This window comes from Triticum dicoccoides, chromosome 5B (genome assembly GCF_002162155.2).
Source record: "Triticum dicoccoides isolate Atlit2015 ecotype Zavitan chromosome 5B, WEW_v2.0, whole genome shotgun sequence".
In the NCBI taxonomy this organism is placed as follows: Eukaryota; Viridiplantae; Streptophyta; class Magnoliopsida; order Poales; family Poaceae; genus Triticum; species Triticum dicoccoides.
The window spans coordinates 661,805,099-661,877,187 of record NC_041389.1 but is presented as its reverse complement, the minus strand read 5'-3'; the positions used below and the strand labels follow the sequence as shown (position 1 = coordinate 661,877,187).

Here is a 72,089-nt window from a genome sequence, read left to right as displayed (position 1 = left end):
ATCTCGGTAGGACCGATTACGCAAACTCGGTGTGACCGATTTTGGTAATGGAGACATACAGAGAGATTACAATCCCATCTCGGTGAGACCGAGATCCCTATCGGTGTGACCGATTTTATTAGGGTTTGTGGCAGTGGCTATGACATCTGAACTCGGTGGCGCCGGATAGAAAGAATTGGTGGGGCCGAGTTGGACTTTTGGTTTAGGTCATATGTGGATGTGAGAAAGTAGTTGAGGGCTTTGGAGCATATCACTAAGCACTTGGAGCAAGCAAGCCATTAAGCAACACCTCATCCCCTCTTGATAGTATTAGCTTTTCCTATAGACTCAATATGATCTTGGATCACTAAAATAGAAAAAGTAGAGTCTTGAGCTTGGAGCTTGAGCCAATCCTTTTGTCCTTAGCATCTTGAAGGGGTTCCACATCCTCTAGTCCATGCCACTTCATTGTTGAACTTATCTGAAACATACTAGGTAAAAGTGTTAGTACAACAAGAGATATGTTGACATTAATTACCAAAATCACCCAGGGAGCACTTGTGCTTTCAATCTCCCCCTTTTTGGTAATTGATGACAACATACATCAAAGATTTAGATAAAGATTTAGAGAATAACAAATAAAGCTTTGGAAAGACATGTAACATGCATAGGCTCCCCCTACATGTATGCAATCATGTAAATATGGAATATAGGAGCATGTGAATGCATAAGCATGATAGAGTAAGCATGTGTTACATTTATCTTGGCTATATGCATCAGAGCAAAAGATGTGAATATGGGAAATGTACCTTCATGCTCATGAGTCCTTCTTGCAAACAATATGTACATTAGCAAGAATTCCTCAAACACATGACTGTGATGCATATACTTACCTTGTGGTCTTGAGTTGGCTTAGGATGGAATGAACCTGTGTAAACAAGGTTAGATAACACAGATGCACCTACTAGCTAGAGCAAACAAAAGAAACCACAAGAGAACCAAGACTGGGATGACATGTAGAGAGTGAGTACTGAGTACCACGTTGGATATAGAGATGTCCCCAAAGGTAAAGATGTGCAAAGAATTCAAGGATTTCCTTCCCTTAGATGTCTTGCTCCCCCTAAATCTAGCATGGGATGCTGGGAGAAGATAGGGAACAGAAAATCAGATCTCAAAGAAAATAAACAGAGTTAATGCAAACAAACAAACATGTCTTTCCCCTCTTGAAGACATGTGACTTCTCTCCTCTTGAACACCAAGCATCTGGGGTCCTTGATGATTACTCTCTCTCCCCCTTGAGTATTCTCTCCCCCTATAGATGTGATTAAGCTTTGATGTGATCTCTCTCTCCCCCTTTGACATCAATTTTCAAGAAGGTTTCTTCTGGATATTTTTTACAAATGGGTTTGGTCCTTGAGTCACAGAGCAAAATCAGCAAGTTAAATGTGATGCTGGTAGAGGAAAAAATTCACTGAGTGGAGCTGGTTCAAAAAGAATGCAGGAACAAGTGGCAAAAATGTCTTTCCTGCTATGAAATCAGTGACTCCGAGTTTTATGCTTCAGTTGGACCGAAGGCAATATACCGGTGTGACCGAGTTCATCATAGAGAAAACACTTGTCCCCTCAGCTCACTAGACAAGTAAGATCTCACAAGGATTTGCAAGGAATTAACTGAAAGATTTGCAATGAATTGGATGCAGGGAATGCAGAACAGAAAATAAAAGAAAAGAAATCTAGATGAAACAAATATGCATGAGACAAATGCAAGAGCACAGAAAAGAACACAAGAGAACTTCATCTAGAGATGGTCGGCGACAAAGTCACCTATGTCAGAGTATATTGACTTAGGAGTCAAGTGAGATCACTTGATCATGGGTCATACTCATCGTTTAAGCTCAAAATGGGGTTACCATTTTTCGTTTAAGCATCTTGATGTATTCACATCTTGTCGAGTTGCTTTGACTCATGACTTGGAGTAAAGCTTCTCTAAGATGGAATAACATACATTGGGTAGTGGTGTTGATCGTGATCATGTAGTTGAACTTATTGAAGGAAATATGCCCTAGAGGCAATAATAAAGTTATTATTTATTTCCTCACATCATGATAAATGTTTATTATTCATGCTAGAATTGTATTAACCGGAAACATGATACATGTGTGAATACATAGACAAACATATAGTCACTAGTATGCCTCTACTTGACTAGCTCATTAATCAAAGATGGTTATGTTTCCTAACCATAGACATGTGTTGTCATTTGATTAATGGGATCACATCATTAGGAGAATGATGTGATTGACATGACCCATTCCGTTAGCCTAGCACTTGATCGTTTAGTATATTGCTATTGCTTTCTTCATGACTTATACATGTTCCTGTAACTATGAGATTATGCAACTCCCGTTTACCGGAGGAACATTTTGGGTACTACCAAACATCACAATGTAACTGGGTGATTATAAAGGAGTACTACAGGTGTCTCCGAAGGTACATGTTGAGTTGGCGTATTTCGATATTAGGTTTTGTCACTCCGATTGTCGGAGAGGTATCTCTAGGCCCTCTCGGTAATGCACATCACTATAAGCCTTGCAAGCAATGTGACCAATGAGTTGGTTACGGAATGATGCATTACGTAACGAGTAAAGAGACTTGTCGGTAACGAGATTGAACTAGGTATTGGATACCGACGATCAAATCTCGGGCAAGTAACATACCGATGACAAAGGGAACAACGTACGGTTTGACCGATAAAGATCTTCGTAGAATATGTAGGAACCAATATGGGCATCCAGGTTCCGCTATTGGTTATTGACCGAGAATAGTTCTAGGTCATGTCTACATAGTTCTCGAACCCGTAGGGTCCGCACGCTTAACGTTACAATGACAGTTTTATTATGAGTTTATAAGTTTTGATGTACCGAAGTTTGTTCGGAGTCCCGGATGTGATCATGGACATGACGAGGAGTCTCGAAATGGTCGAGACATAAAGATTGATATATTGGACGACTATATTCGGACACCGGAAGTGTTCCGGACGTTTTCGGAGAAAACCGGAGTGCCGGAGGGTTACCGGAACCCCCCCGGGAGAGATAATGGGCCACATGGGCCTTGGTGGAAAGAGAGAGGGGCAGCCAGGGTGGGCCGCGCGCCCCCTCTCCCTCTGGTCCGAATTGGACTAGGAGGGGGGGCGGCGCCCCCCTCTTTCCTTCCCCCCTCTCCCCCTTCCTTCCCCCTCCTAGTAGGAGTAGGAAAGGGGGAGTCCTACTCCTACTAGGAGGAGGACTCCTCCTCCTTGGCGCGCCCACAAGGGCCGGCCTGCCTCCCCCCTCCCTCCTTTATATACGGGGGCAGGGGGCACCCCATGACACACAAGTTGATCTACGGATCGTTCCTTAGCCGTGTGCGGTGCACCCCTCCACCATATTCCACCTCGGTCATATCGTCGCAGGGTTTAGGCGAAGCCCTGCGCCGGTAGAGCATCATCAGCATCACCACGCCGTTGTGCTGACGGAACTCATCCCCGGAGCTTTGCTGGATCGGAGCCCGGGGATCGTCATCGAGCTGAACGTGTGCTGAACTCGGAGGTGCCGTACGTTCGGTACTTGGATCGGTCGGATCGTGAAGACGTACGACTACATAAACCGTGTTGTCATAACGCTTCCGCTTACGGTCTACGAGGGTACGTGGACAACACTCTCCCCTCTCGTTGCTATGCCATCACCATGATCTTGCGTGTACGTAGGAAATTTTTTGAAATTACTACGTTCCCCAGCAGTGGTATCAGAGCCTAGGTGTTATGTGTTGATGTTATATGCACGAGTAGAACACAAGTGAGTTGTGGCGATACAAGTCATACTGCTTACCAGCATGTCATACTTTGGTTCGGCGGTATTGTGAGATGAAGCGGCCCAGACCGACATTACGCGTACGCTTACGCGAGACTGGTTTCACCGTTACGAGCACTTGTGCTTAAAGGTGGCTGGCGGGTGTCTGTCTCTCTCACTTTAGCTGAATCGAGTGTGGCTACGCCCGGTCCTTGCGAAGGTTAAAACATCACTAACTTGACGAACTATCGTTGTGGTTTTGATGCGTAGGTAAGAACGGTCCTTGCTAAGCCCGTAGCAGCCACGTAAAATTTGCAACAACAAAGTAGAGGACGTCTAACTTGTTTTTGCAGGGCATGTTGTGATGTGATATGGTCAAGACGTGATGCTATATTTTATTATATGAGATGATCATGTTTTGTAACTGAAGTTATCGGCAACTGGCAGGAGCCATATGGTTGTCGCTTTATTGTATGAAATGCAAACACCCTGTAATTGCTTTACTTTATCACTAAGCGGTAGCGATAGTCGTAGAAGAAATAGATGGCGTAAACGACAATGATGCTATGATGGAGATCAAGGTGTCGCGCCAGTGACGATGGTGATCACGACGGTGCTTCAAAGATGGAGATCAAAAGCACAAGATGATGATGGCCATATCATATCACTTATATTGATTGCATGTGATGTTTATCCTTTATGCATCTTATCTTGCTTTGATTGACGGTAGCATTTTAAGATGATCTCTCACTAATTATCAAGAAGTGTTCTCCCTGAGTATGCACCGTTGCGAAAGTTCTTTGTGCTGAGACACCACGTGATGATCGGGTGTGATAGGCTCTACGTTCAAATACAACGGGTGCAAAACAGTTGCACACGCGGAATACTCGGGTTAAACTTGATGAGCCTAGCATATACAGATATGGCCTCGGAACACGGAGACCGAAAGGTCGAGCGTGAATCATATAGTAGATATGATCAACATAATGATGTTCACCATTGAAACTACTCCATCTCACGTGATGATCGGACATGGTTTAGTTGATTTGGATCACGTGATCACTTAGATGACTAGAGAGATGTCTGTCTAAGTGGGAGTTCTTAAGTAATATGATTAATTGAACTTAAATTTATCATGAACTTAGTACCTGATAGTATTTTGCTTGTCTATGTTTGTTGTAGATAGATGGCTTGTGCTGTTGTTTCGTTGAATTTTAATGTGTTCCTTGAGAAAGCAAAGTTGAAAGATGATGGTAGCAATTACACGGACTGGGTCCGTAACCTGAGGATTATCCTCATTGCTGCACAGAAGAATTATGTCCTGGAAGCACCGCTGGGTGCCAGGCCTGCTGCTGATGCAACTGACGACGTTAAGAACCTCTGGCAGAGCAAAGCTGATGACTACTCGATAGTTCAGTGTGCCATGCTTTACGGCTTAGAACCGGGTCTTCAACGACGTTTTGAACGTCATGGGGCATATGAGATGTTCCAGGAGTTGAAGTTAATATTTCAAGCAAATGCCCGGATTGAGAGATATGAAGTCTCCAATAAGTTCTATAGCTACAAGATGGAAGAGAATAGTTCTGTCAGTAAACACATACTCAAAATGTCTGGGTATAATAATCACTTGATTCAACTGGGAGTTAATCTTCCTGATGATAGTGTCATTGACAGAATTCTCCAATCACTGCCACCAAGCTACAAGAGCTTCGTGATGAACTATAATATGCAAGGGATGGACAAGACTATTCCCGAGCTCTTCGCAATGCTAAAAGCCGCGGAGGTAGAAATCAAGAAGGAGCATCAAGTGTTGATGGTTAACAAGACCACCAGTTTCAAGAAAAAGGGCAAAGGGAAGAAGAAGGGGAACTTCAAGAAGAACAGCAAACAAGTTGCTACTCAAGAGAAGAAACCCAAGTCTGGACCAAAGCCTGAAACTGAGTGCTTCTACTGCAAGCAGACTGGACACTGGAAGCGGAACTGCCCCAAGTATTTGGCGGATAAGAAGGATGGCAAAGTGAACAAAGGTATATGTGATATACATGTTATTCATGTGTACCTTACTAATGCTCGCAGTAGTACCTGGGTATTTGATACTGGTTCTGTTGCTAATATTTGCAACTCGAAACAGGAACTACGGATTAAGCGAAGATTGGCTAAGGACGAGGTGACGATGCGCGTGGGAAATGGTTCCAAAGTCGATGTGATCGCAGTCAGCACGCTACCTCTACATCTACCATCGGGATTAGTTTTAGACCTAAATAATTGTTATTTGGTGCCAGCATTAAGCATGAACATTATATCTGGATCTTGTTTGATGCGAGACGGTTATTCATTTAAATCAGAGAATAATGGTTGTTCTATTTATATGAGTAATATCTTTTATGGTCATGCACCCTTGAAGAGAGGTCTATTTTTATTGAATCTCGATAGTAGTGATACACATATTCATAGTGTTGAAACCAAAAGATGCAGAGTTGATAATGATAGTGCAACTTATTTATGGCACTGCTGTTTAGGTCATATCGGTGTAAAGCGCATGAAGAAACTCCATACTGATGGGCTTTTGGAATCACTTGATTATGAATCACTTGGTACTTGCGAACCATGCCTTATGGGCAAGGTGACTAAAATGCCGTTCTCCGGAACTATGGAGCGAGCAACTGATTTGTTGGAAATCATACATACTGATGTTTGTGGACCAATGAATGTTGAAGCTCGCGGCGGGTATCGTTATTTTCTCACCTTCACAAATGACTTGAGCAGATATGGGTATATCTACTTGATGAAACACAAGTCTGAAACATTTGAAAAGTTCAAAGAATTTCAGAGTGAAGTGGAAAATCACCGTAACAAGAAAATAAAGTTTCTACGATCTGATCGTGGAGGAGAATATTTGAGTTATGAGTTTGGTTTACATTTGAAACAATACGGAATAGTTTCGCAACTCACGCCACCCGGAACACCACAACGAAATGGTGTGTCCGAACGTCGTAATCGTACTTTACTAGATATGGTGCCATCTATGATGTCTCTTACTGATTTACCGCTATCGTTTTGGGATTATTCTTTAGAGACGGCCGCATTCACGTTAAATAGGGCACCATCTGTGGTTTGGAAAGAAACCAAAGTTGTCGTTTCTTAAAGTTTGGGGTTGCGATGCTTATGTGAAGAAACTTCAACCAGATAAGCTCGATCCTAAATCGGAGAAATGTGTCTTCATAGGATACCCTAAAGAGACCATTGAGTACACCTTCTATCACAGATCTGAGGGCAAGATTTTTGTTGCTAAAATCGGATCCTTTCTAGAGAAGGAGTTTCTCTCGAAAGAAGTGAGTGGGAGGAAAATAGAACTTGATGAGATAACTGTATCTACTCCCTTGTTGGAAAGTAGTTCATCACAAGAAACGGTTCCTGTGACAACTACACCAATTAGTGAGGAAGCTAATGATATTCATGAAACTTCAGATCAAGTTTCTACTGAACCTCGTAGGTCTACCAGAGTAAGATCCGCACCAGAGTGGTACGGTAATCCTATTCTGGAAGTCATGTTACTTGACCATGATGAACCTACGAACTATGAGGAAGCGATGATGAGCCCAGATTCCGCAAAATGGTTAGAGGCCATGAAATCTGAGATGGGATCCATGTATGAGAACAAAGTATGGACTTTGGTTGACTTGCCCGATGATCGGCAAGCCATTGAGAATAAATGGATCTTTAAGAAGAAGACTGACGCTGATGGTAATGTAACTGTCTATAAAGCTCGACTTGTTGCGAAAGGTTTTCGACAAGTTCAAGGGGTTGACTATGATGAGACTTTCTCACCCGTAGCGATACTTAAGTATGTCCGAATCATGTTAGCTATTGCTGCATTTCATGATTATGAAATCTGGCAAATGGATGTCAAAACTGCATTCTTGAATGGATTTCTGGAAGAAGAGTTGTATATGATGCAGCCAGAAGGTTTTGTTGATCCAAAAGGTGCTAACAAAGTGTGCAAGCTCCAGCGATCCATTTATGGACTGGTGCAAGCATCTCGGAGTTGGAATAAATGCTTTGATAGTGTGATCAAAGCATATGGTTTTATACAGACTTTTGGAGAAGCCTGTATTTACAAGAAAGTGAGTGGGAGCTCTGTAGCATTTCTGATATTATATGTAGATGACATATTATTAATTGGAAATGATATAGAATTTCTGGATAGCATAAAGGGATACTTGAATAAAAGTTTTTCAATGAAAGATCTAGGTGAAGCTGCTTACATATTGGGCATCAAGATCTATAGAGATAGATCAAGACGCTTAATAGGACTTTCACAAAGCACATACCTTGATAAAATTTTGAAAAAGTTCAAAATGGATCAGGCAAAGAATGGGTTCTTGCCCGTGCTTCAAGGTGTGAAGTTGAGTCAAACTCAACGCCCGACCACAGCAGAAGATAGAGAGAAAATGAAAGATATTCCCTATGCTTCAGCCATAGGCTCTATCATGTATGCAATGCTGTGTACCAGACCTGACGTATGCTTACAATAAGTTTGGCAGGGAGGTACCAAAGTAATCCAGGAGTGGATCACTGGACAGGGGTCAAGAACATCCTGAAATACCCGAAAAGGACTAAGGATATGTTTCTCGTATATGGAGGTGACAAAGAGCTAGTCGTAAATGGTTACGTCGATGCAAGCTTTGGCACTGATCCGGACGATTCTAAATCGCAAATCGGATACGTGTTTTTATTAAACGGTGGAGCTGTAAGTTGGTGCAGTTCTAAACAAAGCGTCGTGGCGGGATCTACATGTGAAGCTGAGTACATAGGCGCTTCGGAAGCAGCAAATGAAGGAGTCTGGATGAAGGAGTTCATTACCGATCTAGGTGTTATACCTAGTGCATCGGGACCAATGAAAATCTTCTGTGACAATACTGGTGCAATTGCTTTGGCAAAGGAATCCAGATTTCACAAGAGGACCAAGCACATCAAGAGACGCTTCAATTCCATCCGGGACCAAGTCCAAGTGGGAGACATAGAAATTTGCAAGATACATACGGATCTGAATGTTGCAGACCCATTGACTAAGCCTCTCTCATGAGCAAAACATGATCAGCACCAAGACTCCATGGGTGTTAGAATCGTTACTATGTAATCTAGATTATTGACTCTAGTGCAAGTGGGAGACTGAAGGAAATATGCCCTAGAGGCAATAATAAAGTTATTATTTATTTCCTCACATCATGATAAATGTTTATTATTCATGCTAGAATTGTATTAACCGGAAACATGATACATGTGTGAATACATAGACAAACATATAGTCACTAGTATGCCTCTACTTGACTAGCTCATTAATCAAAGATGGTTATGTTTCCTAACCATAGACATGTGTTGTCATTTAATTAATGGGATCACATCATTAGGAGAATGATGTTATTGACATGACCCATTCCGTTAGCCTAGCACTTGATCGTTTAGTATATTGCTATTGCTTTCTTCATGACTTATACATGTTCCTGTAACTATGAGATTATGCAACTCCCGTTTACCGGAGGAACACTTTGGGTACTACCAAACGTCACAACGTAACTGGGTGATTATAAAGGAGTACTACAGGTGTCTCCGAAGGTACATGTTGAGTTGGCGTATTTTGAGATTAGGTTTTGTCACTCCGATTGTCGGAGAGGTATCTCTGGGCCCTCTCGGTAATGCACATCACTATAAGCCTTGCAAGCAATGTGACCAATGAGTTGGTTACGGAATGATGCATTACGTAACGAGTAAAGAGACTTGTCGGTAACGAGATTGAACTAGGTATTGGATACCGATGATCAAATCTCGGGCAAGTAACATACCGATGACAAAGGGAACAACGTATGTTGTTATGCGGTTTAACTGATAAAGATCTTCGTAGAATATGTAGGAACCAATATGGGCATCCAGGTTCCGCTATTGGTTATTGACCGAGAATAGTTCTAGGTCATGTCTACATAGTTCTCGAACCCGTAGGGTCCGCACGCTTAACGTTATGATGACAGTTTTATTATGAGTTTATAAGTTTTGATGTATCGAAGTTTGTTCGGAGTCCCGGATGTGATCGCGGACATGACGAGGAGTCTCGAAATGGTCGAGACATAAAGATTGATATATTGGACGACTATATTCGGACACCGGAAGTGTTCTGGACATTTTCGGAGAAAACCGGAGTGCCGGAGGGTTACCGGAACCCCCCCGGGAGAGATAATGGGCCACATGGGCCTTGGTGGAAAGAGAGAGGGGCGGCCAGGGTGGGCCGCGCGCCCCCTCTCCCTCTGGTCCGAATTGGACTAGGACGGGGGGGCGCCCCCTCTTTCCTTCCCCCCTCTCCCCCTTCCTTCCCCCTCATAGTAGGAGTAGGAAAGGGGGAGTCCTACTCCTACTAGGAGGAGGACTCCTCCTCCTTGGCGCGCCCACAAGGGCCGGCCAGCCTCCCCCTCCCTCCTTTATATACGGGGGCAGGGGGCACCCCATGACACACAAGTTGATCTACGGATCGTTCCTTAGCCGTGTGCGGTGCCCCCTCCACCATATTCCACCTCGGTCATATCGTCGCGGAGTTTAGGCGAAGCCCTGCGCCGGTAGAGCATCATCATCGTCACCACGCCGTCGTGCTAACGGAACTCATCCCCGAAGCTTTGCTGGATCGGAGCCCGGGGATCGTCATCGAGCTGAACGTGTGCTGAACTCGGAGGTTGCGTATGTTCGGTACTTGGATCGGTCGGATCTGAAGACGTACGACTACATCAACCGCGTTGTCATAACGCTTCCGCTTACGGTCTACGAGGGTACGTGGACAACACTCTCCCCTCTCGTTGCTATGCCATCACCATGATCTTGCGTGTACGTAGGAATTTTTTTGAAATTACTACGTTCCCCAACACTTATGTGGGTTGCTCAAGGTTGATGTAGCTCATCAAGAGTTGGGAGCACCACTTGGAATTTGAGTTCATCTACCTACATGGGTTAGTTTTTGCAAGGAAGAGCACTTGTGTATCCAAAATGACAATCATGATAAACAATAACAAATTTGTCAAAGGATATGTTTGAATGGTTCTGTGCTTCCTTGTCTTCAACCACCATTGTGTAGAGACTTGGTGATGTAGAGATTGCTCAAGATGTGAGTGAGTTGCAATCTCATAGATTTAGATTCATCCAAGTACCTACAAGGGTTAGATAACATGCAAGGTGCAAATATATCCAAAACATAAGATTATCATCATAAGAGAAATATCAAGGATTAGTCATAGACTCATGTCTTGCATGTATCAAATGGAGTTCCTACTCCAAGTTTGAAGCATCAATGATGTTCAATTCAACTCTTAACCTGCAAAACACTTTATCATCAAGTGGTTTAGTGAAAATATCCGCTAATTGCTTATCGGTGCGAACATGTTTAAGATTAATGTCCCCTTTGGCAACATGATCTTGAATGAAATGATGACAAACTTTAATATGCTTAGTTCGAGAATGTTGCACGGGATTGTGAGCAATCTTGATAGCACTTTCATTGTCACAAAGCAATGGAACATGTTTCACATATATCCCATAATCTTTAAGAGTTTGGGTCATCCAAAGTAATTGAGCACAACATGAACCAGCGGCAATGTATTCCGCTTCGGCGGTGGATAAGGATACCGAGTTTTGTTTTTGGAAGACCAAGACACAAGAGATCTACCAAGAAATTGACAAGTACCCGAAGTGGACTTTCCATCAACCTTGTCACCGGCATAGTCCGAGTCGGAGTAGCCAACAAGATTAAAAGAGGCCCTCTTTGGATACCAAATGCCAAAATTTGGTGTGTGAATTAAGTATCTCACTATCCTTTTCACGGCCTTAAGATGACATTCTTTAGGAGCAGCTTGATATCGTGCACACATGCACACACTTAGCATAATATCGGGACGTGAAACACATAGATATAACAATGAACCAATCATAGAGCGATAAACCTTTTGATCAACCGGTTCACCATCTTTGGTCAAATCAAGATGTCCACTAGTAGGCATGGGTGTAGTCATACCTTTGCATTCTTGCATATTGAACTTCTTGAATAAGTCCTTGGTGTACTTTGTTTGAGAGACAAATGTACCTTCCTTAGTTTGCTTGATTTGCAAACCAAGAAAGAATTTGAGTTCACTCATCATTGACATCTCAAACTCCTCTGACATTAACTTTCCAAACTTCTCACTAAAGTGAGGGTTAGTTGAACCAAATATAATATCATCAACATAGATTTGGCACACAAATAGTTCTCCATTAACCCTTCTAGTAAAAAGAGTAGAATCAAATTTTCCAATTTCAAAGCCTTTTTCAATAAGGAACTTGGTCAAGCATTTATACCACGCTCTAGGAGCTTGTTTAAGACCATAAAGAGCTTTGTGAAGTTTATAAACATGATTAGGTTTCTTAGGATTGACAAAGCCGGGAGGTTGCTTAACATAAACTTCCTCCTCTATTTCACCATTTAGAAGCACTTTTAATGTCCACTTTGTACAAGGTGATATCATGGTGATTAGCATAGGCAAGTAAGATGCAAATGGACTCAAGTCTAGCAACGGGATCATAAGTCTCACCATAGTCCATACCTTCGACTTGAGTGTAGCCTTGGGCGACGAGACGTGCTTTGTTGCGAACTACTTGTCCATCTTCATCTTGCTTGTTGCCAAACACCCATTTGGTACCGATGATGTTGTGGTTGTTGTCGGGCTTCTCAACCAATGTCCAAACTTGATTTCTCTCGAAGTTGTGTAGCTCTTCATGCATGGCGTTTATCCAATCTGGATCTTCCAAAGCTTCTTCAACCTTCATAGGTTCAATGCTAGAGATGAATGAATAGTGTTCACAAAAGTTAGCTAAACGAGTTTTAGAGCGAGTGATTCTCCCGGTTTGGATGTCATTGTAGATTTGCTCGACGGGATGGTCTTTAATTAGCAACTCTTGCTCGAACTCGTGAAAGCTTTTGCTTGGATCTAGGTGGAACATCTTCCTCATCTTGTTCTTCTTCTTGGCCTTCTTCATTGTTGATGTTGTCGTTCTCTTGTCGTGGTGGAGAAGGAGGTTGTTGACGTTCATCTTGGTGTACTCCCTCGTTTTCTTCATCTTGGTGTGTCCCACTTGTGAATGCTTCCGTATCAACTATTGGTTCACCTTGTCGTGAGGTGGAAGCTTCCACTTGGATGGACGAGGTACTCTCCTTCACCTCCGTTGGACGAATCTTGCCAATAGACAAGTCTTGGATTGCTTCCGAAGGATCTTTGTCTCCTACATCAATTGGCAATTGCTCTACTTGCGAGCCGTTAGATTCATCAAACTTCACATCTACCGTTTCTTCAACCTTTCGAGTGAAATTTTTGTAGACACGGCAAGTGTGAGAGTTTGAGCCATAACCAAGTAGGAAACCTTCATGAGACTTAGGAGCAAAATTAGAACGACGATGCTTATCAAGAATGTAGCACTTTGAGCCGAATACTCGGAAGTATCCAACTTGGGGTTTGTTACCTGTGAGGAGCTCGTATGCCGTCTTGCTGAGTAGCTTGTGAAGATACAAGCGATTTGTTGCATGACAAGCTGTCTCAACCGCTTCCGCCAAAAAGTGCTTCGACGTCTTGTACTCAACAAGCATCGTTCTCGCCATTTCGATGAGCGTCCGGTTCTTCCTCTCAACAACTCCATTTTGTTGAGGTGTGTACGTAGCCGAGAACTCATGTGAAATCCCTTCTTCGTCAAGAAAGGTGTCCACATTTGCATTCTTGAACTCCGTTCCGTTGTCGCTGCCAACCTTCTTGATCTTCACTTAAAATTGATTTTGGGCCTTCCGAGCGAAGTTTTTGAAGATCTTTTGGACCTGTGATTTATCATCAAGAAAGAACACCCACGTAAATCTTGAAAAATCATCAACTATAACTAGACCAAAAGAATTTCCACCAAGACTTTTGTAGGCGTTGGGACCAAAAAGATCCATGTGAAGTAGCTCGAGTGGCCTCCTTGTGGTCATGATGTTCTTCACGGGATGCCTTCCTCCAATCTGTTTACCTGCTTGACAAGCGCTGCAAAGTCTATCCTTATCAAATATGACATCGTTAACACCAAGGATATGATTTCCTTTAATAAGCTTGCCAAGGTTTCACATGCCCACATGACCTAATCGTCTATGCCATAACCAACCTTTAGAGGATTTAGCAATAAAGCAAGTTCTAGGTTGAGCCTTTTTAGTGAAATCAACAATGTATAGATCACCTCTACATATACCGGTAAAGACCATTTTATGATTATCTCTACGAAACACTTAGCAATCTACTTCAATAAATAGGACATTGAAACCGAAATCAGCAAGTCTAGATACTCAAAGTAAATTGTAGCCAAGAGATTCAACGAGCATAACATTTTGAATGGAGCTATCATGTGAGATGGCCACCTTACCGAGGCCAACTACCTTACCCTTTGAGTTGTCACCGAAAGTGACATACTTTCGAGGGCCGTCATTTTCAGCAAGCTCACGAAACATATCTTTATCTCCGGTCATGTGATCGGTACATCCACTGCCAAGAACCCATTCCTTTCCTCCTGCCATATATCCCCGAAGATTTGCCATAATACCAAAGTGTCTCATTGCATCATCAAGATCAAAGTCACTATCATCATCCTCATCATAGTATCCATGTTCAACATCGCCATGTGGTGGATCAATCCCTAGAGAGGGTGATTCGTTAGAGTGAGTTTGACAATGATCTTCTTTATGAATTTTAATAGCTTCGGAAATAATATCGCTAATAATTCCAACATCTCCTTTGGCACGCATAAGGTTTGTAAGCTCAAATAGACAATCACCAAACATAGGATCATTGGAATTCATCTTACTCAAGGTAATAGACTTATGGAGAATTTCATCTAGATTTTTCAAGGAATAATTTGGAAAACGTTCCTCAAGAAATTTCCATATAGTGTAGGCACACTCAAAAGTAGGCAAGCATCCAATCAAGTTTCTAGGCAAGCCTCTAGTGATAAGATTAACAGTTCTAAGATTGTGAATCATGTCAATTGACTCATCAAGGGTAGGATGCATAGGATCAACATGAGGTGCACAAGGGCTAGCAATGTACTTGTTCAAATGATATTCATTGAAAATCACAAGCATCTCATTTTCCACTCATGAAAATACTCTCCATCAAGTATGGGCGCTCTATGTCTAAGACTCCCCAAAGTAGACTCATCCATCTTCCTCCAATGGTGTTTAAACCAAAGCAATGGAGACCAAAGCTCTGATACCAATTGAAAGGATCGATAAGAGGTGTCTAGAGGGGGGGTGATTAGACACTAAGTGAAAAAGTCGCAGTTTTTAATTTCTATAAGTTGAAGTGGAGTTTTAGCACAAGTTTAACAATCACAATACATAACAAGCAAGCATGCAAAGAGTATATGAGCAACGGAAAGTAAAGCATGCAACTTGCAAGAATGTAAAGGGATGGGATTGGAGTGTGCAAACGCAATTTGGAGACACGGAGATTTTTGAGACGTGGTTCCGATAGGTGGTGCTATCGTACATCCATGTTGATGGAGACTTCAACCCACGAAGGGTAACGGCTGCGCGAGTCCACGGAGGGCTCCACCCATGAAGGGTCCACGAAGAAGCAACCTTGTCTATCCCACCATGGTCGTCGCCCACGAAGGACTTGCCTCACTAGGGTAGATCTTCACGAAGTAGGCAATCTCCTTGCCCTTACAAACTCCTTGGTTCAACTCCACAATCTTGTCGGAGGCTCCCAAGTGACACCTAGCCAATCTAGGAGACACCACTCTCCAAGAAGTAACAAATGGTGTGTTGATGATGAACTCCTTGCTCTTGTGCTTCAAATGATAGTCTCCCCAACACTCAACTCTCTCTCACAGGATTTGGATTTGGTGGAAAGAAGATTTGAGTGGAAAGCAACTTGGGGAAGGCTAGAGATCAAGATTCATATGGTAGGAATGGAATTTCTTGGTCTCAACACATGAGTAGGTGGTTCTCTCTCAGAAAATGTAGGTTGGAAGTGTAGGCATGTTCTGATGGCTCTCTCCACGAATGAAGAGTGGGTGGAGGGGTATATATAGACTCCACAAAAAATCTAACCGTTACACACAACTTACCAATCTCGGTGGGACCGAATCGTCAAACTCGGTCGGACCGATTTAGCAAATAATGTGACCATTAGGATTTTCGGTGGGACCGACATGTCAACTCGGTAGGACCGATATGGTTAGGGTTAGGGCATAACGTAATCTCGGTGAGACCGATTACACAAATTCGGTGGGACTGATTTTGGTGATCAACTAACCAGAGAGTTGGCCAGGCAAACTCGGTGGGACCGATTCGCTCATCTTAGTTGGACCGACATGTTACGAAGAGGAACAGAGAGTTTGCATTGTAATCTCAGTAGAACCGATTACGCAAACTCGGTGTGACCGATTTTGGTAATGGAGACATACAGAGAGATTACAATCCCATCTCAGTGAGACTGAGATCCCTATCAGTGAGACCGATTTGATTAGGGTTTGTGGCAGTGGCTATGACATCTGAACTCGGTGGCGCCGGATAGAAATAATCGGTGGGGCCGAGTTGGACTTTTGGTTTAGGTCATATGTGGATGTGAGAAAGTAGTTGAGGGCTTTGGAGCATGTCACTAAGCACTTTGAGCAAGCAAGCCATTAAGCAACACCTCATCCCCTCTTGATAGTATTGGCTTTTCCTATAGACTCAATGTGATCTTGGATCACTAAAATAGAAAAAGTAGAGTCTTGATCTTGGAGCTTGAGCCAATCCTTTTGTCCTTAGCATCTTGAAGGGGTTCCACATCCTCTAGTCCATGCCACTTCATTGTTGAACTTATCTGAAACATACTAGGTAAAAGTATTAGTCCAACAAGAGATATGTTGACATTAATTAGCAAAATCACCCAGGGAGCACTTGTGCTTTTAATTATTATAATTATTATTTATTTATTATTATTTTACAAGAAAGGGGGGCTAGGGGCCCCATGAGCTATGACCCAGAGGGGGTTAGCGGGCGCGGCTAAATGGGCGCCGATGGGGCCCCAGGCGCGCGGTGCTGGTGCTGCCTGGGCGCCGGCTGAGCCCGACGCGGCAGGGTGCCGGCGGTCGGCGGTGGGGGCGAGGCAAACTGCAAGGGAGGGCGGCTCGGCCAGTCACGGGTTCGAGGCGCGGGCAACGATAGGTGCACACGGGCAGCCGCACGCGCAGCATGGGCGCTGGCATGAGCGAGCAGCGAATAGGGGCTTCGGTAGCAGTGGCAAGCCGCAGTGTAGTAGTGGGAGGAGATGAAGTAGCAAGCAATGGCAGCAGCAGGCTACATCACTAGCAGCGCAAGGAACCAGGGGTGGAGGCAGTGAGAGTGTGTGCGTGGGAGATGAGGGCCGGTCATGGCGGATGGAGAGGGTCGCGGTCGTCGCGCGGCTGGACGGTAGCGGAGTCGCAGTGGCCGGCCAGGGCGCGGAGGGATAACTGTAGTAGCGCGGGCCGGGCGCAATGATGCAACTCCGGGCAGGGGAAGCGAGACGCGGCCTATGGCGTCAAGGGAAAAGGAAAGCGGGGCGCGGGAGCTCACCGTGTGGGCGCACGAGGGCCCGGTGACGGATTAGTAGTAGCAGCGGTGCGACAACAATGATGGGATACGGCGGCGGCTCGAAGAAGAAGAGGGAGCAAGCGTCGTCTTGGAGGTCCTCGGTGCCGTCATGGTGGTGCAGACGGGGCCACGGAGTATGACGGTCCTTCTGGACACGCGAGCGGGGCTCGGGGTCGTCGAGGAGCACGCAGACGACAAATGCGACGGCGGCGGCAGCACATCGGGCGCAGCGGCTTCAGGCGCCCAAGGGCGGAGGCGAGTCCAAAGGGAGGAGGAAGTGGATCTGGAGAGGGCAGAGAGAGGGAAAATGGAGCAGGGAGGCGAGGGGACCGAGGGGAGGGCGACCTTATCCCCTCCCCGTCGGCGCCGATGAGACGGTCGGGGGCGACCCGTCCCTGTAGTGACTCGGTCGCACAAATAGGAGAGATTGGAGGGACCGAGGATGGTGGGCTGGCCTGGCGGTCCAGCTGGGCCGAGGCCCAGTGAGGAGGGAGGTGAGGGCTTTTCTTCTTCTATTTTTGTTTAAAAAAACTTGTTTCCATTTCCTTTCACCGTTTTGCATCTAGTTGGGATACCAAATGATTTTTGTTTTGAACAAAACTTGGCACATAATTTCAACACAATACCTTGAGATGGCACAAAAAGTTTGGGGGAAAAAGGAGTTGCCTGACCATTTTTAGAAATTGGAAAGGCCAATTTAATTGTTGCTGGACCACCAAATAAATTTCCAGGGGCACCTGGGAATCCAAAAGAGGTTGGTTCCAAGTTCCAACATGACAAATAACTAGAGATTATTTTCCACACTTTGAACATTTTAGTTTGCATGTTTGAGGAATTTGAATTTGAATTTGAATTATGATTTGGGTCAAGTGAGGATTAGCAACAGTAATGTGATGACATGGCACCATTAGCGGGGGATTATTGTAGCTTAATTATCCGGGTGTTACAAATCTCCTCCGCTACAAGAAATCTCGTCCCGAGATTTTAGGAGGTAGAAGGAAACAAAAGCGGGGTATCCATCACGAAGACGGTCCTCGCGTTCCCAAGTGGCTTCATCTTCAGAAGGATTTGACCACTGAACTTTAAGCAATTTGATAGCCCTCTGACGGTTGTGGCGTTCAACTTGATTGAGAACGCGGACCGAACAGATACTTCAGACTTCGATGTAGCATTTTCAATTCTCACAAAAGGAGAAGCATTTCACGCATTCAAGGAATAAATCCGTGCTTCGGCATTACAAACAAGATGAGCATGGTAACTTATTATCTCATTTAAAGGATGTAGTAGATGGACGGTTTTAGTGGCGCAAATGATAGAAGCGGTATGTGTTTTCAACCATTCTATTCCAGAATGAGGTTGATATTGGAAGACTTCAAAACAATGGGGAAAACATGAAATTCCAAACCTTCAAGTTCATCAGGGACGTTGTGACTAACCATGGTGGTTCGACATTGGCCCGTGGAATGCAGCTTGAAATTTCAGCCAAGCGGTGGCAGTTACAAAAGGTAAGGAACGCATGTGGCTGTCCCACCAGTGAGCATCGGGGCCCTTCAGGTAATAAGAAGCGAAGGTGACATAGTTGGCAGGGGCTACATCAGCTGACTCCAACTCGAAAGTGATGTTACAGAGCCAGTCATCAGCATCAAGGGGCTGAGTTGAGCTGCGGTAGATGACAGGGTTGAGACGCACAAAGTCTTGCAGTGTCACTGGAGTTGGTTGCTGATTCATATTGGGACACGGAAACTAAGCCACGACTCCTTCCATGAACTGGCAATTCAGCTCAACTGTTGTATCATTTCGACCATGTATTAGGAAGGTGGCGGATTGTTGCCACCACGGCCACGACCAGCAGATCTAACCATCCTGCTTAAATGCAACATGGGGGTAGTTTAGCCAGGGTGGAGCAAGTGTATGGAGTAATCCATGATGTAAGTTGAACAGTGAGCAAAGGGGCAGTATGTACAAAGCAGTAGTCATTAAAGACATACCGATACATATATAGAGCCAATTACATGTTGTTCATATAAGTTCAGACAAGAGAAACATCATAGACATACTTGGCGGCACACATGCACGCGATGGAGGGATACAACAATAGACATAGCAAAGGCTACATCAACATCAGAGAGAACCACTAGAGTGAGGAATTTGCAAGTGACGACACATGGTGCCCTCGATAAGAGGATCCCGCGGTCAGTGAACATTGGGAAGCAGATCTTGGCCCTCAATTCAACAAAGGCGTAATACAAATCTCCGGATGGATGTGATCACGAGATCCTAAGGTTTGAGTTAGCAAAATCATTTAACCCGAATAGAAGAGAGATCAGAGTCCCAGAGTACAGACGAGGAATGAAAGATCCTAATACCATCCAATGGCGACGTGGGCCTGTAAGCCACACAACCATGTTAGTAAAACAGTTTTTCAAAGACTAGACTCAACTTTGGCCAAGGAGTTGGAAAGGGGGTTCCTACAGGCAGTCGGCTCACCGTGTAAGCCACCAGAAGCTTGCAAGATTCCAAAGGGAGTTTCCTTACTTGGGAAACAAGGCATAGAAGTTGGACTCGGTCACGGGTTATACTACGACCCGGACACTATTGTAATACCAGGGCCTCCACCTTTATATAAAGGAGCCCCTGGGGCAGAAAAGATTAAGTTACAAGCTCTCGAGTACTAGGTTGGCCAAGTCGCACCCTAGTAATCGAGATCTCTAGCAATAATCATCAAGCATGAAGTAGGTTATTACCTCCACAGAGAGGGGCTGCACCTAGGTAAACCCTTGTCTCTCGATTCTGTTCAACCCTGTTCAAGCTACTACCTCGCGACGATGGCCTCACGACTAAGTCCTTTCACGAGGACATATGCCGTGACAAAACCACGACACTCCCGGTACAGAAAAAATCACCGTAAAATTCCATCGCGTCTGGACTTTGTTTGGTATGGTTTTTCTGCGAAACAAGGAAATGGACGGAAAAAAACAAAAACTGACACTAGGTACTAAGTTAATAGGTTAGTCCATAAAAACTATATAAAATGGCATATAAAGCATACAAGAATGATAACATAATAACATGAAACAATCAACAAATATAGACATGTTGGAGATGTATCAGTGATCTTCAATATACCATTGTGCACCAACGAACATGAGGACTTTTGGTCTTAGAATCTTGAAAAGGAGTGACACTTTACCTGTTCGCTCCCACTATCGCATGTTGGCGGTGGCGAAGAAGAAAAGGGAGGGGTGGCTCGATGAGCGCCTTGGCCATTCGAACGCAACGAATGAAGAGCTGGGGTGGTGCAGATTATGGAAAGTTGATGTCCCAACAAAGCTCCATATGTTCCTTTGGTGTTTGGCAAGGGTGTCCCATTTGAAGATGTTTGCAAGCACCGCAATATGTGCATCTCATCTATTTATTCTGCGCGACATTGAGGATCTGTGGAAACACTGTCTGATCGAGTGTTCTATGAGCTGATGCGTATGGCTGTTGGTAGATGGGGATATGCTTGAGCACATGATGGCCACGAATAAACCCAACCCCAAGTCATGGTTATTTTCCATGTTCAAGTCCATTACACACAAGCAGCTGCTTCATTTGGTGGTTACGTTGTGCTCGATCTGGACGACGAGGAGGAAGGTGATCCATGAGAATATTTTCCAGACTCCATTCGTGACACATGAATTTGTGAATCGGTACATCTCTAAGCTTGATGATCTGAAAAAATTAAAGCTGACAAAACCGTTAGTGCATGTAGCACCAGAGCATAATACCATGGTTTGAAATTTCCCCCGGTGGGGTCTGTTAAGATCAATGTGGATGGTGGAATCTCCAGGTCTGGGAATACTGGTGTGGTTGCCAGTTGCCATGGTATGCAAAGGTGAACAATGCCTTTGCTTGTCTGCTTCTGCTCTTGTCTTGCCAGGGGTCATTGATCCATCCACTCTGGAGGCAATGGGCCTTGCGTTGGCATTGGATCTTAACCTCCGGAGACTACACATTTGTTTCAAAGTGTGAGACAGCCATCAAGCAGGGGGAAACATGAAGTTGTGATAAGAGAAATTTTAGCATCCATATCCTTTTTCACTATCAATAATTTCATCCATAAAAAGGCTCAAATTACGAACCCGTTTGCATCTACTCTAGACCAGGGGAGAAACACATGGCTTGGCCTCCTCATGATACTCTTTGTATTCCGATGATTATTATTCAATAAAATCTAGTGGATTATGCTTAAAATACGACGATAGGCGGAACGAAGCGACGCAGAAAGAAATGACTCGCTACACATGAAAAATATGGACTAAGAATAAATGGATGAATAGTAGTACTATATATACATTTCTTGCAAAAAAAAAGAACGTTGTTAACACACGGTAGAATCTAGACAATTTGTGCACGAGACAACACATAAAGCCATCCATGCATAGAGGAAAACTGACTATAACTGTTCGATCCTCCATCGTCCACAGCTCGTCCAAACGAAGTCGTGGTTTCACAAGAAAAAAAGTAGTATTATACCATATGATTTTTTTTGCATGCTCACCTTTTTCCTGGGTGCATGGTGTAAGCCGTCTTCAGGTGTCACGGACCCCCTCATTGCGGAGGCTCTGGCACTTAAAGAAGGAGTGAGATTTGCAACACTACGAGGCTACACGCATGTGATCATGGAGACCGACTGTCTAGAGGCAGTTAACCTCTGGAACTCTCGCTACATCGACCGGTTGGTGATAGCACCTATTTTCTCTGAAATTGGAGAGCTAGCTCTTAGTTTTATTTCTTTCAATATTCAACATGTAATAAGATCAGCAAACAGTCCTGCACATTTGTGTGCTATGCGTGGTACTACGCTTAATGTGACTGAGAGCTGGTTAGATACTACCCCTAGCTTCCTGATTAGCAACCTTCTGGTTGACTGCTCAACGAATGCTTTTGTTGAATAAAGCTCTCTGAAGTTCCCCGAAAAAAGAAAGGCTCTTGTCTCTAAATTTTGGCCGTCGTGTGTATTCGTGCACCCACACGGGCGAGACATCGGGCCCGTGAGCGTGGTTTCCCTTTGAAAAACCTAGGGGAGGCTTCCTCGCAGGCTCGGAGCAGCGCAGCGAGGAAGGTCAGCCGTCGGATCAAGCTCGGGCAGTGACCCCCGTCCATTTGTATCTCTCGCCCCGAGGCCCCGAGCATTCCGCCTCCTGTCATCCACCACGCCCACCCGATTCCATCTCCCTCCTGTTTATTTCCCCTTCCCCTCTGGCCCTCTCCCCACCCCACCCCAATCCAAAACCAAAACCCTCGCAAAACCCACCCCTCCTCCTCCCCTCCGCCATTTCCACCCCCTTCCAATGCCGCGGCAGCAGTAGGCCCCGCCCCGCCGCCGCGCCCTCCCCCTCCTCCCGCGATGGCCCTCTCCCGCGCCGCGGCGCTCCGCCTCCCGCTCCCGCGCCTCCTCCGCGGGCCCTCCGCCTCCCTCATCGCCGCCGCCGGGGCCGCCTCCCGCCGCCGCGCCGCCGCGGGGCCCGCGCCCGCCCTCCGCTTCCTCTGCGCCGCCCCCTCCCCCTCCTCCTCGCGCTCCGGGAAGTCCGTCCCCCGCGCGCGCCGCCGCGACGGCGACAACGACGGGGATGGGGCCGCCGTGACCAAGGAGCGGATTGTGCAGGTGGAGCTCCACAAGGAGGCCACCGACGCGTACATGTCTTACGCCATGTCCGTGCTGCTCGGCCGCGCCCTCCCCGACGTCCGCGACGGGCTCAAGCCGGTGCACCGCCGGATACTGTGAGTCCTCCCCTCTCGTTTATTTACCCCAGCTTGCTCGGTGCGCGCTTTCGCTTGTCGGATTAGAGGCTTCGCTGGATTTACATGTTCACCACCAAGTAATTTCGGTCGATTGGGGCTTGGGTGTGCTTCAGCTTGTTTAGGAGCTAGGTTGAAGCTGGTTCGTTTGCAGCTCGGTCGTCTAACTCGTTCACAAGCGACACCTGATTGCCTTACCATCTCGTTAGTCCATACTACTTTGCAAACAATTGGTGTAAGTTTTTTGGAGAGGGTTTGGTTTTGCCACATGCTTGTAGACTGCAGGGTCTGGAAGTATGCAGGAACGACCTCTAGTGGTAAACCAATAATGGTTGAGCTCTCCAATGGGTTTGAAAAAGAAGTATGAATTGTGCATAGTTTGTGATCAGAGAGTACGTCACAATATATACTGTATTGTGAATGGTTCTGGGTTGTTTTTTCTTACTTTGTTCATGTGTCGGATCGCTGTGGGTGTGTTCATTGCTGAATGCAGTCAGATTAGGATTTTGTCCCCATCTCTTTGTAAGAGTAGCCTTGATGGCCGTTTTGGCAATACTAGCCTGTCTAATAAGTCATATCAGTTTGAAGAAAAACAAATTGATGTTTTCTTAATAAATGTTATTAATGTTCTGTTGCTCACCCTTAGATTGTTGTTGAGTTAAGCAATCAAGATGTTACCATTAGTTACCAGATAACTTTGTACGTTGTAGCTGCCTGGAGATGCTTATCTTTTGTCAAACTGCTCCCATTGCAGTGAATGTATAGTAAAACAGCTGTTGTGCCTGAATCTGTCTCTTGAGCTAATCTACATTCTGAAGTATCTTAGGTTTACATGGCATCTGAATTCTTACTCTGAAGCAGTACTGGACGATCATATGAGTATTCTTCCATTTCTGAAGTTATCTGTATGACTAGTGTTATGCTAGCACATTTTGCAGATTAGTTTCATTCTAGTATTGTTATTAACCTTGCTCCAACCCATCTGGGTGATATCCTCATTTTCTCTGCAGCTATGCAATGCATGAAATGGGCCTTGCATCTCGTAAGCCATACAGAAAATGTGCCAGAGTCGTTGGTGAGGTATGCATGAAGGAACTCTGGTGTCATTGGTGATTTGAAGCATATATTCCCCTCCTGCTGTACCATGCTGTTGGTTTGTTTTACTTTGCTGTTGCACATAAGACTTTGTATTGTGCAAATAATACGCTCACTCTTACAGCTCCTCTGAGGCCATTAGAGGTCAGCCCAAGCTGATATGACCAGGATCTAAAAAAAACTGAAAACTAAGTACCTTAGTTTCATTCATGAAAGAGAGTCAAATATCTTCCAATTTCAGAATAGATCTGTAGATCATTTTTTTTGCTTTGCTACTATTGTGGAGATGGCTTAAAAGGCTTTTGTTTCTTTGGTGTCTCGGTGTGATAGCACTTGGATAGGAGAAGTGTGCATTACCTGTGTAATCAAGCATTTTGTGTTGATAACAGTGTTGCAGTTGCACCACGTAATGGGGTCATGAATTAGTTGACTTAGTTATACTGCATGGAGTTCAAAAATGGAAATGGTGGCACTATATTGGGTTTACATGTTAATCCACCGTGATTTTATAGAATGTCTTAAGTGTGTCCACATGGATAAATGGCAACTGCACACCCCAAACCATGTTTTTCCCTCATAAGTAGAAACACTAACATGTACATTAGAACCATTGAATCATCAGGAATACAGTCCCCTCCCTCCCTAGTATGGCTTCCCTAGTATTTGGATGCGGTGGACACGCTATAATGGTGATTTTTCCCATTTAACATCAGTATCCAGCAAAGCACTTTCCAAATAATCGCTCTCTCAAATAGTAAATTCATTTTCATGCTGTGCGTGAAGTTTTCGAGACTCCGCTCTATCAAAGAAGCAATTTGTTGCAGTTATTGTGGTATGACTGTAAGCTAATAGGTGTTCTTTTCTTTGTTCAATTGCATCTTCATGGCGAACAAACTATTTGCTTCTGGGCTTCTAGGGTATCATATAACAGCAGCAATAACCATTAAACCAATACACTAAAAGTGTTTTGTTTTGGAGCAGGCACATTTTGTTATACCATTGTGATCATATTTTCAGTTTATTTTGCACCACTTATTTTGCTACAGAATTGGTGGTCTCAAAACTGCATATCATGTTTGTCTAGCCTGCCCATGGATTTGGAGTTATCTAGTTAACTTTGCATATATCGGCTCACCTATCTAGTTCCTTACCCTTAGAGGCAGGACCAAAAAATTTATAATCACCTAGGCTGAGTTGTGAATGAGTTGCTACTTGCCTCATTTGACATAGTTACAATGATAAATTGGAAAGTTTCAGGTTGTAAATAAATCAGCAAAAATGTTATATATGTTGATGGATAATGCCAGAGCAGCATTACCTCTTTTGATAACATTTTTTAACGATATTGTGCTTTTCGGGTAATGCCTTTCTGCCTATTAGGTGTACGGACGTGAACTTTTCATATTTCTTGCAGGTACTCGGTAAATTCCATCCTCATGGAGATTCAGCCGTCTATGAAACTTTAGTGCGAATGGCTCAGGTAACATTACTGTGTAGATGTTATTTTTAAGGCCAGGTGGTGTCATGACATTTGACAGGTCATCTGTTTAAGTTTGTTTATCTGTCTACGTATTCCATGAAAGAATGCCATACAATGTAAATTTGTGCACTTCACCAGACCTATTCCCCTTTTGGGTGGGTGACGATGAGCAGATGCTGATTGATCCTCATTTAAACTTGGGTACTTGCATTATATGTCAATTTAGATAGCCATGACCAGAAACAGAGTTTAGTGACTGGACAACCTCTGTAAACTATATTGCAGTAGTATTAATTAATTAATATGAAAATAGTACTGACAATTCAGTTCATGTTAGGCAGATACCTGAATATTTCAAATTGTACGTACTAATTTTTGCATGTAGAATTTCTATATCTATCACATCTCTCCAATTTAAAACCAAGCTACACTCGTGAAGCTGCATCACATATGTCAAATTTGCTTATTTCATTTTAGCTGAAGAGCCTTTTCTGTATGCAATCTTGCAGGACTTTTCAATGAGGTACCCACTTGTTCAAGGACATGGTAACTTTGGTTCAATAGATTCCGATCCTCCCGCTGCAATGCGATACACAGAGTGCCGCTTGGATGTAGGTTTTGGTTCACTTCAATTTTTTTAAGCGAGCTGACTTTTTCACCAACTGAAGTCTCACGGCCCCTCTTGTTATTTTGCAGCCATTAACAGAAGCCATGTTCCTGACTGATTTGGAGCTGAATACAGTAAATCTTTGCGCTTCAGTTCTTATGTATTTCTCTTTGTGTGTGCATGCACATGTTTATGTGGATGTTCCTTTTTCCTACCTATTTCATGCTACTTGTTTGCCATTGGACAGGTTGACTACATTCCGAACTTTGATAATTCACAGAAAGAACCATCTCTGTTGCCAGCTCGTGTTCCATCACTACTGTTGAATGGATCTTCTGGAATTGCAGTATGAGCTCTTTTATAAGCTTATTAAGAAGAGTTCAGCTCATTCTGGCACCTATTTATGCTAAAAAGAGATGTGATGTTCTGGATATGATTTTTTATGCGGTATTATCTCAGGTTGGAATGGCGACAAATATCCCTCCCCACAATCTGGGAGAACTTGTTGATGCGCTCTCTGCTATAATTCAAAACCCTGATGCTACGGTAAGTATTCTATCATTATCTCCTTTTCGATCAATCGATCTTTGTTTGTTAATTGCATCGTAACACATAGCATGATGAATCCATAAATAACCAGTTGTTGGTCGCTGGTGGCACATTTGGTTAAAGCACTCAGGTGATGCCTGGTAGGCCTTTAGTGATAGAATTTGTCAATGCATGTTCATATAAATCAAGGGAAAAGTGCATGCTGCCCTTTTCTGATATATGGTCAATTGGTCATGCACAGTTATATATGGTCATGCTGCACTTCTCTGATCATGACCAAAGCTTTGGAAGTACAATTGCAATGCTAGTTGCTTAGCCTTCATTCTTTTGTGCTAAAACTACGTGGAAGACACTAGGGCCAGGATACTAGTACTCCCTCCGTCCCATAATATAAGATCATTTTTCAAGCTATGTTGTGGGACGGAGGGAGTATAAGGCAATTGCCCAGCCGAAACTTGCTGATGTAGCATGTCAGGTCTGTTGGCCAATTATAAGTGCTGCCATGCTGGTCTTGGATTGTGTCTGGGAAGCCTTCCGAATGATTGCCCTTAGTAGCAGAATGTTGAAATAGCTTCTTTGGCCGAACTGAAATGTATAATTTACGCATTCACACATCTGAGCTGTAGAAGCAACGCCACTAAATTGTTACGTACTCCCTCCGTTCCATATTAGTTGTTGCTCAAACGGATGTATCACTGTTTCGGTGACAACTAATATGGAACGGAGGGAGTATTTGTTAAGTAGCTGCTACTCTTTCTCTTAAGCAGAACAAGTGGACAACAATCTCTGCGGGCAAACTCTTGTAGTTGTTTGTTTTACTTAAGGCATAGTGAATCAATCTAATTGTCTAAAAGAAAAGGGCAGCATGCAAGTGTACTGTGCTCAATAATTGTCTGATTTTCTCTTAATAAAAAGTACATGTGCATCATTTGCATGTTCTCTAAAGAAAATATTCTCAAAACATTGGCATTGGTGTAGTCATACTAGGATAAATTCTTAGGTTCACAGCAGTTGACTGTTGCTCTTAAATGGATTTCTCTAGTTCTGTTCACTTCCAAGTCTTCTACTCCTTCTGCTTCTACATTTTATTGATTCTCATTATCTTGATTGTGATTCTCTGTTGTATGCAAGCTCCAAGAACTACTGGAATACATGCCTGGTCCTGACTTTCCTACAGGAGGGATACTCATGGGAAATGATGGGTACTGGATTCATATTTCATTGCTCTTGTTTCCCTTTACCATACACTAAGGTGTTATATTCTGCATTTCTTTTTCTGCTTGCATAGTATTTTGGAGGCCTATAGAACTGGGCGTGGTCGAATTGTGATGAGAGGCAAAACCGTCATGGAAACAATTGATGAGAAAACCAAGCGCACGGCTATCATAATTAATGAGGTTTGATTCCTGTTAGTATTTTCAGAGCAATGCCTTTTTGGCAGTCCATATTACCTTGTAATCAAGTTACCTTGTAACCAAGTGAACATATTTTACAATTTGTAATTCTTTATCCTTATGTGCAGGTTCCGTACCAGACAAATAAATCTACTCTAGTCCAAAGGATAGCTGAGCTTGTTGAAGACAAGGTAACTTCATTTGGGACATAATTAGTTGCATTTCTCCTGTATCAGGAATACTATTTTTTATTATTTGTGTAGCCTTTTGGTATTTGGGTTTATCCATAAAAAAACAGGACGTAAGTTAGCTGGTTGGCTGTAACATAAGCTTAATTTGAATTCTGTCATTGATACCACCACTGTGAACCACCAACCCATTTTCGTTACTAAGTGCAGGTGTTAGAAGGCATCAGTGATATTCGGGATGAAAGCGACCGTGCTGGAATGCGTGTAGTTATCGAGGTTTGTACTATCATCTTTGACTTTATGTGCTGAGCTTATCTTTATCATTTAAGACTGAAATTACGGGTCCAAGGATATTAGTTGTCTTGTTGCTTATGTGGAATCCATTACCTTCTCTTTCATACCGTTCCAGGTGAAAAGAGGTGCAAATCCTGCCATTGTCCTGAACAACCTGTATCGTCATACAGCATTGCAGTCTAGTTTTAGCTGCAACATGGTAGCGTAAGTAATCATTTATATAGTTGTATGATTTTCTTTTGTTTGGTCATGTGTTCTAGGGTAAAAGCAAAACTGTAAATTGTTCACATGGTGCATAGTATTTGCTCTTCATTTTCTTTTCTGATGTTGTTCCTTTGCCAAATTATCTTAGATGCGAGTTCACATTAATAGGAATATGAATTGTTTTACCTCGGTTCGACTTCCCCAGTATTGTTTACTTCATTAAATATTCTTAAATGTTCGGACTATTTTAAGGCACTTCCTCAATATTTATGTCAACCAGCTGCATTATGCACTGTTATAAGAAAATATATGGTACATATGCTTGACTGTTAAATTTGATAGCAAATATTTATCTTTGCATCATAATACCAGTCCATTCTAGGATAACAAGTATACATGAAGCTAGAAAAATATTGAAATGCCATAGTTAAGTGTATCTGCTGCAAATATCAAAAATAGAATTGACAGGGAGACTATCAATCATGTTTCACCCTTAGCCACTAGAAGCATCCATTGACCCATACCATGCAGTAACTTATTTGCAAAAAATACAATCTCATATGGAGAACTGGATGCCATGTTTGATGCAATACACATGTCAAACGTGATACTTACCAGCACGACTAAAATAATTGGCAGAATTGTTTATTTGATGTAACAACAGCTATTTAAGGCCTTATGTGAAGCTCCTGCGAAGAAGATTACCTTACATCAAGCTATGCATGCGTCCCTGTATGCAGGCAATCTGATGAGCCAGATAAATATTTAAGATCTCGGTTGACGTGTTTGAGCTCTTTATTTTAAAGAAATACTATTATGGTTATCTGTACCATATAAATCACATTTTAGGTTCGGATGCTCCCATTCAAAACCTTTAATCCAATTTATTAAATATACATCCAGTGGTTGTGGACTAATGTACCCTACCCTAATCTCTCCTGTACTTTTAAGTTCTTTATTGTCGTTATTGCCTCCTAATTACACTCTAAATAAAAAATGTTGCTATTTGTTTAATAAAAAATGTCCATTTCTGACTCTCAAGACGTGCATGTTATCTATACTGGCCTTTCTTAAAAGTGTGCACAAACATGTTTTGATAATTCTTTTCCACACCAAAGTTTCAAGATAAGAACATGTAAAAATTGGTAAGTATACATGTAAATTATAAGAGGTTTTTTTTTCATGCTTTGATTATGTTAATCAAACGTGCATTGTCCGTGCATGGTTGCCATACTATCTACAATTTGTATCTATGTCATTGCATTTTTAAACAGTAACTAACTTGACCTGTCTTCAGTTCTTACATCTGTTTTTTTCCTTGACTTGTTCAGTATTCTTGATGGGCATCCAAAACTGATGGGACTGAAGGAAATTCTTCAGGTGCTGTGATGTTCACCCTATCCTGTCCATTCCCATTCCATGTCATGTTCAATGAAGTTAATGTTTCTGTATGTCATGTCCACTAGAAAATATGTGTTGATTCTATCTGAAGTTGCAAATGCTAGTATGCTATACTGTATACCATGACATTAAGTAACTAACTGTTGGACAATAATTAACCTTCAGTAGTTTATCTTTGAGGAAAAGCTTTCAGGAGATACATTCAGCAATTGTAGTTACTGCGCATGCACACTCCAAGATTATGATTGATTACTAGGATACATGATCTAGCAGTTTATGTCCTTTTGAACTTCAGGCCTAACTTCCCATTGAAATCCTGATTGTGCTCTAGGCGTTCCTTGACTTCAGATGCTCTGTTATTGAAAGGCGTGCAAAGTTTAAGCTTTCACAAGCTCTAGAAAGAAAGCATATTGTGGAGGTAACTCATTTGGATATTCTGCCTTGTTTGGACAACAAAAGGTCGATGGTTAATTTGCTTAGTCCTGCAGGGCATTGTCATTGGTCTTGACAATTTAGATGCTGTAATTCAAGTGATAAGAGAAACATCAAATCACACCGTGGCAAAGGAAGCTTTAGCAAAAGGTAACGTTTTCTAGTTCAATTTTATCGGTTTTATTTCATTTAGTCATAATGTTGATCTTTCCATGAGGTAAAATCTAGAAATTGTTCAATGCTGTGACTCACACTAGCTCCTATTTTCTGTTCTTCTCACCTTAGCTCTACAGTTCTACAACAGTTCCATTAAAAATACCTGGTTGAGTGCTTTTTAGTTGTTATCTTTAACTCACAGGATTCACAGCTATAATGTGGCCAAGCTTAAGCAAACATAGTTGCATGTTGCATTTGTTATCCAACTTCTCCTAGAGATTCCATTGCAGAAACTGGTGTTCAGGCTATAACTGGCTGTGGCAAATTATAATGCAGCCGAATGCTGTACAGTTATTCCTGCATCATGCAAATTTGCAGTACAAGGGCACTAGTATGGACATGTTTTTGTTCAATATTTTCCTTGATTAATTTTGTTACTGGAACTCAAGAATGAAGATTTGATTTTGAGTTCTGCACATAACTAACACTAGCTCCACTGTATTCTTATCCTTCCAATTTTTCCATGCTGGTTAATGTTGAAGTGTATATGTGGATTGCCTAGCCCTTTCCATCAGTTCGGACTTTTGGTTGCATTGGCTAGTGCATGATGCTTAACAGTTAACACTGGTTTTGTTTTCAAAGTACCATGAGCGATTATATTAAGAAGAGCAATCAACTATGTGAATGGTTTCTTCATGTATTGACCACATTAACATCCATTATTACAAAGTAGTGACGTCAAATAACGTGCTGATTGATTGACTATATATGCTTTTGGCAGATCTGTATGTTTTACCCTGAATTACATTTGCAGAATATGGTCTATCTGAGAAGCAAGCAGAAGCACTTTTGGACATTACACTTAGGAAACTTACTTCCCTTGAGGTTGCCATTTATAGATTCCATTTGTCTCACAATTAAATCAAAATTATTTACCTATTTGGAGAAATCTGAATGGACCTCTGTTTGTTGCAGCGGAAGAAGTTTATTGATGAAGCTAATTCATTGTCGGAGAGCATTTCAAAGTTAAATGAGCTCCTGTCAAGCAAGAAACTTATGTTTCAGGTTCGTCATTTTAAGCTCTTCATCTATTCTGCTTGTTCTATATTTATCTGGCATTATATCCTGTTATCTTCTGAGCTCTATGAACTATTTTCTTGATATAGGAAAAGTATTAACAATATACCTAAAAATCTAATTCTCTTCAGTTTTGTTGGTAAAGAATATCAATGCTAAGTGTTAACATGTGAGAACATGAAAACCTGGTGATAAAACTGGTCATTTTCCTGTCATTTCGCTTGACTTTCTGTGTCCCTTGCTTTCTCATCTCCTATGTCTCTAACTTCTGATTCCTAGATATATCCAAAGGTACTTTTTCAAGGGGTACCCATGTTAGTTTCATCAAATAAATAGCATGACAGGCCAAATATCACCTTGCTTTGTCAGGAGTCACTGATGTATGTACTCCCTCCGTTCTGATTTACTCAGTCGTGGTTTTAGTTCAAATTTGAACTAAAACCACGACTGAGTAAATCAGAACGGAGGGAGTATGATCCATGTGATGGTGCCTTCCTGCCATGCTATTACCTCAGTTGCTAAGAATACAGTATAATTGTGATATCTAGGATGTCTGGTTTACTTTTGACCGGTTGAGCATTTTGTTTCCGTTTGCGGAGAATGAGAGAGTTTATTGATCAAACCAACATAAGAGTTATCACAATCAGAACCGATGCCCTCTGACATGCAGGAAGGAGCAGCATGAGTAAACAAATTAATAGTACCAACTCCAGATGCCAATCTAGCTATATCATGAACAACCTATTACACTCTCTCGAAACCTTGGACACACGAGCACCTGGCAGAAGAAGTAAAACAACCGTGGCCTCATTGCTTACCTGATGAATAACCAATCGATCATCCTTTGAGAAATTAGGGCTTGTATGACCGCCACACTGGACTCTGGCAATCGGCTAATGGCATAGATGCATAGTCGAAGGCCCTCCAGGCATGTGAGGACGTCCCCTAACTCTGCACTAGAACATGCTGGCAGAACATGCTATGCCGTTAAAACAACTTAAGCTCGTGAGTCCCAAATTACCATACCTGCACTCGAAGCACCATCAGTTTGGTTAAACAAGGTATCCACATTTCATTTTCACCCTCCCCTCTGGTGGGGATTTCCACTTAGGCTTGTCCAGGGAGTTCTGGCATGTGATACATTGTCCCAATTATTCTCCTGCCAGACCCTTCCCCTTTCATTGTTAAAACTTGATTTGTCCTGTTCTCAGTAACTTGTAGCTTATGAGAAGCGAAACTTTAGCCGTTACTGTATCTTGGCCATCTCCAGAGATTGAATTGTTCCGCAAATGCTGTGCTTACCAAAAGATGGAACTGTTCTGCAAATGCTATGCTCACCAAAACAGTATCAGAATTTCTGCCTTGTCGACTCACCGGCGCTAGCAAGCATGTTTAGCAGCCACTCCTTCTGTGTGCAAAACATCTTTCAGCAGAGAGACTCCAGGCCAAACTCATCTCAGCCCACAATGCTCTAGCCTCTTTGTAGCGGAGGAATATGTTCCTAACCTCCATGTGAACACCTTTACTTTCTGTGGCACTTTACAAGTCCAAACTGTTCCTAGCCTGTACTTTGCTCGAACCAGTTAAGAGCTTCTTTAATGACCTGAGCCTGGTGCATTGCCCCTCATAAACATCATACTATCATCTGCAAAAGGCAAATGAGAATTCCCTGTAGCTCTCCCAACAGTTTTTTAGCTACCAACCTCATCATGAATAGTATGAGAGAGTTCTAGCAACAAATAAGAACATGTATGGTGAAAGAGGGCCACCTTGTCGAGCATAGTTTGTGCAGATTCGAGCCACTGTACATTCAATACAACTGGTAGAAAATGCTTTCTAGGCTCTGTAGTTTCTTAACTGTTAATTAACTAGTGTCTGCACTGTTTTTTCCGCTGGGATAAATATCTTCTGATTGCACTCCCAGTTATTAACGCTTTTTTCTGATGGGTGTGTTAGCTTATCGAACAAGAAGCAGCTGATTTAAAGAGCAAATTTGCTACCCCACGACGTTCTTTCCTAGAAGATTCAGCAAACGGTGAAGTTGATGATATGGATGTTATTCCTAACGAAGAAATGCTTTTGGTAAGAAACACAAATATGTATTAATGTACCCTTATGGTCCTAGGTAGATTTTTGCTGAATCCATTTTCCTTTTCTTACTTGTGTTTGCACCTCTCTTAACCTGACAACATTTGGCACCTGAAGATTCTTAGCGAGAAAGGCTATCTTAAGCGGATGAATCCTAACACCTTCAATTTACAAAACCGGGGGACAATTGGAAAATCTGTTGGAAAGATGCGAACGAATGACAATATGTCGGATTTCATTGTCTGCCAAACACATGACCATGTTCTTTATTTCAGGTATGTGAACCCTTATTGGGAAAATTCCTCTTCTATTGGAATTGAACTGTTTCAGACAGGGCCTTCCTGTGTATGTGGGAAAGTGATTCATAACTTTTATATAGTGTTTTCAGTCAACTAGAATGTTCAACTGAGTCCCTTCAAGTTCATTCCATTACTATTGTTTACAGCTTGTCTGGAATAGTGACATTTGAATTGCCCTTCATAAGCTATGGCACTCTACCAATTAAATAATATCTTGAAAACCAAAATATACTCTTGAAATATGTTTTCACATTTGAAGCAGTTCACATGGCTTGCCTGAATTTAAAATTTAAGTTATGTTTCATTGTTTTGTTCTCTCATGTAACTGGATTATTGAACGATGTTTGATTCAGTGACAAGGGGATAGTATACTCTGAACGTGCTTATAAGATACCTGAATGCACAAGAGTTGCTGCTGGGACTCCATTAGTACAGGTACAGGGCTTGATAATATGCCATGCTAATGCAATCTAGTAGATGACAAACTGACCGACCATTACTTTGATTGTTCGTCTTCAGCTGCTCAATTTGTCTGATGGGGAGAGAATAACCTCCATTGTTCCTGTGAATAAATTTGTTGAAGACCAATATTTAGTGATGCTGACTGTTAACGGCTATATCAAGAAAGTTCCTCTTAATGCCTTCGCATCAATCAGGTCAACAGGAATCATTTCAATGCGCCTGGTATACTATCTCATGTGTCCGTGTTTCTTCTGAATAACGTACTTCTGGGTTATCTTGAATTTGTGATGTATCATTTATCATTTTAACATGTTAGGTTCCCGGCGACGAGCTCAAGTGGGTCCGTCTCTGTAGGGATGACGACCTTGTTGCTTTGGCTTCACAAAGCGGGATGGTTATAGTCAACACATGCAACAGGGTAGGTTGCAAAAATGCATCTCTGTGTATTGTATTTTTTGTGATTAACTGATGCTTGCGAAGTCGAATGCCCAATGGTGCAAGTGGAGAAAATGTTGACTGAACTGGTTTTCCATGTGATAGAAAGTTATATACTCCAAAATATAAGGTGTATCGATTTTCATGCAAGTCAAACTTGTGTATGTTTGACTGAGATTATAGAATAAAATATGAACGTCTACAATACAAAATAAATAAAATTATGAAAAATACTTTTCATGATGACAAATTTGGTACTCTAGATATCGATATTTTTATCTAAAAACTTGGTCAAACATGCACAGGTTTGACTTTTGAAAAACCTAATACACCTTATATTTTGGAACGGAGGGGGTATGACGAAAGAAATATTGGGGCTTATTTTGATTTCTCAAATCACATGTTCGCAGATATCTGATAAATGATTGAGCTGAGCATGCCATTGTTCAGAAATATCAGTTCAAATAATTTTATCTAAAGCCTATCACTAATTTCAGCAAGTATTATCTTTCTTGTGTTATGCTAGTGACTTTAAATGTTTCAGAAGTGACAAGCAATGATACTTGATTTAAGTTCGCTAGGAACTATGGATCAGATATTTCTTCTGTTCTTTTATTGTCTGTTTCTTGTTAGAAATGATATTTTGTCTCCTTCGGATTTGTTTGCCTGCTGCTTCATGTGTACCATTTTTTCTTTGCCAATTTACTGACATCTATTCTTTATATTTAATTATATTTGCTCTACATCCCAGCTTCGTCCGCATGGAAGAACTACAAGAGGTATGGGTGCAATGAGGCTAAAGGAAGATGACAAGATGGCAGCCATGGATATAATTCCATCCACAACCCATACAATGCCTGGAAAAACTGTCAGCAGGTAGTTTGGCACCAATTTTTTTGAATTTTTAAAATCAGCTCGTAATTAGCAAGACCAGATGGATGAAGTTCATCAAAATTTAACAGTTCAGTAAAATACGAAGGAAGAAAATTTGTTCTTTTGAGAAATCCAATGCATTGATGATAGGTGAATTGTATTCAGTTTAGTTTCAATGCATTTAAAAAGTATCCTCTTTGACAAATGCTTTTTGATGCCAGTGGTTTGTGCAACATTGCAGTCTGAACTGCCCTTCGGCTACTGCCCAATCACTGACCAAATTATCTTTGAACTATTTATGCATTCCAGGGTCAGAGACTTGAGTCCTCCATGGCTGCTCTTCATAGCTGAAAATGGTTATGGGAAGCGTGTGCCCCTAAATGCTTTCCGTCAATCAAGCTTCAATAGAGTAGGCTTGCGAGGCTACAAGGTATAGTAAAGTTTCTGATTTACCGTGTTCAGCGAATCGTTTTGTCTAGAGTACCTCATATTGAATAAAACGTGAAGTACACCTTGGAACTTGTAGCTTCTGTTGTCACTGAAATTTGTCACGCATAAAAGATTCAAGTACATTTAACCTGAAAATAACCTTCAGATGGTTACATCATTCATCTGAGCTTCATGGAGTTGTTGATAGTATATGCTATTTTGGCTTGCAGCTTCCAGAAGATTGCCGCTTAGCTGCTGTGTTTGTCGTTGGGGAACCGACTGGTAACTTCTGCTGCAGTCCTTTTTTGTTTCCTAACGACAGATAAGCTTTGTTTTAACATGTTGATTTTTTGTGTGTACAAATCAAATGACAGATGACGATGCAAGTGAGGAGCAGGTTGTTTTAGTTAGCCATGGTGGCACTGTAAACAGAATCAAGGTCAAAGATATATCCATCCAGGGTCGTGCGGCAAAGTAATATTCTCTCTGTAGTATTCAAGTTCTTCTCGCATTCCCTTAAAGGTCTATTGTCAAATGCCACATCTAGTTGTGTTTACCTCATGCACGTTTTAGATCACTAAATCACAGACCTCTAGTTGTGTTTACCTCATGCTTGTACACTCGACACTAATTGCTCTGCTTGGTGTGCCACAGGGGAGTAATTCTGATGAGGCTGGAGCATGCTGGGAAGATCCAGTCAGCTTCACTGATATCAGCCACAGCCACGGAAGAGATCTTGGAAGATTGATTCAGCTTACGTTACAAGAAGGAAGAAGTAGATTCTGCTGGTTGGTGTTGCATTCCAAGCTGGGGAGAGCTGCAAATTTTGTTATGTTGGGTGGCTCATGCTGTTCTCCAGTAGAAGCTAGGAATGACGCTGGTTTGACGCTGATTCGGCGGGGTAGAAGAGTAGAGCTCTGGTTGCCATTAACGTGTGTCTAGAAACTGATGTACTCATCATGCCATTAGCAGTCGATGTAAATCTTGCACGCTGGGTTGCAAAATTTGCTTCTCTGGTCAGAGACTTCTCTGGTCAGAGAGACCCCTTCTGTTATCAGTGCTCTAATCCCACTTGGCCAGTGATGCCTTTTTTTTGGAGGTGGAACACCTAGCATTCCATTAAGTGGTGGTATCGTCGGCCGCAGCATAGTTTGACATGAGGAGATAGGTTGGAAGTCACGCAGAAATGGCCTTCCACCACAGCCCTAGCACCTTGACTAGCCAGCAAATGTTAGATCCAAATCTTGTTTCAGAGCAGACAGTCCGTGGCTAAGAAGACTACCCATTCCAAAATCTTTGACAGGTGTGTGGGGTAACTTTCCCGCTGCTGCAAAAAGGCAGACCCCTGAGCAATGCGGCCCAGGCCCCATCACCTCTAGTTTGGGATAAAGTGGCGTCGACATTCAGCATCACCTCCCCGCAAAAAAAAAATAAAAATAAAAAAAGACATTCAACATCACCTATGGTCGTGGCTTCCCTTGGGCGGTGAGGCAGCTTTGTTTGGCTTATGTGATGAGTATAATTCCGACCATTCCCCGACAAGCGCCGAGAGCTGGAAGGTGAACTCGTTGGCATTCAGGCGCCTGTTCCCCGTGTGGCTTGTTCCGCTCAGTCCACCAGCTCCATTAACAGGCAGATGGTGCGCATCCTCGTTTGCTCCAGCAAGTTATTCAGGTGGAGATCGGGCACTATTATTCCTCAAGGCCGCACGCGAGCGCATCTATTATCAAAGTTCCACACCGCCAGCTAGCGATATTCCTACGCGAAGGATGATGTTTCGCCACATCCAATGATGTGCTATCCCTCCCTGGGCAGTTCTGTTTCCAGATCGAGCTCCTAACTTTCTCCTTCCAATCCGCACCTGATTATAACTTTGTATGCCGACTTAAGGAACCTTCTCGTCTTTGCCATGTGGGTGTGCCTTTTGAGCAGTTCCATGCTTATCCTCATCAAAGTAATGTGAAAAGCATATCGTACTCTTATCTTCTTCCCCAAGTGCTACCAACAAATGCGCAAATAAAAGTTGAGCAGTGCTGAATATATACAGGCATAGATAGACAGACAGATGCTTGGAACACTTATTACGAAATTGAACAGGACTCTCTTTAGCTGTTTACTTCAGAAGAAACATCTTAGGGCTCAAAATACAATAAAACAATAGTATGACAGTGAAACCACAGCCGGAGCTGGCTCAGTAGCTGTTGATCTCAGGAAAATACACAGTACATACGGGAATAGCATAGCACCATCCCATCCCAACACAATCCCTAGGTACCCGGTGATTCAATCGTCCATCCAAAGCGCTCCTAGCTCCTTCAAAATCTTGACGAAAATTTAGGACTGCAAGCACACGTTCAAATGGATGCCATTAATCAACCGACAAACAAGTCGTTGTAAACAAACTTCGCAGATGGAGACTGCATTCCTCTTCTAGAGAAGCAAGTTTTCAAGACAACCGACAAGGAAGTCTATGCATACCTTGTTGGCAATGTTGCTGGACAGCCAGTCCAGGCCTTCATACAGTCCCTCCCCTGTTGTAGCACAAGTGCTCTGGATGTACCTGCAACAACAACAACAATTTATTAAGTTGTCTGCTGAATTACCTAAACAATATGCATTACCAAGCCAAAGGGCAGCAGATCAATTTCGTTTTCTTCACACAAATACTGTAAAATTATATGTGTTGGTTGGGGGGAATGAGCCAGTTATAATGACAAGGATGACCATCATATACATCTTAAAATACAGAAAAGACAAGCAAGGGAAGTCTGCGCATGGCTACCAGTGTCGCTGGCGAAGGGAGTGCAGGCCAAGCTTATCAGTGATCTCAGCAGCATTCATGGCATTTGGAAGATCTTGCTTGTTAGCAAACACAAGCAGCACAGCATCACGTAACTCATCCTGCAACCAGTGAACATGTGAACTGTCAGCACTCGAAATCGCTGGGATAAAGTCCAACAAGTAATGCAGATGGGACCCTTTGAGTAGTGTAAGAATCTACCTCATTCAGCATCCTGTGGAGCTCATCCCTTGCTTCAACAACACGGTCCCTATCGTTGCTGTCCACAACAAAGATGAGACCCTGTGTGTTCTGGAAGTAATGCCTCCACAGTGGCCTGATCTGTTTTTACAAACATGGTAAACATTAGAATCCATTTTAACAAAAGATGCGTGACAAATCCAGAGAAGGGAGATACGAGCTCTATATTGTTCCATAGTGTATTAGAAATTAGGTGTGAGATACTAGTACATCATTACATTGCAGGTACTATAAAAACAATTCCTATATTGTTCCATGGTGTATTAGAAATTAGGTGTGAGATACTAGTACATCATATATTGCAGGTACTACAAAAACAATTCCTATATTGTTCCATGGTGTATTAGAAATTAGGTGTGAGATACTAGTACATCATTAGTTCATTACATTGCAGGTACTATAAAAACAATTCTTATATTGTTCCATAGTGTATTAGAAATTAGGTGTGAGATACTAGTACATCATACATTGCAGGTACTATAAAAACAATTCAGTTTCAAGGCGCAGAGTATGTTATTTATGTACCTTGTCCTGACCCCCGACATCCCAGACAGTGAAGCTGATGTTCTTGTACTCCACAGTTTCAACATTGAACCCTGTATTCGGAGGAAAGACAATTTTGAGAAAAAACGGAGAAAACATGTGTTGCAGATTAACAAATGTCCAAATCTGACCTCTAGTATAATATAATTTGCATGAAAGAACATGATGGTCTTGCCTTTTAGCACAATCCATAAAATGCACACGAGGATATTATACTGGCAAATTATATCATCCAATGACATTCAAAGCAAGCAGTCAATTTACAAAAGGCAATATTAAGTCAACTTCAGTGTACTTTGAGATAGGGTGGCTAGCTGGTTGTAGTGGCTTTTAATTACTCACTGGATGCTCCAAAACTGCATGAGCGTTACTATCAATGACTTCCTGTTGGCATATAGGGATTTGTTTGTTACTATCAATGACTTGCTGTTGGCATGTAGGCATTTGTTTAAAGGGAAACTTGACCATACCAAAGTAACTGGAACTTTGCCGAAGGACATCTAGCCCAGGATCGATTTTCTTATGTCTATATGTTTTTTTTGCGGGGTCTTATGTTTATATGGTTATAAGAAAGAAATGCAACAACTGATAAATCTCAGACTTGTCTGTCGTTTTGTCCATATATATATCTATGAACATAAGTGCACTACCCGTAACCTGCACAGAGATCCTGATGAACAAAACTACCTAACCATTTTTTAGATCATCCAACTACATACCCATTGATATCGTCATATTGGATATTCTAGCAGTTATTTAGGCAAACTTGCGTTTCAAAAATAGCACCGGCTGGGATCACATTGCCAAGCATTTGCATGTTCCGCTACAGATTCCCAATCTAAGCAATAACTTGGTATGAATAAATAGGCACGCATCACGCGATGCGCGCGGGACCGGTGCTCACCGATGGTGGGGATGGTGGTGACGATCTCGCCGAGCTTGAGCTTGTAGAGGATGGTGGTCTTTCCCGCGGCGTCGAGACCCACCATCAGGATCCGCATCTCCTTCTTCGCGAACAGGCGGCTGAACAGCTTGGTGAACGTGAGCCCCATCTCCTCTCCTCCCGCGTAGGTGCTCTTCCTCCCGGCTGGCCTCTCCTGCAACACAGAATCACGATCCCCACGCGTCAGACGGAATCCCATTTCGCTAGATCTACACGCGGCGCGCCAGATCCGGCCCCCAACGGAACGGCCACGGGATCACCGATCGCCATGCGCCTGGCCCCGCGATCTACGCGCCGGGCCCGGGATCCGCGGGCGGATCCAGCGCGCGGCGAGGAGACCGCGGTGCCGGAATGGCCATGGATCCCTACGAGATCTACCGAACCGGCGACCCGCTCGGCGTGATCCACCGATGGAACGGACGGATCTCGCGAATGGAGGGGCGCGCCCGCAAAGGGGAGGGAGGGAGGGGGAGAGGGTGGATCCAGGGAGGCGGGTCGGTCACCTGATCGGAGGAATCGCTCGATCCGCGGTGGGTTCGCCGGCGCCGGAGCCGGAGAAGGTGGGCGGAAACAGGAGGTCACGAGAGAGAAGGGGGAGAGAGTGGCCTGGCGTTGGGGCCTGCGGCGTTGTATTTAAGCGACGCGAGGGTGGAGAGCCAGCGCTTGTGTTGTACGGGTCGCGTCGGTTGAACGCGTCTCGCTCTATCGACACCTTTTCCATTGCCCGCAACAATAATCTCCTCACCAGTTCAAATAAAAAAACAATAATTTCCTCGCTCACCTTTTCTTTTCCTACAATATTATTAGTTAGAATGACAAAAAAAAGACAATACTGGCCCTTTTGCCAAATTAAGATTAAGAAACACCATGTGACATATTTTTTTTTTTTTCAGAAAGACACAGAATACCGTATACGATATAGGAGTATCTCATAAAACTCTAAGCCCACAGGAAATGTTGATTCCTGGGCCATCGCGACTGGGAACAATGCTTGAGCCCGGTGTCTACCTGTTAGGCGAGCCTGTATTAGTCGCTTTGGTTTGGATGTCCCTTTCATAGTCGCCACTCCCAACATGTTCGTTCCCTTTGCTCTTGCCTTGGTCTCCTTTCTATCGGACACGGGAGACATGGAGAGAAAGGTGGTGATCTAGGCTTGCCATGGACAGGGTCTCCTTCCACAAGCGTCATTGGTGAGCACCACCTCCACCAACTCAACCCTCTTGTGCAAATGCCATAGGAGTTGCCAGAGAGAGTTGTGGTTGGCTCAATTTCATTAAAGTGTGTTTTTTGGGATCAAATTCATCAGCTCCCGCGTCACCATTTTGAACAAAGCGAAAAAAAACACTCCAACACTGGCCACTCTCATGCCCCGGTTTTGCGCTCTTCCCGATCTGGAACCCGGACTCCCCTGCCTTCTGCGTGTGGATGCAACTGCGTCCAGGAATCATCATCCACGTCAGTCAACAACTACAGATTAGTCTCATCTCCCACCTTGATTGAGACTATGGGATACGTGGCAGGCTTCTTGCATGGAGGAGCTCGTGGCAAAGCAGGCATCCCACGTGGAGGAGTGATACATGTTGGAAATATTAGCACTTTCTCGATTAATCTAATTCACGAGTGTACAATAAGCATGGCATAAATGGTATGCATCTCATAGCAATACCTAAGCATACTGGCACATACAGAACAAAGAAGCGGACCATCTATGAGCAGCACATATACGGCTAGTACAAGTACGAGTAAATGAGGGATAAACAGATCATACCCTCCGGTTGGCCAGGCCAACACGGCGGCGGCAGCAGCAGCCTCGACGTCGTCCGTAGTGGATGCAGGGGAAGTAGTGGAAGCAAAGGCCGACGGAGTTGGGGACGGATCGGGAGCAGTCGCGTCGAGACGCTCCCCAAAAACCTTATTGCCGATCTCCTGGGCAGGATCTCGAACGGCAGGGTTCCGGAGGCACCTGCTCTCCCGACCAACTGTGCACGCGATCGTCGAGATGGGATCGCCGGAGGCAGCACAGAGCAAGGAACAGTAGATGACGGCTAGGTTACGCGAGAGGGAGTGAGTGAACCGAACTAGGTCACTCCACTGGGCAAAGCCTTCTTCTATAGGCCGTCGGGTAGGAAGTTGTGGGCCTGGGCGGAGGCCAACGACCAAGTGAATGCACTACCGGCAAGGGAGTCGACGAATCCCAGCAACGCAAGAGAAGGGTCGCACTCCCGGTAAGGGAGTCGACAAATCCCGACAACGCAAGTCAGCCCACAGTCCAACGTCTCGGACAGTGGCCCACTTATTAGCGACTTGTTAATTAATCCATGATTAATTAATCCGTTCCTGAGTGGCAAAAGTAAGCTTCGGCTCAACTCATTCCTGCAGCCCGCGGCGCGCGTCGTGAGGAGGCGGGCGGTAGAGGAGGGGGAGCGCGCGTGAACCATTCCGCTTCCCAATCTCCCAATGGCAAGTGGTAGAGCAACCCTTATAAAGGGGTCTCAACTCTCCTCAACTAGCAAGATGAGACTAAACTTCCCACCACCTGCCATCTCATACACGGGCCTCAAGATTAACCAGGGATTAGTGTCTTATATGGGCCTAAGCCCATCCATAATCCATCAATACATCCATTTTGCATCATGTTTTCCTACTGTTATTTATAATGTTTTTTATGCATAATAATGCTTTATGGAATAATTCTAATGCCCCTTTTCTCATAAAATGCAAGGTTTACACAAAGAGGGAGAATGCCGGCAGCTGGAATTCTGGACCTGAAAAAGCTACGTCAGAGCTACCTATTCTGCACAACTCCAAATGAGCTGAAAATTTATGAAGAATTATTTTGGAATATATAAAAATACTGGAGCAAATAACTACTAGAGGAGGGCCACCTGGTGACCACAAGACACCAGTGCACGCCCTGGTGGGTTGTGGCCAGCCCGGCCCACCTCCGGTGCCCATCTTCTGGTATATAAGTCATTTTGACCTAAAAAAAGGGGGAGGACTTATGAGACGGGAACTTGGGCAGGAGCACTTTTGCCCTCCGATGGAGCGATTCTGCCGGGGACCCCCCCCCCCTCCCGAAGGGGGAAATAGAAGCCATTGTCATCACCAACAACCCTCTCATCTTTGGGAGGCCAATCTCCATCAACATCTTCAACAACACAATCTCCTCTCAAACCCTAGTTCATCTCTTGTGTTCAATCTTTGTACCAGAACCTCAGATTGGTACATGTGGGTGACTAGTAGTGTTGATTACATCTTGTAGTTGATTACTATATGGTTTATTTGGTGGAAGATTATATGTTCAGATCCATTATGCTATTTAATACCCCTCTAATCATGAGCATGAATATCATTTGTGAGTAGTTACTTTTGTTCTTGAGGTCACGAGAGAAGTCATGTTGCAAGTAATCATGTGAACTTGATATGTGTTTGATATTTCGATGATATGTATGTTGTGATTCCCTTAGTGGTGTCATGTGAACATCGACTACATGGCACTTCACCATCTTTGGGCCTAAGGGAATGCATTGTGGAGTAGTTATTAGATGATGGGTTGCTAGCAACGGAAGCTTAAACCCTAGTTTATGCGCTACTTCGTAAGGGACCGATTTGGATCCAAATGTTTAATGCTATGGTTAGATTTTATCTTAATACTTTTCTCGTAGTTGCGGATGCTTACGAGGCGGTTAATCATAAGTGCGAGGCTTGTTCAAGTAAGAACAACACCCAAGCATCGGTCCACCCACATATCAAATTATCAAAGTAGCGAACGTGAATGAAACCAACATGATGAAAGTGACTAGATGAAATTCCCGTGTGCCCTCAAGAATGCTTTGCTTATTATAAGAGACTATTTTGGCTTGTCCTTTGCCACAAAAGGATTGGGATACCTTGCTGCACTTTATTTACCGTTACCGTTACTTGTCCGTTATAAATTATTTTGCTATTAAACTACCTGTTACCGACTATTCCAGTGTTTGCAAAAATACCTTGCTGAAAACCACTTGTCATTTCCTTCTACTCCTCGTTGGGTTTGATACTCTTACTTATTGAAAGGACTACGACTGATCCCCTATACTTGTGGGTCATCAAGACTCCTTTCTGGCACTGTTGCCGGGGAGTGAAGCGCTCTTGGTAAATGGAAATTGGTAAGAAAAAATTATTACTACGTGCTGAAATTTATTGTCACTTGTCACTATGCAAAACCATCCTTTCAGGTTTGTTCGGGGTATCTTCACCTCGACTGGAAGCACAATTAGTTGACCCTGAACCTACTACACCTACTAAAAATATTGGTTGTGAAATTCCTTCGGGTATGATAGAACAACTGCTAGCTAATCCTTATGCAGGAGACAGAACAGAACATCCTGATATGCACTTGATATATGTGGATGAAATTTGTGGATTATTTAAGCTTGCAGGTTTACCCGGAGATGAAGCTAAGAAGAAGGTTTTCCCTTTATCTTTGAAGGTAAAAGCATTGACATGGTATAGGCTATGCAATGATATTGGATCTTGGAACTGGAATTGATTGAAATTGGCGTGCAGAAGTTTCGCCTATTGTCAGCTGATACGTGGCTGCCGAAGGCTAAACCCGACTGAAAGTGCAATCATGCCCTTAATCATATTTTGTTGTTGATGACAACACATATGCTAGGGACTAATCATGTTTATCAAGTATATCTCAGGATTATGTCTCAAAGACCGTGTGTATGGATCATGACTAGGGACAAAAAGCATATAACTCAAGAATGGAGATACAAGACATTGACTTCGTTTATGGTTTGTTCTTGAGTATAGGTATCCCGCACTATTAAGAGGGGATCGTTGGATCTAGTGAAAAACTTTCTCAAAATCCACAACTCCTATTCTTTGTCTCCGGACGTCCGGTGCTCTACGGACGTCCGGTCCCTCTCAGCTGTCCGGACGTCCGGCTCCCTCCGGTCATCCGGTGTTCCTTTACAGAATGATATTTGCGGATTTCCGGAACTCTCCAGACGTCCGACCTCCGGTCGTCCGATAGGTCTCGGACGTCCGGTACTTTTACAACAGAACCATATTTACGGATTTTCAGACTCTCCGGTCATCCGGGCTCCAGATGTCCGGCCCGTCTCGGACGTCCGTGTCCTGTGTACTGGTTTGTGGCTCACATATTCACAGTGGCCGGTCGTCCGATGACTGTCGGACGTCCAGACTTATTTGTGCCACCGGACGTCCGATGTTGTCCGGACGTCCGACCTATCCTGTGCACTTATGTGTCCTAAACGGTCACCTTCACACACCCACTATATATATACCTTTCTCTTCCACGGGATAAGGTTGACCATTCACTTTGAGCTTGCCAAGAACACTCCTCACTCTCTCTCTCAATCACCTACACCAAATCCTAGATTCCCAAGTGTTCTAGGAGCATTTGAGAGAAGTTCTCCAATCAAGTGATAGATCCACTCCTTCCCCTTCTTTGCACCAAAGAAATTTGTGATTTGAGCAAGTCTTGAGCTTTTCCCAACGTTCTTATTACTCTTGGAGGTTGGAGACTCCTAGGCGGTAGGAGTCTTTCATAGAGGAATCAACCTTTGTGATTACCCCCGGAAAGTTTGTAAGGGTTTGGAGATCACCCCAAGGTCTACCACTAGTGGTTGAGAAACGCCTCCGTGGTGTTGTCTCAAAGGGAGAATAGGGTGAGCCTTCATGGCGTTGGTGTGCCTTCGTGGTAACATCCACCTCTCTAACGGTGACTAGCTTCCCTCCAAGGAAGTGAACATCGGCATACATCCTCGTCTATCGGAGTTGCGGTTATTCCTAACCCTAACTCTCTACTTGTGGTTACTTGTCTCTTTGCACTTACTTACATCATATTGTGCTAGCTTACTTATGTGCTTGGTTTACTTGCTTAGTATTTAGTACTCACTTGCAATTGTTAGGCTCACCTTCATATTCCGCACTATTGCCTAAAATTGCTAAGTAATAATTAAAATTTATAGTTGTACCTATTCACCCCCCTCTAGGTCCATCTCGATCCTTTCAATTGGTATCAGAGCCTCGTGCTCTATTCTTGTGGCTTAACCACCCTAGAGTGAGATGAAGCCGGATGGGACTCCCCTGGTTATAGATCCGAAGGATAAAGGTGAGGCTTCCTCTGAAGTCAAGTCCTTTACGTCTGAGGATCTAGAACGGGCCCTTGCTAAGCAAAAAGAGGAGCATGATGCTTCCCTTGAGGCCTTGGTCCAAATGAGATTAGCCATGTTGTCCACGGTGCTTGCACCACACTCAGGTGGTGCGGCTTTGAGGCCAACTGTGCCTACTCCGTCACTTGGTCAACAACCTCCTAGCAATGAACACGCCAGTGTTCCTTGGCTTTATGCAAGACCTCAGGTTGAAAAACCAAGATATAATCCTCAAGGCAAACCTCCTTTACTTAGTGCCACTTCCGATTTTGTTTTGCGGAGAGTTGCTATGCAGGATCATCTTCGACATGGAAACGATGAGATGCTGGAGATCATAGAGTATGGCTATCATGTGGTTGATCCAAAGAACCCCACACCAAGAGAAATATATGGCAAGAACCTCAATGACACTGCAATCATGTGTATAAGGAGAGATATGGATGAAAAGCAAAGGAGACCGTTCATACACATCACAAGTGCCAATGAACTATGGGAAAATATTATAAGATCCAAGACTGGCACCTCTACCCTCCGGAGTGCTCCATATGAAATTGCCAAGGGGCAATTGCAAAACTTTTGTATGGAGAAAGGTGAAACCCCCAATCAACTCCATGAGCGTCTCATGACTCTCACTGTCGATATTGAGTCATGTGAGTGTGACAAGACACAAGATGGATTCAACATGACTAAGAGATTCCTTGTGGATAAATTGCTTCATGCTCTTGCCCCATATCACCATCAAATGGTGTGGGACATAAGACAACACCATACCTTCAAGGAAATGACTACAGATGACATCATATCCACCTTCCAACTATTTGAAGAGTCAAAGGCTAATGCCACAAAACATCTTGCCATGCATGGTTCCCCATCATCAAAGGTCAATCTTGCATTGAAGGCCAAGCATGTATGTGAAGATGAGCAAAGTGAAGAAGAAGAAGAAGAGGATGATGATGAAGATGGTGATGAGATTGAATCCGATGAGGGCCCTTCATATGAAGACATGGCTCTTTTTGTCAAGAAGTTTAGCGCGGGAAAATTCAAGGGAAGATTTCAAAAGAAGAAAGTAAGAAAATGCTACAACTGTGAAGAAACCAACCACTTCTCCAACGAGTGCCCTTATGAGAAGAGAGAAGATAAACCAAGGTTTCCCAAGACCTTTCCCAAGAAGAAGTCGCCAAATCCTTTGAACTCCAAGCTCAAGAAGAGAGATGGAAAAGCAATGGTTGCTCAAGAAGAATCCGATCCGGATGATGTTAGTGGTGTTGCCGGAGTTGCTCAAGACTCTCAAAACACCTTGAGGTTAGTAAACAAGAGTGGTGACGTGGTCACCTACAACTACATGAAAGATTACAAGGGCAGCGCTCACAAGTGCCTAATGGCAAAGGCCATGGTTGAAGATGGAGAGGACCAAAGCTCTTCTGACAAGGTCAAGGTAACTCCACGATCAAATCCTCCTCTCTTCACTCCTTCTACTCCTAGTGATGAGTATCTTGATGCGGAGGTTAGTTATGAGGATGATGATCTAGATGATCCTATGATTGCTAAACTTAATAAGTTCATGTGCTCCCTCAAAGGAAAGAAGCTCACTATGTTTCGTATGCTTATGGAGATGGTGAGTAAGCACACCATCACCATTAAGGAACTCGAAACCCTCGTCATCGAGGAAAAGGAAAAATCTGAAATCCTTGAGCAGAAAGTCCAATATGAGGAAGCACGAAATGATGAACTATGCTTAAAAATTGGTGCGAATATTGATGTTCACACTAATGATCTTGCCTCCTTGAAAAAGGCTATTGACTCTTACGAAGAGTTAATGAATGATAAAAGTAAGCTTGTGAAGTCTCATGCTTCTCTATCTAAGGACTATGAGCTTCTATCCGTGTCTCTCAAGACTAAGGAAGGAGAGCTCACCGTTCTTACAAAAAGAGTTTTGAGATGCTCAAACTTACTTATCTTGAAACTCTAGCCAAGGCTTACTCTTCTCCTATTATCAATGTTGATTCTTGTACTACTAATACTAGTAGTGATCTAGCATCTATTCTTGAGGAAAATCATTTTCTCAAGGCTCAAATCGAGAAAGATCTCATGACATGTGCTCAAGGGCAAAAGAATCTTGATGAGATATTGAGCCAACACAATGAGGTGTTTGCCAAAGAGGGACTTGGGTTTAACCCAAGCACAAGCAAGAAGAAGACGTCCTCTCAAAAGTGCACAACTCCTCTAAAAGAAACATTTGTAAGAGAAGGGCACAAGGCGAAAGGTAAGGTTGTGAGTGGGAAGGCCACAAGGGGCACGCCCACTCTCAACAAGCCTAAATAGTTCATGCCTCCATCCTATGTACTTCGTAAGACTAAGGATGGAGAAGTTTTTGCAAAATTTGTTGGTCCTCAAAATGCATTCCGGTTCTATGCTATTTGGGTCCCTAAGACCCTTATGACTAACTTGAGAGGTCCCATTGCAAAATGGGTGCCTCTAACCAAGTCTTAATTGTGGTGTAGGTTGACTTCTCAGGTGGAGTGAAATGGGTGATTGACAGTGGATGTACAAATCATATGACCGGAGATAGAAAATTGCTCTACGATTTCATGGAAGCTATTCAACCATTCATGGGCATTATGTTTGGTGGAGGTTCAAAAGGACAAGTACTCAGGTTGGGTAAGGTGGCTATCACAAATGACATGTCTCTTGCAAATGTCATGCTTGTCCAATCCCTTAAATACCATTTGCCTTCTGTTCGCCAATTGGCTTCTGTTGGTTATGATACACTCTTTGGACTAATGGATGTGAAAGTCTTTAAGAGAGATACTCTTGAAGTGGCCTTTGTTGGAGAGTTGGATGGCAACCTTTACACGGTTGATTTCTCGAAAGAGAGCACATTCCATGCAACTTGTCTAATGTCCAAGGCCGACAAGGGGTGGCTATGGCATCGCCGGCTAGCCCATGTCGGCATGAGAAACCTTCAAGATCTCTTAAAAGGGGATCACATCCTTGGATTAACCAATGTCTCTTTTGAGAAAGATCGTGTGTGTAGTGCATGCATAGCCGGGAAGCAACATCAATCAAAGCACCCACCCAAGAACATTGTGTCTACTTCAAGGCCCCTGGAGCTCCTTCATGTGGATCTTTTTGGGCCTCCTTCATGGGATAGTCTTGGTGGGAAAAAGTATGGTCTTGTCATTGTTGATGATTACTCAAGATACACATGGGTGTTTTTCCTCAAGTCCAAGGATGAGACTAAGATCACCTTCATTGATTTTGCCAAACAAGCACAACGCAAGTTTGACAAAGAGATCTTGGCAATAAGAAGTGATAATGGCTCTGAGTTCAAGAACTATACCTTGGAAGAATTCCTTAGTGATGAAGGGATTGAGCATCAATATTCAGCTCCATACACTCCTCAGCAGAATGGTGTTGCCGAAAGGAAGAATCGTACACTTGTAGAGATGGCAAGGTCCATGTTGGATGAATACAAGTCACCACATAGTTTTTGGGTTGAAGCTGTCAACACTGCATGCCATGCATCAAACCGGCTCTTCCTCCGCACTATATTGGAAAAGACTCCATATGAACTCCTAACTGGGAACAAGCCAAATGTCAAGTACTTTCGTGTATTTGGGTGCAAATGTTTCATCCTCAACAAAAGAGAACGGTTAGGAAAATTCAATCCAAAACAATTGAGGGCATATTTGTTGGCTATGGATCAAACTCTCACGCCTATAGAGTCTACAACAAGTCCAATGGATGTGTTGTAGAAACTTGCGACGTGGTGTTTGATGAATTTAATGGCTCCCATGGGGAGCAAGATGATCTAAGTGATGCAGGTGAAGAAGATTCTTCTCAAGACATTTTTACCATGGGTGTTGGTGCACTTCTTCCTATGGAACAAGAACCTCATGATGATGAAGAAGAAGATAGAAGCTTGACACATCATCAAACTACTTCAACACCCATACCGTCACAAGCTCCTATTGCTCAACCGATGCCCTTAGTCCAAGTAGAAGAAGATGATCAAGTTCCTCTTCATGATAATCTTCAAGAACAAGATCATCACCAAGGGCAAGAACAAGAAAGTACAATCATTGATGATGAACCTCAACACATGCAATATGAACAAGAAGATCTTCCTCCACACATTAATGATCCATATGTTGAGGATGTGGATGATGGACATGAAGTTGAACCGCGAGAAACCCTAACCTCCATCATGCCTCGAGTGGTCGGTCGTGTTGATGTTGACAAAATTCTCACCGGCATATCGGAAGGTAGAGTCACTCGTAAACATTTGACAAACTTTTGTGCTCACTTCTCGTTTGTGTCTAGTATTGAGCCCCTCAAGGTACAAGATGCATTGATGGACAACGATTGGCTAGTTTCATGCAAGAAGAGTTGAACAGTTTTGAACGCAACCAAGTGTGGTCATTAGTCAAGAGGCCATCTACCAAGCACAACGTCATTGGAACAAAATGGATTTTCAAGAACAAGCAAGATGAAAATGGTGTAATCATCCGCAACAAGGCAAGGTTAGTGGCACAAGGGTACTCACAAGTTGAAGGTTTGGACTTTGGTGAGACCTTTGCCCCTGTTGCACGTCTTGAATCCATTCGCATATTACTTGCTTATGCCGCTTTCAATGGTTTTACATTACATCAAATGGATGTGAAGAGTGTTTTCCTTAACGGTCCTCTACAAGAAGAAGTATATGTGTCACAACCACCCGGGTTCGTTAATCCCTTTCACAAAGACTATGTGTATAAACTTCATAAGGCTTTGTATGGCCTCAAACAAGCACCTCGTGCTTGGTATGATCATTTGAAGAAGTTTTTACTCGATGATGGTTTTGTGAGAGGGGTGATCGATCCTACTCCTTTTACTAAGAGGGACAAGGGTTATTTGATCCTATGCCAAATCTATGTAGATGACATCATTTTTGGTTCTCCTAACATTCATTTGTGCAAGAAGTTTGCGGCTTCAATGACCAAGAATTTTGAAATGTCACTCAATGCGGATTTGAAGTTCTTTCTCGGATTTCAAATTCAACAATTTCAAGGAGTTTTCTTATCTCAAGCAAAGTACCTCAAGGATATCCTAGAGAAGTTTGGCATGTCTGATGCTAGTCCATGCAAGACACCCATGCCAACCAAAATTGCTCTCACTAAATACACAAATGGTACTCCTTTTGACCCATCTACTTACCGCTCTATGATTGGTTCATTGCTTTATCTTTGTGCATCTAGACCAGACATCATGTTCAGTGTATGCATGTGTGCTAGATTTCAAGCTTTCCCTATGGAAAGTCATCATAAGGCGGTTAAGCATATTCTTAGATACCTTGTTCACACCCCAAAGTTGGGCCTCTGGTACCCCAAGGATGCTAAGTTTGATCTCATTGGGTACACGGATGCGGATTGAGCTGGAGACAAAGTGGATCGTAAGTCCACATCCGGTGCATGTCAGTTTCTTGGACGATCCTTGGTAAGTTGGTCCTCAAAGAAACAAAATTGTATTGCTCTCTCTACCGCAGAAGCTGAATACATTGCTACCGCCAGTTATGCAACTCAGTTGTTATGGATGAGGCAAACTTTGAAGGATTACGGTATCACCTATAGACACGTGCCTCTTCTATGTGATAATGAAAGTGCCATCAATATTGAGAACCCCAAGGATCATCTCCGCACCAAGCACATTGATATTAGGTATCACTTCTTGAGAGATCATGTTGAAAAGGGTGATATTCACATTGATCACATTGGTACAGATTTGCAACTGGCAGATATTTTCACCAAACCAATGGATGAAGCAAGGTTTTGTCGGTTTAGGCGTGAACTTGGTATCTTGGATCTTGACAATATTATGTGAAATCTAGTACCCATTCATGCATGAAATTAATGTCTTATCTTGATGTAGGCATATATGTAGGGGGAGACACTCAACTCATGAGTATCCTCATCCTATGAAATGCATAAAAAGAACAAACACTCTCAAAGCTACCATAACATCTAAATATGGTGCTTTCCATGATGGAGTAGTGATTATGCACTCAAAGTTCAAATCCGTGTCATGTCATGTCTACTCATACATGGTGGCAGTAGCCACCACCCGTATCATTAGAACAATATTGGAGTGGTATATGGTTACTATTGATTGGGATAGAGTACTAGTTACTTAATAAGAAATTCTTACTATGGACGGTAATCGTCTTCTCCTCATCATGATCAACAACACATACACTTGCACCTTGACCTCCTGTCAATTCTGGCGTCGGACGTCCGTGGTTTACCGGATGTCCGGGCATTTCTCCAACGCCGGACGTCCATAGACCTCCGGACGTCCGTAAATTCTTCTCTGTTGAACTCATCTCAGTCGTCCGGCCTATCCGGACGTCCGTAAAATACTCTTTGGTCCCCTTCGCTGGCCTTGGCGCCGGAACGCCGGATGTCCGTAAGCCTCCGGACGTCCGTAAATTCTTCTCTGTTGAACTCAGCCCGGTCGTCTGGCCTATCCGGACGTCCGTAATATACTTTCGGGTCTCCTTCCCTGCCTTGGCGCCGGACGTCCGAGGTTTCCGGTCGTCCGTAAAATCATCTCTGTCATACTTCCTTTTCCTGGCTCAGGCCCCGGTCGTCCGTGCCCCCCCGGTCATCCGGACTCCTATTCGACTTCGTCTTTCGTAGGCTCTGGTCGTCCGGTCGTTTTCACCGGCTCCTATATATAGTGCATGGTAGGGTTTTGGAACTGCTACCCTCATATCCTCCCTGTTCCCACCGCCGTCGCTCCGGTCCAGTGGCTTCTCGCCGCGGCCTCACGCCGCCGTGCCCCTCGCCGGGATCCTCTCTGCTCGGGATCCGCCACGTGGCCACACGCCGCCGTGTCCCTCGTCCCTCGCCGCGGCCAGACGAACGAGCCTGCTCGGTCTTCGCTCAAGCCCCGACGACCTCTCTCAGCATGTGCCTGATTTGTTCCGGTCCACAGCTTCCTTCGTGTTCCTCACTTTAAGGTAGGCCATATCTTTTCTCCCTCATGCATCGATTCCTTGATCTATGGTGGGGTATTGATTTGAGTCTTCCTTCTCCCCTAGGTCATGATGCCTAGGACCAAGCACTCCGCTCGCAAGCAAGTCACCGGTGGGCCGGGTCGTCCGTCTCGTCCTGGTGGCTCCGATGACTCCCAGGAGCAGGCTCGTCCTCGGAAGCGTGCCGCCCGTCCTCCCAGCTCGTCTAGCGACTCCTCCTCGGAGGGGTCGGACTTTGAGGATGAACTTGAGGAGGTGGAACCGGCCCCGTTTGTTGGTGTTCACGTCTCTGCACCCAAGCCGGGCACTCATCGTCCAACCTTCCAGCCTCCTCCTCCTCCGGTGCAACCCCACGGTGATGCTCGTCATATCTCACTTGAGCCTCCATTACCACTCGGCCGCCATATTAAGCATTTCAACAAGGTTTCCACCGCCTCTTATCTTAAATTGCATCACGATGTTGATCAGTTTACTGTTGTTAGGGATTCTCAGGATAGTCGCTTTCGCACTAATGTCCAAGCCGACATCTTTACAACTATTGTCATTCCTAAAGGCTTGTCACTCAATGTCTGCATTGATCTAGAGCATATTCGCACTCATCCGGATAAATATCCGGGAGCCATTGAGCTCATTGAGTCATCCAATCTAGCTGCTCCATTTGCATTTCAACATGATTTCAACCAAGCTGCCATTCATCAATTCTATGCCACATGTTATTTTGGTCCAGATAACACTATCACATGGATGACCTCAGACACCACACTCACAACATCTTATGCTCAATTTGTCACTGCCCTTGGATTTCCTGACACCGGGTTCAAAATCCACAAGGATGATCCCAACCATAGGCCCAAGGGCATTGAGGTCTATGCGGATATTCTTAAACCTATATCAACTTTGTCTGACATTGAAAAACAAAAGGGTCTAAACCAATTCTCCATTTGGCGCTTCCCTTTCAACATCATTTATCAGTGTGTCATCCGCACCATCTATCCCAAGATGGGTGACAAAGGCTCTTGCAGCAGCTATTGCATTGATCTCATGCATCACCTCTTTGCATCTCCCAAAGGGAAGATAAATGTTCCACACTTTCTATGGCATGAGATCCGCCTTGCTAGCTTCCAGCACAAGAGGGCTTTTCCTCATGCCCCCTTTATTCAGGCTTTTATCGAGAGCGTAGCTTCTTTTCCCATTGTTCGCACTCACGTGCATGAGCGATGGGCATTCCAGCTCACATGGCGGCTGATCATGTTCCTCCTCCTACCGCTACTGCTCGTCGCACCGCCGCTAGTGTTCCTTCTCATGCTGCCCGTTCTCCTTCCAGTTCTGCACCTTTTGGGCGCATTGCTCGTTTTCTTGGGAAGGCTCACTCTGCCATGATGAAGATGTTCACCTTCCATTGCTCCCAACATCACGATGTTGTCACTGGCATGGTAACTTCCAAGAATGCTCTGAAGGCTCGTCTGAGAGACTCCGAAGTGTATGATGTGAGTGACGATGAGCGTATTCCTGAAGAGCCCCTTCTGACTTTGGTTTCCCCTCGGGTCCTGAGTGGGCTGATTTCTTCGACGAGGCTGGTGGCAGTGGTGCTCATGATGATGATGAGGATGATCTCTGATGCTGTTATGTTTCCCCCCTTCTTTATTTTTGGATATTTGATGCCAAGGGGGAGTAGGCTTTATATGCATGCTTTTCTAGCTCATTATGTAATCGAACTTATTGCTATGATTGTGTTTTAGCTTGTATTGAACCTATGTTATGAGTTTGTCGAGACTGAGATTTGGTGAATCTATATGAAGTTTAATTCTTGATTATCTTGTGTATGAGATATGGTTATATTGGTATCACTTTGAGGGGGAGCCCTCTTCATGTTTTAGTATCTATGGTATCACTTTGAGGGGGAGCTCACTCTTTGCTCATTCTTGATTATTGAGCTCCACAACAAATACTTTCGATTACTATTATGAGTGTGCATATGAGTTGTCATCAACTACCAAAAGGGGGAGATTGAAACTGCAATCATGCCCTTAATCATATTTTGATGTTGATGACAACACATATGCTAGGGACTAATCATGTTTATCAAGTATATCTCAGGATTATGTCCCAAAGACCATGTGTATGGATCATGACTAGGGACAAAAAGCATATAACTCAAGAATGGAGATACAAGACATTGACTTCGTTTATGGTTTGTTCTTGAGTATAGGGATCCCGTACTATTAAGAGGGGATTGTTGGATCTAGTGAAAAGCTTGCTCAAAATCCACAACTCCTATTCTTTGTCTCCGGACGTCCGGTGCTCTATGGACGTCCGGTCCCTCTCAGCTGTTCGGACGTCCAGCTCCCTCCGGTCATCCGGTGTTCCTTTACATAATGATATTTGCAGATTTCCGGAACTCTCCGGACGTCCGACCTCCGGTCGTCTGATAGGTCTCGGACGTCCGGTACTTTCACAACAGAACCGTATTTATGGATTTTCGGACTCTCCGGTCGTCTGGGCTCCGGATGTCCGGCCCGTCTCGGACGTCCGTGTCCTGTGTACTGGTTCGTGGCTCACATATTCACAGTGGTCGTTCGTCCTATGACTGTCGGACGTCCGGACTTATTTGTGCCACCGGACGTCCGATGTTGTCCGGATGTCCGACCTATCCTGTGCACTTATGTGTCCCAAACGGTCACCTTTCCACACCCACTATATATATACCTTTCCCTTCCATGGGATAAGGTTGACCATTCACTTTGAGCTTGCCAAGAACACTCCTCACTCTCTCTCAATCACCTACACCAAATCCTAGATTCCCAAGTATTCTAGGAGCATTTGAGAGAAGTTCTTCAATCAAGTGATAGATCCACTCCTTCCCCTTCTTTGCACCAAAGGAATTTGTGATTTGAGCAAGTCTTGAGCTTTTCCCAACGTTCTTATTACGCTTGGAGGTTGGAGACTCCTAGGCGGTAGGAGTCTTTCGGAGAGGAATCAACCTTTATGATTACCCCCGGAAAGTTTGTAAGGGTTTGGAGATCACCCCAAGGTCTACCACTAGTGGTTGAGAAACGCCTCTGTGGTGTTGTCTCAAAGGGAGAATAGGGTGAGCCTTCGTGGCGTTGGTGTGCCTTCGTGGTAACATCCACCTCTCTAACAGTGACTAGCTTCCCTCCAAGGAAGTGAACATCGACATACATCCTCGTCTCACGGAGTTGCGGTTATTCCTAACCCTAACTCTCTACTTGTGGTTACTTGTCTCTTTGCACTTACTTACATCATATTGTGCTAGCTTACTTATGTGCTTGGGTTACTTGCTTAGTATTTAGTACTCACTTGCAATTGTTAGGCTCACCTTCATATTCCACACTATTGCCTAAAATTGCTAAGTAATAATTAAAATTTGTAGTTGTACCTATTCACCCCCCCTCTAGGTCCATCTCGATCCTTTCACCGACGGGTGGAGCTTATTAGGCATACTCCGTACCTTCTCATGAGCTTCCTAGAGATCACCCAATCTCATAGACTGTGACCAGCAGTCGTGCTCACATAGGTGTGTTCCTCCAAAGAATGCTCTGTAGGTTAGCATCTTGCTTACATAAGCTTTGGAACACATTAAGACAAAAGTCAGGCTGCCTTATAGAATTGGGAGTATTATTGCATCTCCAACGGAGTGGGATAATTAAGGATACTCCCCTCAGTTGACCACTGGATTGTTTTCCCAGGTCCTAATTCACGGGATCTCCGATCACATAGGTTGGGTTACCCCCATAGCAACTTACGTGGGTCTCATACCCATCTCCCTCGATGCATTTTCTATCACAATCCGTGATAGCCCTTTAGTAAAAGGGTCTGCCAGATTCTTAGCCGTCTGGATATAATCCAATGCTATTACTCCGGAGTTTCTTGATTTTTTGACAGGTTTCAATCTTCTTCTTATGTGCTTTGTGGATTTCATGTTATCCTTTGAACTCTTAGCCTTGGCAATCATCGTTTGATTGTCACAGTTCATAAGGACAGCCGACACTGGTTTATCAACCACCGGCAAATCCATCAAGAGCTCTCGAATCCTTTCTGCTTTGACGCAGGATGTGTCTAATGTTGTGAGTTATGCTTCCATAGTCGATCTGGTTAAGATCGTCTGCTTGCAAGACTTCCAGGAAACAGCACCACCACCAAGTGTGAAGACATGTCCACTTGTGGCTTTCATCTCATCACCATAAGAAATCCAATTCGAATCACTATACCCCTCAAGTACCGCCGGGTACCCAGAATAGTGAATTCCATAGTTCGCAGTACCTTGCAAGTAACGCATCACTCGCTCAAGGGCATGCCAATGCACATCTCCCAGATTGGAAACAAACTGGTTCAGTTTGCACACAACAAATGAGATGTCAGGACGAGTAGCACATGCTAGGTACATTAGTGAACCAACCACTTGAGAATATCTCAATTGATCTACGGTCGTGCCTTCAAACTTTCGAATCCGCACGCTAGGATCATATGGTGTTGCAGAAGGTTTGCAGCCCGAATATCCAAAACGGCTCAAAATCTTCTCAACATAGTGGGATTGCAAGAGTGTAATTCCACCCTCAGAATTTCTTAGTAGCTTGGTGTTCAAGATAACATCAGCCACTCCTAGGTCTTTCATCTCAAAGTTATGAGATAGAAAAGCCTTGACGTCCTCAACGACCTTGGGGTGGGTCCCAAATATCAGTATGTCATCGACATGCAGACAGAGTATAACTCCTCCGCCCCCACCATAGCGACAGTATACACATTTGTCAGCTTTGTTAACAACAAAGCCAGCAGATGTCAGAGTAGTGTTGAACTTCTCATGCCATTGCTTAGGCGCTTGTTTCAGGCCATACAAGGATTTCACTAGCTTGCACACCTTTCTTTCCTGACCATTTACTACAAAGCCATCTGGCTGTTGCATGTAAATTTCCTCGTCGAGCTCTCCGTTAAGGAAAGCCGTCTTAACGTCCATCTGGTGAACGAGAAGACCATGCGAGGCACCCAAAGCGAGTAACACTCGAATGGTTGTCAGTCTAACCATAGGTGAGTAAGTGTCGAAGAAATCCTCTTCTTCTTTTTGGGTATAACCCTTGGCCACAAGCCTAGCCTTGTACTTCTCAACAGTATCGTCGGGCCTAAGCTTCTTCTTGTACACCCACTTACATCCTAATGGTTTACAACCATAAGGACGATCAGTGATCTCCCATGTCCCATTAGCCAAGACGGAATCCATCTCGCTATAGACCGCATCCTTCCAGTAGTCAGCATCCGGAGATGCATAAGCTTCTGAAATGGAACTGGGAGTGTCATCATCCACGAGGTACACGAGGAAATCATTACCAAAAGACTTTGCAGTTCTCTGTCTCTTGCTCCTAACAGGAGCTTCCTCGTCATCCTCCATGGAGCTTTCATCACTTTTGTGTTCATAGTATTCCATCGGAATGGCAGGTTCAGGAGTCTCATTAGATTCTAGTCTAGAAGTGCTTTGCATATCTCTCATGGGGAAAATATCCTCAAAGAATGTATCATCCTTAGACTCTATAATTGTACCGACCTTCTGGTCAGGTACCTTAGATTTCACTACTAGAAATCTATAGCCAACGCTATTCTTAGCGTAGCCCAAATTAACGCAGTCCACAGTCTTTGGTCCAAGCTTACGCTTTTTGGGGATCGGCACATTGACTTTCGCCAAACAACCCCAAGTGCGCAAGTAAGAGAGTGTAGTTCTTTTCTTTTCCCATTGCTCATAGGGAGTAGTCTCATTATCCTTCGCGGGAACTTTATTCAGAACATGAGATGATGTCAATACAGCCTCCCCCCCATGCCTTGGATAAACCTGATGTATCTAACATGGCGTTAGCCAAATCTGTTAGAGTACGGTTTTTCCGTTCGGCAAACCCGTTTGACTGGGGTGAATAGGGAGGCATCATTTCACGAATAATACCATGTTCCGCATAGAATAAATCAAACACACTAGAAAAGTACTCTCCACCATTATCAGACCGGACTCGTTTTATTTTCTTCTCAAGTTGGTTCTCAACTTAAGCCTTATAGATTTTAAAGTAGTGAAGAGCCGCATCCTTTGTATTTAACAAATACACATAACAAAATCTAATGGAATCATCAATCAAAGTCATGAAATATCTCTTTGCACCTTTAGTTAACACACCATTCATCTCACATCGATCTGAATGTATGAGCTCTAGTGGTACTAGGTGTCTCTCCTTCGCAGGCTTGTGAGGCTTACGAGGTTGCTTTGCTTGCACACACGCATGGCACTTAGAGCCTTTGGCTAAAGTGACACTCGGGATTAGATTCATCTTAGCTAGCCGCATCATACAACCGAAATTTATGTGACAAAGACGTGAATGCCAAACCTCACATTCGTTCACATTAGAATGAATTTGGTTCATGACTTTATTATAGAAATCCTCCAGGGAAAGGCAGAACAAACCACCACTATCATATCCTTTTCCAACAAATAGCCCATACCGAGATACGTCTGCTTTGTTGGACTCAAATACTAACTTGAACCCTTCTTTACATAGAAGGGAGCCACTAACGAGATTCTTCTTGATGCCAGGGACATGCCGCACGTTCTTCAGTTACGCGATCTTTCCCGAAGTAAACTTCAGATCTACCATGCCAACACCATGAACAAAAGCATGTGAGCCGTTCACCATCAGGACGGAACAATCTCGTGTGATCTAGTAAGAAGAAAACAAAGACACATCAGCACACACATGAATATTGGCCCCAGTGTCAACCCACCAATCAGTGGATTGACAAATTGAAAGTATGGTAAACAGATTACCATACCCAGATGCTGCATCATTGTTGCTCAGAGTGACATTCACGGACTTGGAGTCCTGTGTTGACTTCTTGTACTTGTTTGGGCACTTGTTTGCCCAATGTTCCTCTAAACCACAAGTAAAGCAGCCATCTCTCCTTTTGTCTTTCTTCTTACCCTTCTTCTTAAAGGTAGTATTCCGCTGGACAGAGTTCTTTCCCTTGAACTTGTGGAAGTTCTTCTGCACCACATTGGTGCTAGAAGAACCCTCTGCCGCTTTCATGTGTGAGTCCTTTGCTCTCGAGTTCCTCTCAACACTCAAATGACCGATGACATCCTCAACAGAAGTGCTTGAGAGAAGTAGCAAAGTTCCTCCATCCAGGAGGGAGTTTTGCAATAATGCAACCCGCGACAAACTTGTCCGGTAACTCACACTTCAGGAGCTCTAGCTCCTTAGAAATCATTGTATCTCATGAGCCTGGTCCAATACATGATGGTTATCAACCATCCTGTAATCATGGGACTGCTCCATGGCATACAACTCACTGCCAGCATCGGTTGCGCCGAACTTAGCTTCGAGCGCATCCCACAAATTCTTGGCAACACTCATATGGAGATATGCACCGACTAGCTTGTCTCCGATCACAGTAAGAACGGCTCTCACAAAGATGGTGGTTGCCTCCCTAAACGCATTCTCCTATTCAAGAGCAATCGTTACCATGGGAGACACACCACCAACCCAGAACATCTTCATTGCTGTGAGCCACAAGGTAGTCCTCGTCTGCCAACGCTTAAAATGCGTTCCAGTAAACTTTTCCTATTTCAGAGTGGCGGCAAAGCCGCCATGAGTCGAAAAGTGCCTAAAATAAGGTTTTTGGATTGTTGGAAATATTAGCAATTTCTCGATTAATCTAATCCACGAGTGTACAGTAAGCATGGCATAAATGGTATGCATCTCATAGCGATACCTAAGCATACTAGCACGTACAGAACATAGAAGCGAACCATCTATGAGCAGCACATATACGGCTAGTACAAGTACGAGTAAACGAGGGATGAACAGATCATACCCTCCAGTTGGCCAGGCCAACGCGGCAGCGGCAGCAGTAGCCTCGGCGTCGTCCGTAGCCTTCTTCTTGGCGGCGGCGGCCATGGTGTCGATGCAGGGGAAGTAGTGGAAGAAGCAACCGACGGAGTTGGGGACAGATCAGGAGCAGTCGCGTCATGACGCTCCCCAAAAACCTTATTGCCGATCTCCCGGGCAGGATCTCGAACGGTAGGGTTCCGGAGGCACCTGCTCTCCCAACCAACCGTGCACGCGGTCGTTGGGATGGGATCGCCGGAGGCAGCACAGAGCAAGGAACAATAGATGATGGCTAGGTTACGTGAGAGGGAGTGTGAAAGGACCACGATGTCGCCTAGAGGGGGGGGGGTGAATAGGCGTTTTAAAATCTTTTACGGATTTGGCTATATCCTAATGCGGAAATAAACTAAGCGGACAAGCACAAATCCTAAATATACTAGGCTCAGTAAGTGCACCAACAACTTAGCATGAACAAGATGAGAACAACGAGGATATGAGTAAGCATAAGTAAGTTACACAAATTTACTCAATGTACATCACGAGATATGGAAATGGATAATACACTCACCCACAAGTAGGCAATACAAGATTACACAAATTGTATCACAATATATGGAATTGAATGATACAAGCACACTCAAGTAAGCACTACAAGCTTACACAAGATATGTTATAAGCTAGTAGTTCACACTAAATACAAGATAGAACAATAGTAGGAAGTATGAATTGCGGACTATAAAGTGTTGGCCTAAATAATCTCTACGATATGATAACCAACACAATATAATGAGGACAACAAGAATAGTGAATGTGCGGTCAAGTGACCAAGGTAAACCACAAGTAAGGAGTTAGGGTTAGGGATAACCGATGTCACGGAGACGTAGATGTATCCCGATGTTCACTTCCTTGGAGGGAAGCTAGTCACCGTTAGAGAGGTGGATGTTACCACGAAGGCACACCAACGCCACGAAGGCTCACCCTATTCTCCTTGAGATATCACCACAAAGGCGATTCCCAACCACTAGTGGTAGACCTTGAGGTGGCCTCCAAACCTTCACAAACTTTCCGGGGGACAAATCACAAGTTGATTCCTCACCGGAGCACTCCTACCGCCTAGGAGTCTCCAACCTCCAAGAGTAACAAGATCAAGGGGGAAATGCTCAAGACTTGCTCAAATCACGAATTCCTTTGGTCAAGAGAAGGAGAGGGAGTGGATCTTCACTTGAGTGGAATCTCTCTCAAGAACTCTCACAAATCTCTCTAGAATCTAAGATTTGAGGTAGGAGAAAGGAGAGGGAGCTTTTCTTCAAGTGCGGGTCAATATAGTTGTGTTGCTCAACCCCTCCACGAAGTAGTGAAGGGGTATTTATAGTGTGGCCCCAAATGGCCGTTGGGGCAGAATTCTGCTCAGGAAAGTGTCGGACGTCCGGTGGCAAAACAGGCACCGGACGTCCGGTGGAACACCGGACGTCCGACGGCTGTAGCACGCCATTAGACGAATGTATCAGGATATTAGCGAAACAGGTTTGACGGACGTCCGACATTTTCCGGACGTCCGGAGATCGGACGTCTGATACTTGCCGGATTTCCGTCCGTTTGATTCTGGATTGGCGCACCGGATTTCCGGACGTTACCGGACGTCCGGCCAAAATAACAGCAGGAACCCCAAAACTAAAACATGCATAACTTTCACATCCGGATTCCGATTTTGATGATCTTGGGCTCATTTTGAAGCTATGGAAAAGCTCCAAGTCCTCAGAGAGAGAACCACCCAAAATAAACCAAAATAGAGGGTTCAAATTATGCAAAGGTTAGATCATATATTTTGGGAAATTATTTGACTTTGGCTTTTCTTTGGTATATAGGATATGAGTGGAATTGTGTATAGAATCTGCTGACTTGAGCAAATCCATCACAAACCCTTTGATCCCCTCTTAATAGTGCAGGATCCCTATAAATCAAGAATCATAAAAATAGCTACACTACATAGCTATCAAGAATCCATTCTTGAGTGTATATGTTTCTTTGGTGGTCATCACTCCACAACACTAACGTCAAAGGAAATAATACCTTTGACACGAGCCGTTCACTTGAGCTTGATGTTGATGTTTATTCTTGGCTCAAGATGAAGACAAGACATTGGTAAAGTCTTCATGTCTCTTGCCCATACACAATGTGGGGACGCTTTGCTTTGTATTCATCTTCACTTGTCCATCATGTGATCATCCACAAGCTTCAAGCATGTAATCCTTCGGGATGGTTATCTTGAACTTGCCCTTGTCAATCATGATCACCAACACTTGATGTCATCCTCTCATAGACATTTGAAATCTCTTTCTCGATGCGAGCCCATGAGAATCACCTAACCCTCAAAAACATAGACAACACATAGTATGGGTTAGTACACAGAGTGCAATTGATAATTTCTTATCATACCACAAGATCCTATGTGGTGCATCATTTGCGCTCGTGTTTTGAACATTTAGAGTTCGATCTTTGAGCTTCATCTTGGTCAACCTATATCTCTACTCCATGTTTAATCTTGACGTCCTGAAGGGTATATTGAATTCTTCACTTGAATAGCTTGCTTGAATACTTGATCAATCATGACTCAACACATGAGTCCATTATGATCATATCTTTGAGCCACTCCTAGAGTTCATCATTCAAATCATCCTTTTAAGATCTTGATCCATTATGTCTCAAACCATAGCTCTAAGCATGGCAACCCTTAAGATACTCCAATGAACTTCATTTTGATCATCTCAATGTAATTGTTGCTTCAAAGGTCTTCCATTATTCTTCAATCACATTCCAATGGGACTAACCTTCAAATGTATATCTTAATGCAAACATTAGTCCATAAGTATTGTGTCATTAATTACCAAAACCACACATGGGGACAACATGTACTTTCAATCTCCCCCATTTTGGTAATTGATGACAATCTCAACAAGAGGGTTCATATAATGATTTTTTAAACAAGCACACAATATTTTTCGAGGATAAATTGTATACTTGCGGTGATTTTGATAGCATCAATTATCACAAAGAAACTTGATGATATTAAAACCGGTTGTACTAACATCAAAACACTACACAAGCATTTGATGTTAGTAAGACCACAATATATAGAGTAAGCTCCCCCACAATATATGCATGTGGGAATGAACTTTGAATTTCATTGCATATATTGGTTGATATGAACTAGTTGGAGATTTCTCTATATATTCATTCATGCAACAAGCATATATAACTGGGGTGAATAGAATGAATGATAACAAGAACTTTAAAAGATATTTATTTTATGCACATATTCAATAATGAACACATACTATATTGGTCTTCTAGATGTTTTGTCTTCCATTTTGGCATTTGCTGCCAGTGGGGGAGAAGTTTAGAGGGTTTAAAATAAATGAACTTTGAATTTCATTGCATATATTGGTTGATATAAACTAGTTGGAGATTTCTCTATATATTCATTCATGCAACAAGCATATATAACTAGGGTGAATAGCATGAATGACAACAAGAACTTCAAAATATATTTATTTTAAACCCTCTAAACTTCTCCCTCATTGGCAACAAATGCCAAAATGGAAGACAAAACATCTAGGAGACCAATATAGTATGAGTTCCTCCTTGATGTGTGCATATCACAAGATGTGAGTGAATGCAAATGCACATATTCAATAATGAACAATTTGAGGAGCTCAGAATCTATAAAATGCAACTAGATATAAAGATATGAAAACACGCATAAGACATGTGAGGAAAACAGTCAAAACACATGAGTGCGCAAGATTATATGCCAAACATACAAGCACTCACGTCACAACCTCTTACTGAAGCCACCATAAGAATAAGAGGAAACGAACAAAGTGGTCGGCAAGGAATAAATGATATCAAGGAAAGATATGAACTTTCTCATGTATAAAAATTTCTGAGTGGCCAATCATAATCATGATATGCATCCGCAAAGAAACTTTGCAAACACAAAACAGATGCAATTGATAAGAACATGATATACAGAAGTGAATCCATTATTATACATCTGACACCTAGTGATAATAGCAAGGCACATGGCACAAAGCACATGGCACAAATTGATCTCATTTGCATAACACAAAGTGAAGCAAGCAATCAAATGATCCGATGAGCCAAAAGGATAAAAGAATATTATGATTTGGGAAAATGAGTGTTCTAAGGAAAATAGAGAAGCTCCCCATGATTTGTGCACTATGTAGAATTTTTGTATTTGGATACAAGTGCACAAAATAGGATCATCACTCCCCCAAAAACAATAGGAACACAACACAATTTCAAGCAGACATAGATAAGAAAGGAAGCCTAGCATTTGCAACAAACATATGGTTGAGCACCATGTAAATGAGGCAACCTAAGAATAGGCACAACCAAAATGATGTGTGTGAGTCACGTCAAAGCACTTGAGAAGACTAGTATAAGGATGAGAATTAAGCATCAACATAGCCTTGAGTATATGAGATACAAGGTGCAAGACATGTCCTTCCCACACACATGAAGTTAAGAAGGTCACACACACATCAAGCAAATGGGTTCACACGCTTACTAATAGCAAACTAAAAATCAAAGCTTGTGACAACCCATGATGAAGATAGGAAATAATAGGCTTTGTCAAGACAAGCATGAGGACACCAATCTTCACCAAACATGAGTGCACTAAGATGCAAAGAGGTAAGACATGCACTCATTCAACAAATGCTTCCATGGATCCACCAAAAGGATATAAAAAGTGAATGAAATGGTGGACATGAAAGAATAGGGATATCATCTAGAGATGTAACTTCTCTCACGTGTATAAGATACTAGGTAGATGATATCCACAAAGAAGGATGTACACATAAAATAGTTACAAAAGGAAGGAATAAGATATCCAAACGGGAGTCATAAAATATACCAATGAGATCTTTGCTTGAAAGCATAGCACATGGCTTAATATAATCTTATTGTATATTAATGAACTCCAAACACACAACCATCAAAGACATTACAACTAGCAAAGAGAGATCATTGTTGGGATGCTTTGAGAAAGGAAACAAGAATCACAGGAACGAGTCAAGAAATTCATGCCATGATGCAACCTACACAAGGTTGACTCCATTTACACACACACACACACACACACACACACACACACACACACACATATATATATGTACATACATATATATATATGCATGACGTAAATGCTTGTTACCGAGATAGCATTGTATGAAGTCATAGATCAATAAAATGTCCAAGCTTGGCTCTAATTTCCTCATAGTGCCACCACCTTCATGAATAAGCCAAGCACCCAAAGCTTCTCAAATGTACCTACAACATTTTAAGTACAATACGGTCCCCAAACTTATTGGGTCCGAAGTAGTTAGCATAACTACAACACATAGGGTAAAACCACTTAAATATGTGCCTATTGATGTGAATTTGAATTTCATTCACATCATAACTATTAAGAATTTGATGGATTTACCATATATATATATATTGGAGCAAATAAGGCAAGCAAGGCATGTGAATTTACACATAGTAAATATGCATGCACAAGCCTACCAAAATCCAGGGAGATACAAATTGGACAAATGACCACATAACCGTTAATACTTCCAATAACATAACTAGTCATTCATGTTGTCCAAAATGAATCAAAGTGACAAATCAACATATGATAGCACACAAAGTTCAACATATGAACCAAGGAAAAAAAATGAGCATATAAGATATGCATTGCACACATACTCATAGGAATATCTTACTCAAGTAGATATAGGACACTATAAACAATGAGATAACAAACTCTCATATAGAGCAATAAGATGAATTCGAACAAAATGGTATTTCGGGTTATCATTTGGTGTAGAAACCAAATAAGTACATGATCATCATGTAAAGCAATAATTGGAATAGATTTAATCAAATGATTTTCCAAATATGATTTTAAAAATAACCATGGGCAAAACCGCACAAGAATGCCATATGTAAACAAGACATTGCATGCCACGGAGATATAAGATAATCTCAAATATAAATTCTAAGTGGCATCCCTCAATTGTTCATTTTAACAAGGATTGTGATATGCACAAAGCATATCACTCCCCAATAATATGATGATCCATGTATTATCCACAAGAAGCAACTGAAACCCAACTAAGGATAATTAATGGATGAGAATTTGAGTTTCAAATGAGCTTTACATACCACATAGTAACTAGATAATATTGCACTAACAATACTAGGTGGTATCCCACATACATACACATTTAAGGTTTGTGATATCTGTAAAACATAGCACTCCCCCATAATGTGATGATCCAGCCAAGGAAGATTCAACTAATGAAGCAATAAAGGCTTGAAACCACACACGCACAAATATATGAACTGCATTGCGACCTACACATGCTAGATACCACAAATCAAGCATACTAGGAAGCACAACTATAAAAGCACATGCTAGGTACAAAACCTAAACATGCAAGGGACATAGTAACTTTCAATGTAAACAATGCAAGTACAAGTTACCGCAAAGAGGAGCATTGGATTGATAGATATGATGATAATCCACTTGACTTGGCATTAACCATAACATATGGTGAAAATAGTTTTTCTTCATGAAGTAGCCAAGTCTCCAATGCCCTCCACACACCTATTGATCAAGTTTGAGCTTGATGGTCCCCAACCAAGTTAGGTCCTAAGAAGTTAGTAACAAAAGGCTTGGCAACCCAAATGGTCTTGTCCACTTTCAAACTTCTTTGGGAACCCACAAACTTGGCAAACACATTGCCAACAACATCCTTCCTTAGCAAATAATGATTATTAACTATAGGAGGCTTAGAGATGTTACCGTTGGGACAAGATGAAGTTATGTGTCCCTTCTTACGGCAAATATAGCAATATGTGCTCCCCTTTCTCGTCTTCTTTACCTTTTCAACTTGGAGAGCATTATCTTGGTTAGGCATGTGAAGAGGCCTTTCATTATCTTGATATTGAACTTGAGGCCACTTCCCTTGATGCTTCACATTTGAAGCCTTCTTCTTCAATGGACAAGATTTCACATGGTGTCCAACATTCTTGCACTTGAAGCAAGTAATATTGGCCGAATTCTTGACTTGATCTTGTCCCTTCTTCTTGTTCTTGGACTTCTTCTTGTTGGAGATGAAATCAAGTCCTATTTTTGTCTTGAGGGTCCTTTTGCACACTCAAGATATTATCACAACATTTTTCCAAGTCTTTCTTCAAACTAGTGACTTGGGCCTTGAGCTCTTTATTTCCCTCTACAAGGTTAGTATTAACAAAAGAAATAGAGGAAGTAGAAGCTTCATTGTTAGAGCAACAAGGCATGGTGAGCAATTCATTACAAGATGTACCAATATCATGTAGAGAGGAATTGCAAGGACTAGCACATGACAATAAAGCATTCCGAGTAGAACATGTGCTAATATCCACATGAGACTCACATGTCTTTACCTTGGTGACCATAGCCTCATGAGCTAACTTTAACTCATCATGAGAGATTAGAAGATTCTCATGAGTGCCTGAGAGCTTTTTATGACTTTCTCCCAATTTCCCATAATTGCTAGTTAGCAAATCAAGTTGAGTCCTTAGCTCAACATTTTCTTTTAATATCGATGCTTCACACAAGATAGAGTTAGTAGCACAAGCATCATTATCAATATGAGAGGAGCATGTAGAAGCTAGAGACTCCGCATGAGTAGCTTGAAGTTCCTCATGAGATTTAGAGAGTTTGGTGAGCTCTCCTTTGACCTTCTTGTAGTCAAGGTCAAGGTGCTCAAAATCCTCTTTAAGTTTACAATGAGTAACTTCAATCTTTTCTTTTAAAGACCTCAAGTCACTAAGACATTGATGAGCCATAGCAAGTTCATGTTCAAGTTGTTCACTTTTTGCTTGCTCATAAATAAATAAGTCGTTATGTTTTTGAAAGCAAGCAAGAACATCTTGGAGCCTTTTATAAGTGTTATTTTTAGCTCTACAAAGAGTTTTCCCAATCTCATAGAGATTTTGAGTCAAGACTTCATCATCTTCCTCATTACAACTATCATCATTATCACTAAGAGAAGATGATACCTCGTCATTACCTCTTGCCATGAGACACATGTGAACACAAGGGGTTGATGATGATTCTTTTGGAGAGGAGGATTCTTCATCAATCAAGCATGCCTCATCTTTATTGATTTCCTCTACATGGTTAGTCATAGAACAACTAGAGGAAACCAAAACATTTCTATCATGGTAACATGGGCGATCAAGCATATCATCACAAATGAGCTTAACACCATCATTACAAGATATTTCTTCACTCACCATGTCATTACCTTGTGGTATGGCACATGTTGGTGAAGTGTAACATGTTGAGGTATGCAAGTAATCGGAGGTGGAAGCAATAGAGAGCTCTTCATGATTTAAAAATGTTGAGAACTCCTCCATTAACTCCCCAAAAAGAATATTGTCTTCATGAAGATTGGACCCACCATATATATCTTCAATTTTGGTCCAAGCATCATGAGCCAACGAACAAGATGAAATTGACTTGAACACCTCGAAGGTTATAGCTTGGTGGATGATACTTAAAGCTTCACTATCAAGATGCATATCACCAAGTGACGGAGATTGTCCATCCTTTAGATTTGAATTCCCTACAACCACAATCCGCAAAGCATTTGGACCCATGGCCCGAAAGTGACAAAGCATGCGTAATCTCCACATAATGTAATTTGTGCCATTAAAACAAAATGTGTCATAGTGCACTATTTCACTAGTCGACATCGTTACTCTCTAGGCGGTTAATCCTAATAAGGAGAGACCTAGCTCTGATACCAATTGAAAGGACACGATGTCGCCTAGAGGGGGGGGGGTGAATAGGTGTTTTAAAATCTTTTACGGATTTGACTATATCCTAATGCGGAAATAAACTAAGCGGATACTTTTCAAGCACAAATCCTAAATATACTAGGCTCACTAAGTGCACCAACTACTTAGCATGAACAAGATGAGAACAACGAGGATATGAGTAAGCATAAGTAAGTTACACAAACTTACTCAATGTACATCACGAGATATGGAAATGGATAATACACTCACCCACAAGTAGGCAATACAAGCTTACACAAATTGTATCACAATATATGGAATTGAATGATACGAGCACACTCAAGTAAGCACTACAAGCTTACACAAGATATGTTATAAGCTAGCAATTCGCACTAAATACAAGATAGAACAATAGTAGGAAGTATGAATTGCGGACTATAAAGTGTTGGCCTAAATAATCTCTACGATATGGTAACCAACACATAATGAGGACAACAAGAATAGTGAATGTGCGGTCAAGTGACCAAGGTAAACCACAAGTAAGGAGTTAGGGTTAGGGATAACCGATGTCACAGAGACGATGATGTATCCCGATGTTCACTTCCTTGGAGGGAAGCTAGTCACCGTTAGAGAGGTGGATGTTACCACGAAGGCACACCAACGCCACGAAGGCTCACCCTATTCTCCTTGAGATATCACCACAAAGGCGATTCCCAACCACTAGTTGTAGACCTTGAGGTGGCCTCCAAACCTTCACAAACTTTCCGGGGGACAAATCACAAATTGATTCCTCACCGGAGCACTCCTACCGCCTAGGAGTCTCCAACCTCCAAGAGTAACAAGATCAAGGGGGAAATGCTCAAGACTTGCTCAAATCATGAATTCCTTTGGTCAAGAGAAGGAGAGGGAGTGGATCTTCACTTGAGTGGAATCTCTCTCAAAACTCTCAC

At 43.0% G+C, this 72,089-nt stretch overlaps 2 protein-coding genes across 2 annotated transcripts; one reads left to right on the top strand and one right to left on the bottom strand.

Moving 5' to 3' along the window:
- The first annotated feature begins 22,840 nt into the window (after nucleotides 1-22,840).
- Nucleotides 22,841-37,793, top strand: LOC119312435 (probable DNA gyrase subunit A, chloroplastic/mitochondrial). Its single transcript, XM_037588160.1, has 27 exons — nucleotides 22,841-23,214; nucleotides 24,243-24,312; nucleotides 25,742-25,807; nucleotides 26,317-26,418; nucleotides 26,504-26,548; nucleotides 26,662-26,760; nucleotides 26,874-26,960; nucleotides 28,095-28,165; nucleotides 28,252-28,360; nucleotides 28,486-28,548; nucleotides 28,756-28,821; nucleotides 28,955-29,043; nucleotides 30,375-30,423; nucleotides 30,776-30,862; nucleotides 30,933-31,026; nucleotides 31,847-31,917; nucleotides 32,008-32,097; nucleotides 34,066-34,191; nucleotides 34,315-34,472; nucleotides 34,850-34,931; nucleotides 35,016-35,180; nucleotides 35,275-35,376; nucleotides 36,145-36,269; nucleotides 36,576-36,696; nucleotides 36,926-36,977; nucleotides 37,070-37,169; nucleotides 37,350-37,793. The coding sequence occupies exons 1-27, from the start codon at nucleotides 22,841-22,843 to the stop codon at nucleotides 37,441-37,443; spliced, it is 2,757 nt and encodes a 918-aa protein (XP_037444057.1). The 3' UTR covers nucleotides 37,444-37,793.
- Nucleotides 37,794-38,751: 958 nt separating this feature from the next.
- LOC119312436 (ADP-ribosylation factor) lies at nucleotides 38,752-41,884 on the bottom strand. The gene is made up of 7 exons (XM_037588161.1): nucleotides 41,725-41,884; nucleotides 41,183-41,375; nucleotides 40,261-40,331; nucleotides 39,697-39,816; nucleotides 39,478-39,596; nucleotides 39,174-39,255; nucleotides 38,752-39,035 (listed from the first exon to the last, which is right to left on the bottom strand). The coding sequence occupies exons 2-7, from the start codon at nucleotides 41,328-41,330 to the stop codon at nucleotides 39,030-39,032; spliced, it is 546 nt and encodes a 181-aa protein (XP_037444058.1). The 5' UTR covers nucleotides 41,331-41,375; nucleotides 41,725-41,884; the 3' UTR covers nucleotides 38,752-39,029.
- Between the last annotated feature and the right edge of the window lie 30,205 nt (nucleotides 41,885-72,089).

Excerpts from the sequence above, each read along its gene's own strand:
- LOC119312435 (XM_037588160.1), top strand. The coding sequence starts at position 22,841 with ATGGCCCTCTCCCGCGCCGCGGCGCTCCGCCTCCCGCTCCCGCGCCTC. Across the intron at positions 28,361-28,485 it reads CGGCTATCATAATTAATGAG|GTTCCGTACCAGACAAATAA; the intron begins GTTTGATTCCTG and ends CCTTATGTGCAG. Across the intron at positions 31,027-31,846 it reads AAAGGAAGCTTTAGCAAAAG|AATATGGTCTATCTGAGAAG; the intron begins GTAACGTTTTCT and ends TTACATTTGCAG.
- LOC119312436 (XM_037588161.1), bottom strand. The coding sequence starts at position 41,330 with ATGGGGCTCACGTTCACCAAGCTGTTCAGCCGCCTGTTCGCGAAGAAG. Across the intron at positions 40,332-41,182 it reads CACCACCATCCCCACCATCG|GGTTCAATGTTGAAACTGTG; the intron begins GTGAGCACCGGT and ends CTCCGAATACAG. Across the intron at positions 39,256-39,477 it reads TCCCTTCGCCAGCGACACTG|GTACATCCAGAGCACTTGTG; the intron begins GTAGCCATGCGC and ends TTGTTGTTGCAG.